General features: G+C 47.5%; 2 protein-coding genes and 1 non-coding gene across 4 annotated transcripts; 1 reads left to right on the top strand and 2 right to left on the bottom strand.

The window, feature by feature from the left end:
- Nucleotides 1-16,727: 16,727 nt before the first annotated feature.
- Nucleotides 16,728-24,061, bottom strand: LOC109785917 (uncharacterized). The gene is made up of 6 exons (XM_020344500.4): nucleotides 23,662-24,061; nucleotides 23,309-23,448; nucleotides 22,312-22,423; nucleotides 18,793-18,857; nucleotides 17,705-17,790; nucleotides 16,728-17,022 (listed from the first exon to the last, which is right to left on the bottom strand). Exons 2-6 carry the CDS (start codon nucleotides 23,333-23,335, stop codon nucleotides 16,779-16,781), a joined length of 534 nt encoding a protein of 177 aa, XP_020200089.1. The 5' UTR covers nucleotides 23,336-23,448; nucleotides 23,662-24,061; the 3' UTR covers nucleotides 16,728-16,778.
- A 175-nt stretch (nucleotides 24,062-24,236) lies between these two features.
- LOC109785914 (uncharacterized) lies at nucleotides 24,237-63,171 on the bottom strand. Of its 2 annotated transcripts, XM_073508638.1 has the most exons (9): nucleotides 63,129-63,171; nucleotides 29,246-29,606; nucleotides 27,757-28,323; nucleotides 27,568-27,674; nucleotides 26,078-27,470; nucleotides 25,748-25,975; nucleotides 25,434-25,667; nucleotides 25,098-25,351; nucleotides 24,237-25,007 (listed from the first exon to the last, which is right to left on the bottom strand). In XM_073508638.1, exons 2-9 carry the CDS (start codon nucleotides 29,417-29,419, stop codon nucleotides 24,536-24,538), a joined length of 3,429 nt encoding a protein of 1,142 aa, XP_073364739.1. In that variant the 5' UTR covers nucleotides 29,420-29,606; nucleotides 63,129-63,171; the 3' UTR covers nucleotides 24,237-24,535. The 2 variants fall into 2 exon arrangements, with proteins under 2 accessions (XP_073364739.1, XP_020200087.1); XM_020344498.4 differs by lacking the exon at nucleotides 63,129-63,171 and having other exon boundaries at nucleotides 29,246-29,601.
- Nucleotides 63,172-69,610: 6,439 nt separating this feature from the next.
- Nucleotides 69,611-69,683, top strand: TRNAA-UGC (transfer RNA alanine (anticodon UGC)). The gene has a single exon. It is a non-coding gene; the product is annotated as a tRNA-Ala (tRNA).
- Nucleotides 69,684-71,588: the final 1,905 nt, after the last annotated feature.

Raw genomic sequence — 71,588 nt, 5'->3', positions numbered from 1 at the left:
ATAACTTAGCAAAGATCAATATGAAACGAATTCGTAGGCAAAGGATCAATGATGGATAACTATGTCGGATGGCATTCATCATGCAACAGTTATAACATAGGGTGACACAGAACTAGCTTCAATTCATCAATATAATGTAGGCATGTATTCGGAATATAGTCATACGTGCTTATGGAAAGAACTTGCATGACATCTTTTGCCCTACCCTCCCGTGGCAGCGGGGTCCTATTGGAAACTAAGGGATATTAAGGCCTCCTTTTAATAGAGTGCCGCAGCAAAGCATTAGCACTTAGTGGATACATGAACTCCTCAAACTACGGTCATCACCAGGAAGTGTCCCGACTATTGTCACTCCGGGGTTGCCGGATCATAACACGTAGTAGGTGACTATAACTTGCAAGATAGGATCAAGAACACAAATATATTCATGAAAACATAATAGGTTCAGATCTGAAATCATGGCACTCGGGCCCTAGTGACAAGCATTAAGCATAGCAAAGTCATAGCAACATCGATCTTAGAACATAGTGGATACTAGCTAGGGATCAAACCGTAATAAAACTCACTCGATTACATGGTAAATCTCATCCAACCCATCACCGTCCAGCAAGCATGTGATGGGATTACTCACGCATGGTTGTGAGCATCATGAAATTGATGATGGAGGATGGTTGATGATGACGATTGCGACGATTTCCCCTCTCCAGAGCCCAAAACGGACTCCAGATCTGCCTTCCTGAGGAAGAACAGGAGGTGGTGGCGACTCCGTATCGTAAAACGTCATGAATCCATCTCTTTGATTTTTTTCTCCCCGGACGTGAATATATGGAGTTGGAGTTGAGGTCAGTGGAGGTCCATGGGACCCACAAGACAGGGGGCACGCCCTCCACCCTTTTGGACAGCTGGTCGGTCCCCTCTGGTTGATTCTTTCGCCAATATTTTTTATTTATTCCAAAAATAATCTCCATGAAGTTTCAGGTCATTCCGAGAAATTTTATTTCTGCACAAAAAGAACACCATGGCAATTCTGCTGAAAATAGCGTTAGTCCGGGTTAGTTCCATTCAAATCATGCAAATTAGAGTCCAAAACGAGGGCAAAAGAGTTTGGAAAAGTAGATACGATGGAGACGTATCAACTCCCCCAAGCTTAACCCATTGCTTGTCCTCAAGCAATTCAGTTGATAAACTGAAAGTGATAAAGAAAAACTTTTACAAACTCTGTTTGATCTTGTTGTTGCAAGTATGTAAAGCCAGCATTCAAATTTTCAGCAAAGATTATGAACTAACCATATTCACAATAACATTTGGGTCTCACATTTACTCATATCAATGGCATAATCAACTAACGAGCACTAATAATGAATCTCGGATGACAACACTTCTTCAAAACAATCACGATATGATATAACAAAATGGTATCTCGCTAGCCCTTTCTGAGACCGCAAAACCTAAATGCAGAGCACCCTTGAAGGTGAAGGACTGACTAGACATTGTAATTCATGGCAAAAGAGATCCAGTCACAGTCATACTCAATATAAATTAATAGCAATGCATACAAATGACAGTGGTGCTCTCTAACTAGTGCTTTTTATAAGAGGATGATGAGTCAGCAATAAAAGTAAATAGATAGGCCATTCGCAGAGGGAAGCAGGGATTTGCAGAGGTGCCAGAGCTCGAGTTTTTGAAATAGAGATAAATAATATTTTGAGCGGTATGCTTTCATTATCAACATAACAACCAAGAGATCTCGGTATCTTCCATACTAGATACATTATAGGCGGTTCCCAAAGTAGATACGATGGAGACGTATTAACAACCGAGGTGACCACGATACACCAGGGCGCGCCTGCCCTTCCTGGCACCCCCTGGTGGGTGGTGGGGCCCTCGGGCACCCTCCCGACTCTGTTTTCCTTCCATATGCTCGTCTCTCAAGATAAAAAAATCTTTATATATTACCCCGGGCGATTTGACCACCGCATCACGGAGAAATCTTTTGTTCCTGTTTCGTGTTGTTTTTTTGACAAATCTAGATCACCATGGCCGCACCAAGCTCCTGCAAGGACAAGTTCTTCGAGAGGGTAATCAATCCCTACTTGTGGGAGGTGATGAAGCACCCTCAAGCCATTGAGATGCGTGAGGGGGTGCTCCACATCCGGGATGTTCAGGGGCCCAAGAAGACGGGAACAGTGGAGGCTAGGCTCGAGGCGGTGGAGCAGGAGGTCTTCAAGTGCCAAGGGATGGTGGAGCATGGACTCAATGCCAATCACCTCATGATTACAGAATTCTCCCATGATCACAAGGTGGATGGCTGGTCTATGAAGGACATCGTCTTCACCTTCAACGAGCAAATCAATTTTCCGCAGAGCCAAATCCATGATCTTCAAAATCAAATCTTTGAGTATGAGGCAAGATTTAAAGGTATGAGTTTAGCTGCCAGTTGCAGGACTCGGGAGACTTCTACTTCCTCTTATGATGGTGAGCCTCTGCCACGGAAGCTGGAGGATAAGATTGCTACTACCTCATCACCACTACCATCATCATCTTCCCCACCAAAGGAGACTTGGGTACATAGGTATGGGCACTCTCCTTGGCTTGTGCCAAGCTTGGGGGAGATGCCCCGATATCGTATCACCATCACTTTTCCTACCTTTACCTATCTTAGTTCGTAGGACTGGGCATTCGGTAGAAACCGAAATTTCGGTTTCTGCTGTTCGGTTTATTTGTGAATTCAGTTAGCAAAAATGAAAACCGAAATAAACACAAAAAACCAGCTAACCGAAATTTCGGTTAACCGACCGGTTCGGTTCGGTTTTTAGTTTAGACCGAACGATGCCTTGTGTTGAGCGCTTCCATTCTCAGGAACATATTATATCATCGAGCGCTCTGTCCTCTTGTGCATGGCCAGTCGAGGTGGGACTAAACCAGCATCACCTCCTATCGTCATGTTGTGTTTGGGCTCTGAAATCACGTGGCTAGCCCATACCTATCGGTCTGTGCAGCGCATCTAGGCCTTGGGTCATTCATTCACTCTTATGGCCGGACACGTGCGTGGCCGCAAGCGTTGACGAGACGCGTCCCTAGTGACGACTGGCAAGTACTTCGGTATTTCTTTCGGTTAGCGAGCCTAATACTGAACTGGAAGATCTGAATTCGGTTATTGAAAGTAAAAACTGATTTTAGCTGTATCTGCAATAAAAACCGAATATTCGGTTTTCCCGGTTTCGGTATTCGGTTTGTCGGTTTTTATGCCCACCCCTATTAGTTCGATCTTTAGCTATTTCATGATTTAGTTGAATAAAATTTTAGTACGATCTATTTTCGAGTTCTAGTTTTGTGATCTATCTATCTATGTAATCGAGTGAGAGTTATATAATAAAGTATAGTTTGAGTTTTTTCTTCTTTACTTTTATGTTTCAATCAAAATAAAAGTAAATAATAGAAAGGATCATATGCTAATCTTATGGTAAGTAATGAAATCACATAAGGAAAAGTATAAGTGGTAAACTTTTTTGAAAGTTGACAAACATAGCATTGGTCAATAATGCAATTCATGAAAGAATTAATAAGGAAAGAGAAGATTCACATGCAAATATACTATCTTGGACATCTTTTATGATTGTGAGCCCCCACTAAATATCTTATGTCAAACGGTTGATGTTGGACAAGGAAGACAACGTAATGATTTATGCTTGTTCATATTCACATAGAAGTTATATTGTCATAGATCCTTCAACATGTGGTGCTTGCTCAATATCTTTGCTAGCCAGAATTTCGCACTAAGTAGAGATACTACTTGTGCATCCAAAAACCCTTAAACACAAACTCTTACTTTGAGAGTCCAACATACCTGCCTATGGATTGAGTAAGATCCTTCAAGTAAGTTGTCATCGGTGCAATAAGGCAATAAAAATTGCTTCTAAATGTGTTTGATCATTTAGTGTAAGAGAAATTAAGCACTGTACGAACTAGTGATGACAAAGTAATAAAAGCGACGGACTGCATAATAAAGGTTGCTATGATGGGGGGCAATATAACGTGACGTTCTTTTGCATTAAGAGATTGTGCATACAACTAAAAAGCGCATGACAACCTCTGCTTCCCTCTGCAAAGGGCCTCTCTTTTACTTTTATGTATTTACTATGCAAGAGTCAAAGTATTTCCCTCTATTCCTTTTTATTTTTCTCTTTGGCAAGCTCCATGTGGTGGGGAAAGATCTAGGTACATATATCCAGTTGGATGTGAATGATCATGATTTATTATTGTCGACATCACCCTTGAGGTGAGTAAGTTGGGAGGCGAAACTATAAGCCCCTATCTTTCTATGTGTCTGGTTGAAACTTTTTGCTCGTTTATACGTTGTGAGTGTTAGCAATCATACAAGATTAAATGATGGTTGAGTATGTGGACTTGCCAAAAGGCTCCGATACGTGACCCTTCCTGAAAATATGATGAATTGTAGTTGCAAAGTTGACTGAGAACATAGTTTGTTGGTTTTCAATAAAGTTTATGCTTTTTACTTCGATGTTTTCATGAATTGTTATTTGTTCATGAGAAGTTATATGATAGAGCTTTATGATAAAGTTTGTTGTTGTTATAGTAATAAGCATGATGCTACTATATCTGTATTTTGTTTTTATCGACACCTCTCTCTCTAAACATGTGGACATGAATTTCGATATCGGCTTTCACTTGAGGACAAGCGAGGTCTAAGCTTGGGGGAGTTGATACGTCCATTTTGCATCATGTTTTCCTACTGTTATTTATAATGTTTTTATGCATAATAATGCTTTATGGAGTAATTTTAATGCCTTTTCTCTCATAATATGCAAGGTTTGCACAAAGAGGGAGAATACCGGCAGCTGGAATTCTGGACTTGAAGAAACTATGTCACCTATTCTGCACAACTCCAAATGAGCTGAAATTTTACGGAGAATTGTTTTGGAATGTTTAATAATTATTGGAAAAAAACTACCAGAGGGGATCCACCTAGTGCCCACAAGACACCAGGGCACGCCCTGGTGGGTGGTGGGCAACCCAGCCCACCCCACCTCTGGTGCCCATCTTCTGGTATATAAGGTATTTTGACCTAGAAAAAAATAAAGAGAGGACTTTCGGGACTGAGCGCCGCCGTCTCGAGGCGGAACTTTGGCAGGAGCATTTTTGCCCTCTAGTGGCGCGATTTCGCCGGGGGAACTTCCCTCCCGGAGGGGGAAATCGAAGCCATCATCATCACCAACAACCCTCTCACATTTGGGAGGCCAATCTCCATCAACATCTTGAACAGCACCAACTCATCTCAAACCCTAGTTCAGCTCTTGTGTTCAATCTTTGTACCGGAACCTCGGATTGGTACCTGTGGGTGACTAGTAGTGTTAATTACTATATGGTTTATTTGGTGGAAGATTATATGTTCATATCCATTATGCTATTTAATACCCCTCTGATCTTGAGCATGAATATCATTTGTGAGTAGTTATCTTTGTTCTTGAGGTCACGGGAGAAGTCAGGTTGCAAGTAATCATGTGAATTTGATATGTGTTTGATATTTTGATGATATGTATGTTGTGATTCCCTTAGTGGTGTCATGTGAACGTCGACTACATGACACTTCACCATCTTTGGGCCTAAGTGAATGCATTGTGGAGTAGTTATTAGATGATGGGTTGTTAGAGTGACAGAAGCTTAAACCCTAGTTTATGCCCTACTTTGTAAGGGATTGATTTGGATCCATATGTTTAATGCTATGGTTAGATTTTATCTAATACTTTTCTCGTAGTCGCGGATGCTTGCGAGGGGATTAATCATAAGTGGGAGGTTTTTTCAAGTAAGAACAGCACCCAAGCACCGGTCCACCCACATATCAAAATATCAAAGTAGCGAACGCGAATCAAACCAACATGATGAAAGCGACTAGATGAAATTCCCGTGTGCCCTCAAGAATGCTTTGCTTATTATAAGAGACCGTTTTGCCCTGTCCTTTGCCACAAAAGGATTGGGCTACCTTGTTACACTTTATTTACCTTTACTGTTACTTGCTCGTTACAAATTATCTTGCTATCAAACTACTTGTTACCGATAATTTCAGTGCTTGCAGAAATTACCTTGCTGACAACAACTTGTCATTTCCTTCCGCTCCTCATTGGGTTCGACGCTCTTACTTATCGAAAGTACTATGATTGATCCCCTATACTTGTGGGCCATTAGCCTCCATCTCATGTTCTTCATCGGGAGGGCTGATCTAGAGTCCGTTCGGGGCTCCGGGGAGGGGGATTCGACGCCGTCGTCATCATCAACCATCCTCCATCACCAATTTTATGATGCTCACACCGGGAGTGAGTAATTCCTTCATAGGCTTGCTAGAGGGTGATGGGTTGGATGAGATTTATCATGTAATTGAGTTAGTTTTGTTAGGGCTTCATCCCTAGTATTCATTATGTTCTGATATTGATGTGCAATGACTTTGCTATGCTTAATGCTTGTTACTAGGGCCCGAGTGCCATGATTTTAGATCTGAAACCTTTATGGTTTCATGAATATATTTCTGTTCTTGATCCTATCTTGCAAGTTGTATGCACCTATTACGTGTTATGATCCGCATACCCCAAAGTCACAGAATTTGGGATTCTTTTCGGTAATTACCGTAGTTTGAGAGTTCGTGTTTTCACTATGCGCTAATGCTTTGTTCCAGTTCTCTATTAAAAGGAGGCCTTAATATCCCTTAGTTTCCCCATGGAGCCCGCTGCCACGGGAGGGTAGGACAAAAGATGTCATGCAAGTTCTTGTCGCAAGCAGGCATGACTATATACGAAATACATGCCTACATTACATTGATGAATTGGAGCTAGTTCTGTGTCGCCCTAGGTTATGATTGTTACATGATGAATATCATCCAACATAATTATCCATCACTGATCCAATGCCTACGAGCCTTTCGCATATTGATCTTTGCTAAGTTACTTTTGTTGCTGCTGTTGCCGTTACAATCACTATAAAACTGCTACTGTTACTATTATCGTTGCTATTGCTACTGTTACTACTGCTATCAAACTATCATATTATTGTGCTACTAATCACTCTGCTACAGATATTTAGTTCTCCGGGTGTGGTTGAATTGACAACTCAACTGCTAATACTTGCAAATATTCTTTGGCTCCCCTTTTGTCGAATCAATAAATTTGGGTTGAATACTCTACCCTCGAAAACTGTTGCAATCCCCTATACTTGTGGGTTATCAGAAGGCGTGGTGCATTCTGATGGCTCTCTCTCTCTCTCTCTCTCTCTGAGTACGTGGTGGTGGAGGGGTATAAATAGGCAGCACCAAAAATCCAACCGTTACAAGTCTTTGACCCAACTCGGTGACACCGACATGAAAATCTCGGTGAGACCGACTAGTGTAAAAGACTTGACCGTTAGGCTTTTCGGTGAGATCGAATAGAACATCTCGGTGAGACGAAGTGCAATGGCTAGGGCAAGATCTCGTTTCGGAAATTCTGATCGGTTCATCTTGGTGAGACCGAGATCCATTTCGGTAGAGTTTGGCATGTGGTAGTGTATGGTTCATCTCGGTGGATCCGGATGGGAATGTTTCGGTGGGACCGAGATGGATATTTAGGGTTTTGGATAGGAGTGAAGTGGAGAAGTAGTTGAGGGTTTTGGATCAATATCACTAAGCATTTTGACCAATTGACTCATGACCAAAACCTCATCCCCTTTTAATAGTATTGGCTTTCCTATGGACTCAATGTGATATTGGATCACTTAACCAAAAATGTAGAGTCTTGGAGCTTTGCCCATCACTGTCCATAGAATTTTGAATGGGTCCACATCCTCATGTCCTTGCCATGCCACCATACTTCTTTGAAACATACTAGATAAAAGTGTTAGTCTAACAATATGTATGTTGACATTGATTACCAAAACCACCAAGGGAGAAAATGTGCTTTCAGCCAACTAGATTGATTTATCTTCAGTGGGAGAGGTTCTTTGTGATGGGTTCAATCTTGCAGTGCTCTATATCCCAGTGATAGCAGGGGACAAGACACGTATTTGTATTGTTGCCATTAAGGGTAAAACGACGGGGTTTATTCGTATTGATTGGGTTTACTTTTTCTACATCATGTCATCTTACTTAAGGTGTTACTCTGTTTTTCATGAACTTGATACCATAGATGCATGCTAGATAGCGGTCGATTGGTGGAGTAACAGTAGTAGATGCAGGCAGGAGTCAGTCTACTTGTCTCGGACGTGAGGCCTATATACATGATCATTGCCTTGGATATCGTCATAACTATGCGCTTTTCTATCAATTGCCCAACAGTAATTTGTTCACACACCATATGATATGTGTTCGAGAGAGAAGCCTCTAGTGAAAATTACGGCCCCTGGGTCTACCTTAATCATATTATAAAAACCAAATTCCTTTGCTACAATTTAATTTCTTTTATTTTGTTTTGCAATTTATCCATCTACCTATAGAAGATTTGATCCTTGCAAGTAACGAGTTCAAGGGGATTGACAACCCTCTTGCCCACGTTGGGTGCAAGTATTTTCTTTTGTCTGTGCAGGTGTTGTTCATGAGGCTTCACGTGATTCTCCTATTGGTTCGATAAACCTTGGTTCTCATTGAGGGAAATACTTATCTCTATTGTACCGCATCTCCCCTCCTCTCAGGGAAAACCCCAACGCAACTCACAAGTAGCACCAGCCTCATCCTCCTTCTTTGCCGCCTTCTTCTGCTCGGCCTCGTGCTTCCAGAAGAACTCAGCGCTCGGCTTGGGCATACTCCGATGCTCCCACGTGAACCTCGCCATCGCCACGTCGTCACAATTGCCGGGAGCAACGAGAATCGCTGACTTCATCTTCTCCTCCTCCTCCTCCTTCTTATTTTCCATCCATTGAATATTAAGATTCTTTGGCCCGATTAGCTCCACGTCCACGTGAGTCTCGATCTCTAGAAAGTTCATCAAGTGCCTCGGCCGGCCGAAACATCACGCAGCAAGGTCTCGGACGTGAGGCCTATATATGTGCGGCCATGTCGACAGAGTCGAACAATGTCGATCCAGTAGTGATAGCCATCACACTGGAACTCCACGCCGAAGTTCTTGGACGGCTTCTTCCGCACCTCAAAGAAGTTGGACTTGCTCTTGAGATTTTCTTCGGCGACATGGCGGTGGTGCGGCTAAGGATTGAGCGACAGTGGCTTCGAGAGGAGTGGCGGTGGCCAAGCGTCGAGACGAGGAGTGGGGCAGCGAGTGAGCTTCAGATCGAGCACAGGGACGGCAGCTGAGTTTCAAATGTGGCAGGACACAATGAAGGAGCTCGAATTGAGCGGTGGTGCGGCGGCAAAAAGTAGTCGATGCGGCTGATTTGCATGTGGGGCAGCGGAACCAGCGACGGGGTCCGGTGGGCGGGTAGTGCGGCGGTGGTGTGCTACGGGAGGCAAGGAGATGGTCGTGCGGTGGGTGGGGGAAGAAGAAGTGATGGTTGGTGGTTCACATGCATGTGGTCGTTTTACATCAGCGGTCGGCTGGTGGTGTATATTTGTATCTTCAAGTGTTTTATTTTACATCACTTGGAGCAGGTGATGTAAAAATTTATAAATCTACATCATTTGTTGGAGCAACGTTTTTAGGCCTTGGTACACCTTTTACATCACCAAGGCCTAAAAACGTTGCTCCAATAGATGTAGATGTAGATGTATAAATAACCACATTTTACGTCACCAAGGCCTAAAAAGTTGCTCCAACAAATGATGTAGATGTAAAAAATGCACATCACCTGCTTCAAGTGATGTAAAATACAACACTTGCTGATCCAAATACACATCACTAGCAGCCGTCTGATGTAAAAAAACGTCCAACTGCTCGTGAACCCCCCAACCGCATGAAATTTCCCCTTCCCTCCCCCGACCGACAGCCTACCTCGATCCTCCACCGCGCCGCCGGCCTGCTGCACCCTGCTGCCGGCAGATCCGGCCTCCCAACCCCCGTCGCAGCCAGATCTGCAGCTGCTCCGCCACCCCAATTAACCAACATTTCACTTCTCCGCTGTCGCTGCTTGTTGCGCCATTCGAAACTCGCCCACCGCCCCACTGTTTGTCTCCAAGCTCGATCGCCGCCCCGCTGCTCATCCTCCAACTCGGCCTCCGCCCCGTCGCTCATATCCAAGCTCGTCCCCAAGCCGTAGCCGCTTGCCCGCCTCCGCGCTGGTCATCTCGATCCGCAGTCGCGCCACCGCCATGCCATCGAAGAAAGTATCCAAGAGCAAGACCGGCTTATTCTGGTGCGTAAGAAGGTGTCCAGGAACTTCGGCGTGGAGTTCCAGTGCGATGGCTATCGCTACTGGATCAGCACATTCAACTTTGTCGACATAGTTGCGTGTGCATACGACATCGCCGCGTGGCGTTTCGACCAGCCGAGGCACGAGATGAACTTCCTAGAGATTGAGACTCAGGCGGACGTGGAGCTAATTGGGCCAAAGAATCTTAACATATGGCAGAAGGAAGAGAAGAAGGATGAGAAGAAGAACAACAAGAAGAAGAAGCCGGTGATTCTTGTTTCTCTGGCGATAGTGATGACGCGGGATGGTGTGGTTTGCGTGAGCATCCGGAATATGTCCAGGCCGAGCGCGAGTTCTTCTGTAATCCCGAGGCCGAGCAGAAGAAGAAGAAGGCGGTGAAGAAGGAGGAGGAGGCCAACCCCTCGACGGTGATCCCGTCGAGTCCAACTCGTCTAACTGGGATGACTCGGAGGAAGAGTATGTTCAAGAGCGACGATTAGTAGTTTTATGTTCGATGAAGTTGAAGTAGACTCGGAGTGGTAATAGTTTGATGGATGTAGTAGTTTGAACTATGTTTAATTATGTTTTATGAACTATGTTTGCTTCAAATTAACTTTCTATGCTTCAAATGATGTAGTAGTTGAACTAGTTTCACATCATGTATTTACATCATCTGTTGGAGCACTAGTTTTACATCACCAATTATACATCATCAGTTGGAATTGGGTGTTTTTTGGTGATGTAAAAAGCACTTTTTGGTGATGTAAATTATACATCTAGCACTTTTACATCTTCAAATATACATCTTCTATTGGAGATGCTCTAAGGGCATCTACAACGCTCGGCGCTAGCATAGTCACCAGGATCGAATTCTTGGTCGATGGGGTAGTTGGGCCATCCAACCATGGCGCCAGGCCCGACATCGATCCACGCAACATCTAGTGGCGAGCACTTAGCTTTTTTTCATTCGCATGAGTTGGAACGATGTGCCCACTGCCTGGTTTTACGGCCAGTTAGAGGTTAGTTAGCACCTATTGTTAGCAGCAGCGTTGGGTTAGCGAGCGCTATGATGATTTTTTAATTTACAACATTTATTTATTTTCCTCCATAAGCGCCTATGTAAGCATCTACCGTCGAAGATGACATCAGGCGTTGTTTGTTACAATGCTGGAGGCTAATTAGCAAGCGCTAGGAAAACTGGCTGTCGCACAAGCGCTTTACCCTGCATAGCAAAAAATGCACAAGCACTCGCTTCTAATTTTTGTGTCGATGCCTCGTACGATGCCAGGAATCAACGTCCCAACCGCCCATTGACCTAGGAATTAATCCTGCTGCCCGCGTTGGACATGCCCTTAGGTGCTTTGGGATGGATCAGTGGTTGGGTTGCGCCCTTTCTTGGGGCGTTGGGTTGACCGAATTGCCCCTCCCGACGCATTTGCTTATGCATGACATTGTAGCAGGGATCTGGTATATATGCTCAGATTGCTCAATGATGAGGATAAAATGATTAAATACAAAAAATGATAAAATGAGAGATGATTAGGTTGAGTGGGATGGTATTTTTTTTCCTTGTCACATTGCAGCGGTGAAGAAGGTTTGTGAAGAAAATTAGAATTAGATGGGACTAAGAAAAAAGCTGAAAGATACTTGAAGTCCATCATCCCTATTGCTTCCTGACACGTCATAGACAAAAATGGTCCATACATGTGGTGCAGTTATTCTTGGTTTTGGTCAAGCCAAGTTTATCCTACCAGTGCTCTTGCCGGTGGAAAAGGAGATGCAATCCATGAAGAACTAGCTAGGAAAGTGAATTTTGACAAGGAAAATGTGAAATTGTTGGACCTAGAGAAAAAAAGATGGTCCCAAATGGTATGGGTTGGCTACTCACCCTAGTGGGCCTTGGCTGGGGTCACAAAAATATGGGCCGACCCAGGTCCTCGATGGCAGTCGGGTGAGAGAGATAAGATCTAGGGTTCCGAGAGTGGTCTTTGTCCCTCCCACTCTCTGTCTTCCCCATCGCCATCCCTGCCACGGTCGCTGCCCCCTCACCACAAAAGTTTGAGAGATCCTTTGTCAGGTAGTTGCAGCGCGACCAATGGAGCGTGGGGCATGCAACCTTCGCTCCCCCTCGTGGTCGCGTTGCAGGCAAAGAGTGCGACCGTGTGGGGAAATTGGACAAAAGAGAAGAGGATCGTCGCTGGGAAGATAATCAAAGGGCTCGACAGGAGGATTGGAGGCGTAAGGAAGAAAGGGAGGCGGAGGTAAGATGAGAGAAGAAGGATTGAAGAGACACATAGTCAAAGAACGAAAGATGGATGAGGCCCACAGGGTTGAGAAGCACAAGGAGGAACAATTGATTGCAAGAGAGAATCGAAGCCTGGCGAAGAGAGGAGGACATCAGGGTGATGAAAGCCGATGGAGCCACATGCCAGAGATGATGGTGGCTGCGTCTGCATCTGCGATGGGAGGGACAAGATCGGTAACCGTTGATACGTCTCCATCGTATCTATAGTTTTTGATTGTTTCATGCCATTATTTTAGAACTTTCACATATTTTCGGCAACAATTTATATGATTTTCTTGGACTAACATATTGATCCAGTACCCAGTGCCAGCTCCTGTTTGTTGTATATTTTTTGTTTCATAGAAAATCCATATCAAACGAAGTCCAAACGCAATAAAATTTTACGGAGATTTTTTTGTAATATATGTGAATTTTTGGTGCAAGAATCAACACAAGGGGTGGCCCATATGTCCCACAAACTCACACAACACGCCCCCTACCCTGGGGCGCACCTGGCAGGCTTGTGGCCACCCAGTAAGTCCGTTGTGGTGTCCTTCTGCCTCAAGGAAGCTAATATCTGGAAAAAATCTTGTTAAAATTTTATCCCAATCGGAGTTACGTATCTCCGGGAATATAAGAAACGGTGAGAGGCCAGAAAACAGGAACACAGAATAGGGGAGAGAGAGAGAGAGAGAGAGAGAGAGAGAGATCCAATCTTGGAGGGGCTCCTCCCCTCCGAGAGCCATGGCGCCCAAGGACCAGAGGAGAAACCCTCCTCACATCTGAGCGAAGGCCAAGCAAGAAGAAGGAGGGGGGCTCTCACCCCCTCTCTCCTGGTGGAGCCAGAACAATGCCCGGGGAACATCGTGTAACGCCGATCTACTCCAACAACTCCTTCATCTTCATCAATACCTCGATCACCTTCCCTCATCTATTATCAGTGGTCCACTCTCCCACAACCGTTGTACCCCATGCTTGAACATGGTGCTTTATGCTATATATTATTATTCAATCATGTGTAGCCATCCTATGATGTTTGAGTGGATTTCTTTTGTCCTATGGGTAGATTGATGATCTTGATTGGTTTGAGTTGCATGTTTTATTTTGGTGTTGTCCTATGGTGCCTTCCGTGTCCCGCAAACGTGGGAGATTCCCACTGTAGGGTGTTGCAATACGTTCATGATTCGCTTATAGTGGGTTGCGAAGTGACAGAAGGTTAAACCCAAGTAAGGGGGTTGTTTCGTATGGGAGTAAAGAGCACTTGACACTTAATGATATGGTTGGATTTTACCTTAATAATCTTTAGTAGTTGCGGATGCTTGCTAGAGTTCCAATCATAAATCCATATGATACATGTACAAAAATTATGTTAGCTCATGCCTCTCCCTCATATAAAATTGCAATAGTGATTATCGATCTTGTTATCAATTGCCTAGGACAAACTCGCAAATCTTACCACCACTTTTCCACACTAGCTATACTAACTTAATTGTTCTTTTATTAAAACAGCACCTAACTTTCATTTTCACATTCTTTATTATCTTGCAAAATTTATCCCACTACACCTACAAAGTACTAGTAGATTTATTCTTGTTCTAGGTAAAGCAAATGTTGGTGTGAGTACAGTTGTATAGGTGGTCGATAGAACTTGAAGGGAATATTAATTCTATCTTTAACTCCTCGTTAGGTTTGACACTTTTACTTATCAAAAAAGGTTACAAATGATCCCCTATACTTGTGGGTTATCGCCCGTCGATGCTGATATTGTCTTTTCCAAGATTCATGTCGATCCCAACACTACAGGAATTACCCTAGTTGCCGACGGCAAAAGGTATGCCGCGAATTTTTACCGGGGCCGTCAGAGCTACGCGGACGACCGATGGAAAACTGTCGGCAAAGTTGGTGCTATGTCGAGGGCAGCCGTCGACATATATTTTTCTATGATGAGGGCAACCGTCGGGAAAATAGGGGTCGTCGGCATATATGCCTTTTGGCTGACAGAGACCCATTATATATATATTTGCCGACGACGGCCATCGGCAAAGTTTTTTCTCTATTATTTTTAACTTTAAATACTTTTGTGTTTTTGAAAAATCTTTTTTAAAAATTGAATTTTATTAATTCAAATCTGACTTATCTAAACTTACCATATACAAATTATATATCAATTTGGGGTAGAATTTTTCATAGATTATGAATATCCACTTTGTTTCTATTTTTGAGTAAGTTAAAAATGCAACTTCATGTACTTTTTCAAATAGGTCCTTATACTTTATCAAAATCACAAGTAATTCATACTTGCATTGATTTTGACAGATTGTATATGGGTTTTTTGATCAAAATCATGAAAGGATTCTATTGGTATACTATGTTTTCAAATTTGAACAAACTAAAATCATGTTTGCTTCAAATTTGCATAAACCCCCTCTTGTTTTGACTTTTTTGTATATTTTTTATTCCTTGGCCAAATGAGGCAAATTTTATATATATTTGCATCAGAAAGTTTCAAGGATTTCAAAAATAATATTTTTACACACGAGTTGCCACTGATGGAGGTTCGACACTTAGAGGGGCTAGACTTGTCGGTCAAATGGGTCAGGGTTAGGCCACTGTGTGGTCTTCGGAGGGTCCGAATCCTACCAAAACTTGCATTGTGTGTCCTAATATATGTATACAAGTGTGGTGGGAGGTTCAAATAGCGAATACCCCGCTTCCAAGTGTGACATGCTTCACCGACGATAGTAACACTGAAGGAATGTTCTGCTCATTTAGTTGTGGTTCTCACGTGTTATACATACAAGTGTTACTGTTCTTTGGTATGATATATGATATAGTCATGTTATCTATATAGTTCAGTATTTGTAATTGCATACACTATAATGGTTTCTCCTGTTCACTTATGCGCTTCCTGTAGTTTAGTTCCTTTTGTTGTACATGTATAATTAGCTACTTTTTACTAACCCAAGTGTTGCGATGTGCTTGTGTATCTAGTACAGGAATATATCAAGTGTAAGTGGGTGCACATGTGCTTGTGTATCCATAGGAGGTTGATCTCCAGGACATGGAGGTGATGAAAAAGAAGATAGAAAAGAGCTTAGAATAGGTGTAGTCCAGGTTTTAGTTTAGTTTTTTCTTTTTATTCATTTAATATAATGTAAATATTTGAGAACTTCGTACCTTATATAATTATTAATAAAGCGTATGGTTTCATAACATACTGTAAGTCTTGTATAATTACTTTGTATTATCCATTTCTAATTCACTTTGAATTATTTATTTGTTATATTGAAGTTGGAATCTTCTGCCATCTGGCCTTGCCGTCGGCATAGGTGACCACCAAGAGGACCCAAGGCGGCGACCCGTGGCATAGCTATGCCGACGGCAAACCGGCACGTGTCTGGACGGTGTTTGACGGCTGTGTCGTCTACTTTTTTTGCCGATGGCTCGAGAAAACCGTCGGCATATGTTTCTATGCCTATGGCTTTTGTACGCCAACGGCCATCCGGGCTTTACTGAGGGTATCAAAGAGGACGGCTGTATGCTGACAGTTTTGGGGCCTTTGCCGACGGCTTTGGCCGTCGGCATACACACCGTTTCCTGTGGTGCAAGCACACTGCAAGCAAGTCCTCGCTTGGTGGTGACCGTCGTTCTATACCTGCATTGCCCCCAAAGAAGATGTCTCCCAAAATCAGAGAGCGCAATGAAGCAGAGACATTGTTGGGTAGTGATGCACACAAAAATAGTGTTATCCTGGCATCGTTATCCACTCCTTTGAAGTGTGATGGCTATGGTCAGGGTCACTCTGTGGCAAATTGCCCAGACAAGAAACCCTGGGAGTTTACTCCTGAATTCTTGATTACTTTGCGTCTGATGAATTTGGTCAGGGCTTTTTCTCCATCCTTGAGGTTTGTTCTGAAGCAAAGAGCTACTCCCTCTGTTCCAAAATGTATGTCGCTGGGGAATATGTTCCAACCAGGTGAAAATGGGCAAATGGACATTTATGCCCCCAGTTCAAACTTTGAATCAGTCAGTCTTCTTCCTCAGCGTCTTCCACCTCTGCCTCCGCCCCGGCGCTCCACCTCCGCCTCCGCGGCTCCGCCACCCGCCCTCCACCTCCACCTCCACCCCCGCCCTCCACCTCCATCTCCACCCCCGCGCTCCTCCTCTCCCAGGCCAGGGGCTCCTCCTGGCCCGCGCGCACCCAGGTGGTGCTCTGCTACCGCCCGCTGGTGGAGACGAGCTGCTGCTCTGCTGCCGGCCGCTGGTGGAGGCGAGCTGGTGCTCTGCTGTCGCCCGCTGGTGGAGGCGAGCTGCTGCCTGCGCGCGCCCAGGGGCTGTTCCTCCCCATGCACAGGTGTTGCTGCCGCTGAAGTCCTCGCCGCTGGGCAGGAGCTGCTTTAGCTAGAGTTCTCAATTTTGCTCGCCTAGGTTCATCTCCTCGCCCATTACTCCCTCTGCATCTGAGTAAACAATTTGATGATCATAAAATTGCTGCAATCATCTGTCTTAAATAATTTGAATAATTGCATGCAGTACAATCTTGGAGTAATACTGAAATTTAACACTGAAACTGAACAGTGATATTGAACACTGAGTATAACATGTACTGTCAATACAAGTTTGGACTTGTACTGTCAATACAAAAATTGAACATGTACTGTCAATTTAGCACAGGTTTGGACTTAGTTTCATCAGTACTGCAAATCAGTAGGAGTATGAATTAACGGGCAGAAATAATTGCTACTCTCATTTCAGGTAAAATTGAGTAGGAATAGGAGTATGAATATCAGGAGCATGAATATCAGGAAGGGTAGTGGTAAAACATAGAGCATGGCCTCCGAAAATTTTACCCCAGCCTTACTTTGAACTCACTATCATTTATGTACTTCATTATTCCCATAAGAGGGTCTCTTTCACCTGTAACTCGACATGATCAAGTAAAGTGTGCACATGTCTATTTTTATTTGAATCTTCAGAATGTCCAAACTTTTAAACACTATGGTATGACTGAACAATCTAAACTGTTTGACATTATTTGATGTAAATAAAATACTCCGGTCATTCTTAGTATGCAATCTGCAGTAGTGCTTTGAAAAAACACTAGGGGAAATGACTTGAATGGAGAAATGTTGAGAGACCAACCTGCTACCTGAAAGGTGCGGCATGCCCACACATGAGTCACTAATACTCTCACACATCTTTTTCCAATAGCCCTTCTTTAAAACAATCTGGTGGAAAAAAACGTTCAAGGTCACAAGTCACAATCTGGTGGAGTATGACTCAACATACTCTATGATGAATGAATGGAGGTAAAAGTATGGAGTATTTACTGAATGAATAATCAAGTAAACAATGCATGGAGGTAAAAGGAAAAAAAGAAGCTAAATTCACGGGGAAGAATAGAGCAAAATAATTTAGACAGAATAATTTAAAGACAGAATAAATTCTGAAAGAACCTCTGCCATCAGTTGATATGTTGATTTACTTTAAATAAAAATCATAGACTGAAAATGCTGTCATCTGGATTACACATGTTCTTTTTCTCATTAAAGGGTCATGAGACAGCTACTGAAAACAGACTGGAGTAAATTGTTTTTCTAAGAACACACACACAACAAAAACAGGTTCATGACTGGAGTAGTACTGTCATAAGACCCGACAAAACATCTTTTGGCTGGGAGAGATTTGAGTATTTTTACATCATTGATAAGAGATTTTATTACTGTAATAATACCTGACCAAACATCTTGATTTTATTACATCATTTGACAGAATCTGAATGTACTAATGCAGCAATATTGTCAAATTCAGTTTGCATAAGTCAAATGGAAATTAAATGCAGCAGTACTGTCAACTTATTGCAGTGAATATCATTGATACTGAAATTGGATTGTTAATTTGGAAAGGATCAATACTCCACACTTGCTACAGTTGCTAGTACAATAGTTACACTTGCTATTGATGAACCTCTACTAGAACCTGCTGGATATTTTGACAGTCATAAAGTTTCAGTTAATTTCAGTTTGAGGAAAAGTTTCATGTACTACTCCAAGTCCTACACTAAACTACTCCAAGATCATTTTCATTTCCATTTGATCATTTAACGTTAAACAAGCAGTGCAAGCAAGAGAATAGTGCAAACAAAGTATGCAATAATGTTGTACTGCTCCAATTGATCATTTTCATTTCCAAAATGTACTGGTGTGCATCTTGAAAGTTCAACCTCTTACCTTGAAAGTTCTTTTCAGTTGCCCGGAGAACATGGATCTCCCAGACCTCAAGTACACCCCACCTGCTGAAGATGAAGATGAAATGGACGAAGATGTGAGAGATGAAATGGACGAAGATGTAGGAGATGCAATTGTTCAACATGCAGGTAAATGACTCAAATGATCATGAGTAGAGAGTAAATGACTCAAATGACTTGTGTAAATGCATTGTTGTACTCCATTTGATCATATATTTTCTTTGTGCAGGTGTTGAGCAAGCAGTTCAGAAAAGGGATATCCTAGATGACAAGCAAAGATATGCCGCTTATGTTGCAATGCATACATTGTGCATGAGTAGAGGGGGAAAGTTTAAGAGAGATGACAAGAAAAATATTGCTGATTTCTTTGGAGTGGGTGTTTGGAATATACAAAGAATTTGGAAGAAAGCGATGGAGCAAATTGCTGAAGGTCTGGACGTAGATGTTTCAAGTCAGAGGAAAGGAAATTGTGGAAGAAAGCCGAAAGACATTAATCTAGAGCAAATCCCTACCATCCCACTGAACAGGAGGTCTACTATTAGGTCACTTGCCTGGCAACTCGGGTGCAGCCCTACGACACTCCACCAGAAGTTCATGCTGAAGTTGATAAAGAGGCATACAAACTATTTGAAGCCAACTCTGAATGAAAAGAACAAGAAGGATAGAATGAAATTTTGCTTGTCAATGCTTGATGAGACAACAACACAATCTGGAAGGCCAAAATTCAAGACCATGCACAACATTATTCATATTGATGAGAAATGGTTTTATATGACCAAGAAAAAAAGGAATTATTATCTGCTGTATGGGGAGGAAGAGCCTACGAGAACTCTGCAAAACGGCAGTTGTATTGGAAAGGTTATGTTCTTGACAGCTGTTGCTAGGCCGAGGTGGGATAACGAAGGAAATGTGACCTTCTCTGGAAAAATTGGAATTTGGCCGTTTGTGAAAGAAGTTCCGGCTCAGAGGAGAAGCGACAACAGGCCCAGAGGAACATTGGAGACAAAGTCCATAAAAGTCAACAGGCAAGTAATGAGAGAGTTCATGATAGAGAACCTACTGCCAGCAATACAAGCATCTTGGCCTGAGAATGATGTTGGGCAAACCATCTATATACAGCAAGACAACGCTAAGCCTCATATCTTGCCTAACGACCCAGAATTTGTAGCAGCTGTGGAAAGAACGGGACTCGATATCAGACTAATTCAACAACCTGCCAATAGCCCTGATCTGAATGGACTTGACCTTGGGTTCTTCAACTCGTTGCAATCTCTAACAGATTGTCTAAGCCCTAGAACGCTTCAGGATCTTATCAAGGGTGTGCTAGATGAATTTGAAAACTATGAGGTTTACAAGTTGAACAGAGTTTTCCTATCTCTACAAGCTTGCATGGTTGAAATCTTGAACCATGCAGGGGCCAATGGGTATAAAATACCCCGTGCGAACAAGGAAAGGCTAGAGAACCTTGGGATGCTGCCTCCAAGACTTACATGCCCTCGAGAGGTATATGTAAATGCCCTACACAATCTTGGGATAATGGAGAGAGTTGCTTGTTGAGATGCTTGAGGAGTTGCTTGTTGAGATGCTAGTTGAGATGCTTGAGTAGTTGCCTGTGGAGATGCTAGTTAAGATGCTTGAGGAGTTGCTTGTTGAGATGCTTGAGGATTTGCTTGTTGAGATGCTTGAGGAGTTGCTTGTCGAGATGCTTGTCGAGATGCTTGAGGAGTTGCCTATTGAGATGCTTGTCGAGATGCTTGAGGAGTTGCTTGTCGAGATGCTTGAGGAGTTGCTTGTTGAGATGCTTATCAAGATGCTTGTTGAGATGCTTGAGGAGTTGCTTGTTGAGATGCTTGACTTGCTTGTGATTATTTGTGTGGAGTATGTGTAACTACTTGTTTGTGTGGAGTATATGTAAACCCTAGAGATGAGGCTTGTGTGGAGTATATGCAACTCCTTGAGAAGAGACTTGTGTGGAGTGCATCATTTGTATGATCATTTTCGGAAAACCCCATGTGAAATGACTCCATCTGTTTGCAAAAGGCTTCTATGGACTGGATTTTACTCCATATATATGATCATTTTTGTTTGAAAAGTTTCATTTAATTTTGTGTGGAGTGCATCATTTGTGTGATCATTTTTGTTTAATTAAGAGATAAGTGGAGAGGGCATTGGAAGAGAGAGAGAGAGAGAGAGAGAGAGAGAAGAGAAGAGAAGAGAGGGAACTGGAAGATAATCAAGCACTCCAAGAAGAAAGAAGAGAACAGAAGAGAGAAAGAGGAGTACTCCATTAGTGAAAGTTTCATTTGGTTTTATTTGATTTAGGTCTCATATTGTTGCACTATTGTAAGAGGGCAAAAGAGAAAGAGAAGACAGAAGAAAGAGAAGAGAGGAGAGGAGAAGAGTAGTTTAGTTTAGTTTTAATTAAATGAAAAGGTTTAATTAACCAAGAACTACTCCTACTCCTACTCATATTCCAAGAACTACTCCTACTCCTACTCCAAGAACTATTCCTACTCCTAATTTTAATTAAAACTAAACATCGAGTCCACACGATTTTAATTTTAATTTAAGGAAAATTCCACACTATTTTACTTGTATGGCCTATCGTGATTTTACTGAAATTACTCCATGCTTTAGTGAATTTAGTGAATCAAGTCTGAAGAAGCTACAGAAGCTACAGGAGATCACTAAATCTCTACAGGATATCACTACCAAAAATTTGGAGAGAGAGAGAGAGAGGAAACTAGAAGATACTCTTAATGCAAGCACTCCTAATGCTTGCACTCAATTTACAGTACTCCTAATGCTACAACAGTTAACAACAACTGAAATTACTGTAATGTCCAACAATTACAGTACACTGAATATTACTGAAACTTACCAGAGGTCAGAAAATATGCTTCAAATTTTGACAAAACTTCAATTAATTTTGACAAATTTTGACTCCAGATTTACAACTTCATTTCAGACAAAACTTTAGTGAATCACTAAATATTTTCAGATACAAAACCTGCACATTCTTGACTAAGACAATTCCTAAAAAAACTACTCCTCTCTTGAGAAGTTGGAGTAACAGAAGTTGCACTTGCATAAGTACAGAAGGTACACACACTAAATTTTCAATTTTCTGAAGAAGCACATGCAGACCTAAGACAATTTTTCTGAAGTTTAATAAAACTACAGAAGCTGCACCACGACTAAGCTACAGAATTTCCCTCGCCAAAGCAATGAACATTCATGACTAGCAAGGGAACTGCAAGATTAACAAGCTACTCTGAAGCTGAAGCTACAGAAGTTCAACAAGCTACAAAAGTTGGAGTAATAGAAGCTTCATGAGAAGATTCATAGTGATGAATTCATGAGAAACTTCTTTGTTAATCTACAGAAGCTAAAGACGATTCATAAGCTAGTGAAGCTACAGAAGCTTCATGTGTAACAGAGGCTACAGAAGCTTCATGAGTAACAGAAGGCTACACAAACTTCATGAGAAGTTGGAGAATACCATGAGGACGACAAGGTACGTATTGCAGCAGCAGGCTTCTCCCTCCATGGCCCTCCTCTCCTCTTGAATCGATATGGGCAGGAGCTTTTCCCTTCATGTCCTGGCCCCCTTCCTTTACCATGCAAGGAGTTTCAGTAGACAAGTTAACAGAAGCTACAGACGAGAACTTTTAAAAGAAGCTACAGAAGCTTCATGAGAATAAGTTTCAATGATTTTTTTTTTGATCCAGGACAAGTTTGATCAATCCAATGATTTGTTGTTTCTCACTGTCAGTATGAAAGATTGATCTCATGTTGTTTATTTTGCAGCATAGGGAAGTCCTTTCTGCAGGACAGAAATTTGTGGTGGATAAAGAGGCGAGAACCAACAAGTAATTGATCTCTTTTCCTAATGGTCGAACAACTGCAGCTTCGGTTTAAGCAATAAGAGCCATATTCAGGTTAGAGATATGATTAGAAACACTAATGCCATTCGTGATATAACCTGATTTCAGCCCAGGGTTCTTAAGTTTTGTTTTCTGGATTTGAGATAAATTCAATCAATTTTTTGAGGAATTTTGACGAAAAAATTGAACGTATTTTGTTTTTGGCTCGATTTCACATGTCACTACCTTTTTACTAATTGTAAATACTCACAGAAATCACAGTATATCAACTCACAGAAATTTGGATGCTTTTGAATAAAGTTTTTGAGGAAAAGAGCACTCTGGTTCAGTCCAGTTCAGTATCCATAAACATAGTGTAATGTTCAGGGTTCAGTGTACGAGCATAGCTACTTGAGCTCAATACCAGTTTAGCACTTTATAACAAAAATTGCAGCACAAGGTAACTAGGTGAAGCTGCAGATTCATGACCAAGACTAGGTAACAGAAGCTACAGAAGTTCATGAGAATATTAACGAAGACACAAAATTAGCTCCACTACAAGAAAGAACAGTACAGGAATCTACTCTTGGCACAACACAACAAAGTTTACCAAGATGTGTACACAAAGTTTACCATCAAGGTTGTGATGCTGCGCTGCATCAGGTTCTACAGGAATGAAGTTTGTGATGCTGCACTGTCCATGGCTCTGTCATGCGCTGTCCATGGCTCCTGTCCAAGGCTCTTTCCTACTCTAGGCTCTCTACTCCATCCATCTGGCCAAATCAAAGAGGAAAACAAATTAGGGAAGTTTAACTAATAAATGCAGTTTACCCAGCCCCATGGTGAGAGGAAAACAAGCTGCAGTTACCACACACCCAAATTCAACCAATCTACTCCGGCCGGCCGGTTATCAAGTTCAAAGGTCTTGTTCAAAGGGAAGAAGAAGAAGAAGAATCTGTTCCATCAAAGAGGAGACGGGGTCAGACCTTGATGCAGTACATGGTCCAGATGCGGCTCCACCTCCACCTGCTCGGGCTCCAGCTCCTACTGCCGCCGTCTTCACGCCCGCGCCGGCGCCGCTCCGGCTCCGCTTCAGCGCCTCCTTCATGCCTCTCCACAAAGCAGATCGAGCGCCAACGCACTCAGATCTAGCGCCAGCGCGCGCCTCCTCCTCGCCCAGTAGCGCGTTGCCGGCGCATAAAAATGGCAGCTTTCTGCATCTACTCCTCGCCCAGCAGTGCATTGCCGAAGTTTGAGAGGGTGGCGCGTTGGGAGCGGTGAGCTAGGCGATGGTGCGGAGCAAGATGCCGGCGAGAGGGCACATCGACGGGGAGAGGACGGCGTCGGGCGCGAGAGAGAGACGAGTGATGGGGAACGAGTGCTGGGCGGCGTCGGGCGCGAGACAGGGGAATGTGTCGGTCGGCAGGGGTAGAATGGGAAACTCAGGAAATTTGGTAGCCTAGGAAATTTTGTATGCAAAATCGTTAAACGACATACATTTCGGAACAGAGGGAGTAGATGTTTTGAGCCTTTAACAGATAAATCCATATGATGCGACTGCTCAAACAAACGAGATATATTTGCATCATAGACAATTACTAACATTATTGAGTTCTATTACAGTGACTGCACCATCATTGGCGTAACCCAGGTGCCATTGAGCATCTCCGGGCCCTGACTGACTAAACTCTGGAGCTGGGACATCCATATATTGCCCTACACCAAGAATTCTTAACATCCTGAACTACTAATTAATTTCTGTACAATGACTTATTCCCACCTCATCCAGCGGGACAAGAATTTACACCCGACCCAACGTGTGTATTCACAGAACCAACCAAAGTAAAGCTATATTCACATTCAGGCGAGCGCTTTGTACCACGGGCCGTGGACCTTCTCCGAGACCGTGGCCACCCTGATGAGCACTTCAGCCGCCTTAACCACCCGGTCGGCGAGCTTCCCCGCGCCAACGCGGCGTAGGGCTGCATCCGCCAGCTTCTGGCCCTTGGCACCGCTGCCGCCAAGGAGGACCCCGCGGAAGGCGCAGTGGACCGCCCGGGAGACCTTCTTGAAGACGACGTCGTCCGCTTGGAGGCTCTTCAGGAGCACCCGGGTTATTATCTGCCTCCTTGCCTGAATCTTGGCGTCCGACAAAGAGCCGGCTGAGGCCGACGCGCTCATCATCGCCTCCACGATCTCTTCAGTGCCTGCCTCCGGGGAGTTGTCCAGCAGCTTCACCAGAGCGCCGAAGAGTTCTGAGATGACAGTCTCCAGCTCCGGAGGAGTGATCTTAGAATTCTCACTCATCAGGACTTGACGCAGGACGAGCATGCTGCACAAACAGTAAGTTCAGTTAGCACAGATTCAAGTTTTAATCCTGCAGACTAGACTAAAATAACATGAGTATAAGATAGTAGTTTACCTCGTAGCCATCACAATCACTTCTTGAAATTGGCCCTGCACGGCCCTCAATCTCAGGAAGTTGAGATGGAAGCTCTCAGGAGCTGACTGCAATTGTAATCCCTCCATACCACTAATAAGCTGCAACAGGCCAACCCTCACAAGCTTGTCAATCTTTTCTCCCTTGCATTCAGGTAAACCTGAACTACCTGCTGAAGCTACAGCAGCTGTTGGAGCTCCATGGCCAGCTCGGAGCACTGTAACAAGGGGCTGAGCCTGCCACAAAGGATTAAACTAGTGTCAGGAACCAGATAACAAATAGAATGCCGCTATGCTGCTGATGTTGTTAGAAACTTACATGATTTGCTGCTGGAAGAACTGAAAGAGAGCCCAGATGTTCGCTCCATTCTCCGTCCACGATGCTCTTTGATGCTGAAATCCACTGCAGAGTTACAGGGAGAGAAGCTGACGCATTGGCAGGAGGTCCATAGCGATCGCCGAAAGCCTTCTGCAGGTACTCCACTCCAGCAGAGCCTTTTATCGTCGGTTGCATCAGCTGAACATATGCCTTGCTCACTTCTACTTGCAGTTGCTGTATATAACGGAAAAATGTTAGAATTCCACTGCAGTTAATTATAGGACAAGTTTAATGTATTAACACACTCGACACACCTTTATTTCTTCCAGAGTGAACCGCAGGCCCTTGATGACAGCAATGACGAACGAGCTGACTCCATTATCAGTATCTTCAGAACTTGCAGCCAACTCACTCAATAATTTGTCATGACTTGCCTTCATCTCATCATCCTTTGCCGCAGCAGACAGCTTTCTGACCATATCCAGAGAGTACTGCAAAATCTGCCCCAGATATTGGGTGTCCTGGGAGCCTGACTCGAGTACCTTCATTTGTACAGGAACAAAATTATGTCAATGTTACATGAATAAGAAAAAAAATAAGGAACACGATGACAAACTTATATATGCAAAACACTCGGATCTTACCTGGGATAGAATTTCGAGGTCAATGTTCTCATAGATTTCCTCCTTCCATTCCTTGGGAGCCAAGTCGTGCAACGAATCCCTCACTTCCTTTACCAGGTTGATCAGTTGGCTGTAGTCAGGTTTGTCTCCTCTCATCGAGTCGGTAACCACATCCCAGAAAGCTTTCTCCATTGTTTCCCTCACTTTGTCTTGGAAATCCTTCTCAATGGTACGAGCATCATTAGAATTGCCAGCAATGGCACCACCATCCTCATGAAGCATCTCATTGACCATCTGCTCATTCTCTGTTGGCAGATTCACTGGTGATGTGCTGCTTGATGCTCCAGAAGCTCCAAACAGGGATCGCACAACAGACCTTGATCCTTCAGCATCTGTTTTGGAATTCATATTGACCTCAGTAGGCGGGAGCTTTCCAGATGAATCAATGCGCAGAGGGGTACATACGTTTGCAACAGGTGCTGCCAATGGACTTCCATTCTCCTTCGCTTCAAAGAACTTTGATCTTGCATCTGAGAGAGCAGAGTCCATACGCTCGATGCCTGCATCACCACTCAAATGCTGAACCTTCTCTCTTAGGAGTTTTTGATCGTCAGAAACCTGCTTCTGAATCGCCTTCATATCATGGGTGAGGTTGTGTGACTGCCCGTCGGCAGTTAACTTGCATGTTTGCATCATTGACAGCTCAAGCTTGCATGCAGCCCTAACAAGATCACCCTCCAATGATCTTGCATCTTTTACTTTCCACACCACAAATCCGTAAAGATAGGTGCACCACGCTTTGTCAAAATTAACCAACTGAGTCTTGAATTTACTTTGGCTGGCAACATCATAAGACTTCTGGCAACTAGATGATTCAGCACCATCAAGAGATGGCTGCCTTGAGGTTCTTCCTGGTCCCTCGAGTATTGTCTTAACTAATAGCTCAAACTCCCTGACAAAGTTTGCTGCTGACTCCATGAGTAGCTGCTCTTGCTCACCATCTCCACTTAAAACAGCACTAGGATGAGCCAGGATCATGTAAGCACAGAGTACCACCCTCAGTGAATATCTAGACAACCTGCTTGTTTCAGAAGTTCTTGCTGGCCTTTTTGCTGCAACCCTTGTTCTTCCGTCCCTACTCGGAGGTGCCTTCCTCTTTGGAGTCGCAAGGCGTTTCAGTAGATGGTCAATATTTTCTGCAGATGATGAATTTGCTGACTGACAAAGAGTCAAACGCCTCTCGAACCGATCAAGTAATGCCTTTGTAGCCTCAAGAGCTGTGGGAGATCCCATCAACATAGCTAATTCCTCAAATGGCATTGACTTCACAGATTTTTCATTAATTCCCAAAGCATCATAAGCTTGAGCTAAGGCAAGTGTTGTCTTCCTGGACTTCACAAAACTTCTCCAGCACCTATAATATACGAGAAGAAAAGTTCAATTAACTCGAACGTGCAAATACAACCAAATAGTTAGAATTCAAAGGAAAATTTAATGTATGAGGGTAATACCTTGCAAGCTTTCTTGAAAGAAAATCGGCATGCTTGATGTAATCGGCATGAGCAGAACTGCATGGACTTCCTCGCTGCTTCAAATATTCAGCTCTCTTCCTCTTGGCCTGTTCAATAAGATAACAAATCAGATAAGAAGCAGAACAGGAGAACTAAAATTGTAATCAGCGTATGTATGACAACACATACCCTCTGAAGTTTGCTATCCAGATGTTCTTTCAATTTAATCCTCTCTGCTTCTCTCTGGCTGCTTACAGTCATGGCTGCTTGTCGAATATGCATGAGCCGAGCACGAGCCTTCCTCTTCTCAGCTTCTAACAACGCCAACCGTTTCTTCTCAGCAGCAGCACGCTTTGCCAGGATAGCAGATCGCACCCGCTCTGTATACTTGCTCTCAGATGTCGCCTTCTGCACGAGGGACCTCTCTGTTCTCTCCTTCAGTGCGGCCCGCCTCTGCATATCTGCATGCAGAAGGCGCATACGGTTTTCCTCGGCCTGTCGGACACGAGACTCGACTCTAGTCTCAAGTTCCTCCTTCTCCTTCTCAAACCGCATTTCCACATCATTCTTTGCTGCTTGTCGGAGTTCATCCAACTTGGCTAACCGGTTCTGTGCCTTTGCCAAGAGGCTTAACCTTTTCTGCTCAGCTGCCTGAAGCCTGGCTTCAAGGCGCTGTCCGTAATCTTCCTCTTGAGACGACCACGATGGGCTCCGTGGCTTCTTCCTTGCTTTGCAGGATAACCAATCGTGGAATTGCTGCAGAGAAACAATTGAAAATGAGTTAATTTGATCAAGCATGTATCGCTAATTCACTTCAAACTTACTTTTAACCAAAATAACACATAATTATTTAGTTGTTTCTACAGCTCCTGCCAGGATTACATCAACCAACAGAACTACAGAAGTTGCAACTAAAATTTCAGCGGTACAAGTTACTTCTAAGCAAAACAAAGTGGTCGATGATGAAAGCAAACTATCCTACCAAACTAGGATAATTCTCCTACCACCGAAACAACCTGAAATCAATTTGCTAACTCAAGCAGTTAGAACTTACAATAATTTCACCTTTATTATTTGATTAAAAAAACTTTCCATTTTTACTGGAGACTCGGAATAAACCGATGCAGACAACTAAATTAATTACTAACAGTTCCTGTTTACGCTTTCACCGAACTACAGATAAAATTGAGACTATTTCAATGGGGGGAAACGCTTCAATTCAAAGACCAGAAAACTCCAAACTAGAAAAGAAAAGAAAAACCGGCAAAATCCAACAGAAAAGCAATTCGTGGCACCCGTGAGACCAACTTCAGCTCACGACTACCTACCTACCGCCAAAACAATTCCCAATGAATGTTACTTCGACACCCCCACGAACAGGCTCAACCAAAAGAATTCTTTCACAGGTCTAAAGTTACTGTAAAATCCTTCAAAAACAGCACCACTTTCTTAAAAAGTATAAAATGATACGCCACTTCAATAGCAGGACACGCCACTATCATTTTACCAGTAAGGATGGGAACCACCGACGAGGATAATAGTAGTAGCATATGGAAGAAGAAGAAAAAGCAGTCCTCGACACTTGGAATTCACAGTTCACGCCTCTGATTTCGCAATCCAACGTGAGGGGGAAGAAGGGGAAAAGCGAAAAATAAAGGTACCAGACAGGGACACCTACCTGCCTCCGGTGGTCGGCCTCCTTGAGCTTGGCCTCGATTTCCTCGGCGCTGGACGGCCCGCCGCCGCCGCTGGCCCTGCCCTCGAGCAGCCTCCTCCTGATCCGCGGCGGCACCCTCGCCGCCGCGCCCTCCTCCGCCGGTATCTCCATCGCCACGGGCTCCCTCACCCCCATCACCGCACCGATCAGACTCCCCTCCGTCTCCCTCGCCGGCGAATCCCGCAAGAAATCGCCTCGCTTTCTCCTCCTCCTCCCTTGCTTGCGCCGCTGCTTTACTCCTCCACTTGTTTCTCCCTTATTTTTCCCCTCGCCTCTCGAGTTTAGTTTCTTCCGCGCCGTTCTGGGTGCGCCACGCGTAGCGCTATATAGGTGCGGTACCAGGTACTCTCCGGGGGAAGCGGTTTCCCGAATCGCGGAGCGGATCGGACGCTCGGGCCGGAGCCGAGACGGATAGAGAGGGGCGTTTTGGTAAGTTTCAGGGCGTTAGGCGCTTCGGGACGGTTCGGCGGTTGGGTCGCGCCCTTTTTCGGGGCGTTGGGTTGACCGAATTGCCCCTCCCGGCGGCTTTGCTTCTCCGTTTCCGGGTTCAGATAAGTTTGATTTGAGTTCCACTAGAAAATTAGAAAAGGTTTGATTTGAGTTCGACTCGGAAATGTGATCCAGAAGTAATCGGAGCGTGTATATGTGTACGAGACTGTTTTCGATGGTTTTCTTAAGGAAAATGTTTGTGACCGGCGGACCGGCCGAAGCTTGGGCCGGTCACGCGCGAGTCGCACGATCGCCCAGATCCATCGTCCCCTGTTGGTTCCCAACGTGGCCACGTCATACCAGGCCGGTCCCACCCACATCTCTTCCTCCGTTCAGATCTTTCTCGACCACTCGTTCAGATCCCATCTCCCCCTCTCTCTCCTTCCTCCAGACGCGTCGCTCTCCTCTCTGCCTCCCCTGTCATGGATGCATCCTTCTCCTAGGCTGCCGGCGAGCTTCCGCAAGCTCTTTTCCTCCGTTTTGTTTTCCATATCAGAGAAAGGTGTTTGCAAAGGGAGGTCATGGGTTGCTTCCAACCCGGGGAAGCCATGGTCGTGCATCTCCTTGGTGAGGTCGTACTTTTCTGCAACCGGCGAGGACTAGAGGTGATGGCCACTGGTGCTGAAGCTGCAACTGGCTTTGCGATTTGCTTCAACCGGCACAGGGAAAGCTACAACCGGCGCCCGGGTTTGCTACAACCAGGCGACGGCAAGCGTTACCGACGACGACGGCGCACGCTTTTTGCTGCAACGGGTAACGGAAAAGCTACAACCAGCACTTGGTTTTGCTACAACCACGTGGCGAGGAAGTGTCGCCGGCGACGATGGGCTGCAAATTTGTTGCAAACGGCAGTGGGAAAGCTACCACCAGCGATCAATTTTGCTGCAATTGGCGTGTGGTGGTGCAAGCGGCGTGCGATGGTGTGACGAGCGGTGACATGGGGTGACCATGGCGACCAGGATTGCAGATTGCTACAACCGGTACGCTTTTTTGCTACCACTGCGGTGATCGAGTGCCGCATCGACGGGGAGCAGCAACCTGTGCGGCGGATGCTGGAACCAACGTGATTCATGGTGAAACCGGCGCGCAAATGCTACAAACCTCAGTGGAAAAAGCTTCAACTGTCAGGTACAGAAGCTGCTTTCCAGTGGGAGACGAACTGGAGTTGCGAATGGGGGCTGCGAGGCGCGCACATGGCAGGAGGGTGCGCGGGCGCGGCCCAGAGAGGTGCGCGCTGATGGTGCCGGCGAGGGCTGCTGGTGCTGGCGAGGAGTTGGTGGTGCGGGCGTGAGAACGATCTGAGAAAGAAGAGAGTCGAGGGGGGAGTGGATCTGACGGCTCCGATGTTCCAGCGACCGGCGGAAGCATTGGGCCGGTCGACCGGAGCAGATCACTTCCCTTTTCTTAACACATCATAGTCGTAGGCTCCGACATGCACAAACATACATTCATCCGTATGAATGTGCGCACGCACACGCAGACACCGCAAGCGCCTCGTAGTTGACGGAAACGTCTCCTCCCACCGAACGAATATCGACAGGAAGTTTGAAATAAATTCATAAAGAAAATGCGAGCGTCAGTGCTCCGCGGCTGCTTTTTATGTTGACAACGACAGGAATTGAAATACATGTATGTACTTTGCATTTCACTTCCCGGTTCAGTCAAGTTTGATACGAGTTCAACCAAAAAAAGAGAGTTAGATTTGAGTTTGACTTGAAAATGTGATTAAAACGTTTGGTCATCGGAGCGTATATTTGTTTAGGAGACTGCTTTTGTGTTGACAAAGATTAAGATTGAAATAGTCAACATAAGATATCTTTGTGATAAAATAACCTTACAGTATTACAACTTTACATTGCTGATGGTACAACTAGAAATATGAATTATCATCCTAAAAACAGAGGCCAATACTTTGTTTCTTTCATTAAAAAGTGACAATATTTTGTTTTAATCGATTGATCCAACGCACCGAGGCATCGATCGCACACTCATCTGATGGATAGCAACCCTGCAAAGGATGTCATTGTAAATTGACAAATTTAATCGCCTGTATATCCATGAATACTCTTGACCGATCCATCTCGTCTGCAACCTCCTCCATATGCTATGCTACAAGTGGAGACACCATTGTTGCAAGCCACAGATAACTGGCACAACATGTGGGCGCCCTCATTGTAAGATGGGCGCCGGAGGTGTTGGTCGGGCGCTGCCTACATGTTGCTACATGTCCGGCTTCTAGTGCTGCCCCGCAAGTCCAGACACGAACTGCTATAAGGGGAGACCAATTGTGTTTCAAGATAACATTGTTGGTATTGTTGAAAGTTGCCAGCTCAATGCTACTGTGGCCCAACCACGCCATGTTGTAAGGGGAGGGAGAGCGGCCATAGGGGCTGGGGTGGCTGCTTGTGCTACGACGAGGAGCCGAGGATGGGGCCACCGGTGCTACGAGCTATGACCACTGACACTATGGAAGCGGCACGTCGTGCTACGAGGGGGACGACACAAGTGCGTAGAAGGGCAACAACGTCGGGGCTGCGAGCGATCAACCGCCACTACAAGTTGTTGTCGCTGCTGCAGGCCACCACCAGTTGTTGCGAGAGGGAAGGTGTATGTTGCGAGGTTGGGATGAGGAGGAGGAGAGGGACGGTGAGGTCGATCGGATGGCCGAGGAGCAAGATAGCAAATGGGTGGCAAAGGAGACCGATCACTCCGATACCAGCCATACTCTTTAGGTTGTTGACCCTGAAAACGAATTCGTCCCCATTTTTCTTGTGAGTTTCTATATAGAAAGAGGACGGTAACAAGTGGCTCATTCTTGTTAAAGTAAAATGCATTAAAGATTGTTGAATTTGTCCAACTAATTAAACCAAGCCACAAAAAATATGCCCACTCCCCCTCCTGCTGGGACACATTTAACCATAGGCTCTGTTTTTTGATTGGTAGATTGTATTACGTTGAGTGTATTTTGTTGTAGAATAATAGCCACAAAAGTGGTTAAAATGAATCAAACAGACACTATAATAAAACTGATAAAATATCACAAGCCAACACATAAGTTTTTACTACAAGTTCATTTCAGTGAGGAATAATTCAGTTATATATAACTGTTAGACTAAACTAGATGGTACCCTCGTGTTGCCATGGGAATTGCTTGTAATATATTTTGATTACATTTGGTTAGATTGACATAAATTATTAATTGGTAATATAATAACTAAACACAAAATACATAAGATTATTGTATAATTATAGAATATTTATTGAATATAAGTAACATAATATAATTAGAATATTTAAGTCTTTTTTCATGCATGGTTGTATGTTGAGTCTTGCCATTTTTCATGCATAATTGAATGTTAAGGTGGCATAGTAGCATGTTGCGATAAATATGTTAGTGAAGATCACTCACTTAGTTACATAGGATTAGATTATTAATGTGTTCAACAGAATAGAGTTTGTGATGTGCTCTAGATAAATCGTCGGATAGGCTCAATAAAGCATACACCTAATTACACAAAATCTCATTGACTCACACAATATCAATCGCAAAATCCTAGACCTAGCTCGACCTCAGCTTTCACGTCAGGTTGCCACCGAGGGGAGACCGATCTCCTTTAGGAGATGTGCATGACTGCATCCCATACTTAGGGTTCATCCGCACGTCACCTTGATCGGTTGTCTAGAGAGTTTTTCCTATTAGTAGATCGGGCTTTGTCTCATGATGTCTCTTTTTGGACTTCGGATCTAAGATATCTTTGAGTTTGCCTATTGTCTATCAACCCTTTATGCTCTACGTGTTGGGAATCGTAGCATAATTCAAAATTTTCCTACGTTCACCAAGATGCATCTATGGAGTCTACTAGCAACGAGGGGAAGGGAGTGCATCTACATACCCTTGTAGATCGCGAGCGGAAGCGTTCCAATGAACGTGGATGACGGAGTCGTACTCGCCGTGATCCAAATCACCGATGACCGAGTGCCGAACGGACGGCACCTCCGCGTTCAACACACGTACGGTGCAGCGACGTCTCCTCCTTCTTGATCCAGCAAGGGGGAAGGAGAGGTTGATGGAGATCCAGCAGCACGACGGCGTGGTGGTGGATGTAGCGGGTCTCCGCGGGGCTACGCCGAGCTTCTGCGAGAGAGAGAGGTGTTGCAGGGGAGGAGGGAGGCGCCCAAGGCTGTTGTGTGCTACCCTCCCCCCCTTTATATAGGCCCCCTGGGGGGGCGCCGGCCCTGGAGATCAGATCCAAGGGGGGGGCGGCGGCCAAGTGGGGGGGAAGGGGTGCCTTGCCCCCCAAGGCAAGGGGGAACTCCCCCCCTAGGGTTCCCAACCCTAGGCGCATGGGGGGAGGCCCAAGGGGGGGCGCCCCAGCCCACTAGGGGCTGGTTCCCTTCCACTTTCAGCCCACGGGGCCCTCCGGGACAGGTGGCCCCACCCGGTGGACCCCCGGGACCCTTCCGGTGGTCCCGGTACAATACCGATAACCCCCGAAACTTTCCCGGTGGCCGAAACTGGACTTCCTATATATAATTCTTCACCTCCGGACCATTCCGGAACCTCTCGTGATGTCCGAGATCTCATCCGGGACTCCGAACAACTTTCGGGTTTCCGCATACATATATCTCTACAACCCTAGCGTCACCGGACCTTAAGTGTGTAGACCCTACGGGTTCGGGAGACATGCAGACATGACCGAGACCCCTCTCCGGTCAATAACCAACAGCGGGATCTGGATACCCATGTTGGCTCCCACATGCTCCACGATGATCTCATCGGATGAACCACGGTGTCGAGGATTCAATCAATCCCGTATACAATTCCCTTTGTCAATCGGTATGTTACTTGCCCGAGATTCGATCGTCGGTATCCCAATACCTTGTTCAATCTCGTTACCGGCAAGTCTCTTTACTCGTACCGCAATGCATGATCCCGTGACTAACGCCTTAGTCACTTTGAGCTCATTATGATGATGCATTACCGAGTGGGCCCAGAGATACCTCTCCGTCATACGGAGTGACAAATCCCAGTCTCGATCCGTGCCAACCCAACAGACACTTTCGGAGATACCCGTAGTGCACCTTTATAGTCACCCAGTTACGTTGTGACGTTTGGCACACCCAAAGCACTCCTACGGTATCCGGGAGTTGCACGATCTCATGGTCTAAGGAAAAGATACTTGACATTGGAAAAGCTCTAGCAAACGAAACTACACGATCTTTTATGCTATGCTTAGGATTGGGTCTTGTCCATCACATCATTCTCCTAATGATGTGATCCCGTTATCAATAACATCCAATGTCCATAGTCAGGAAACCGTGACTATCTGTTGATCAACGAGCTAGTCAACTAGAGACTTACTAGGGACACTTTGTGGTCTATGTATTCACACATGTATTACGATTTCCGGACAATACAATTATAGCATGAATAATAGAAAATTACCATGAACAAAGAAATATAATAATAACCATTTATTATTGCCTCTAGGGCATATTTCCAACACTACGCTGGCCACCTCCACTTCTATGTACCATGGCGAGGCATGTGGCGTTCTAGGGGATGCATGCCTACGTCACCTCCCAGTTGCTTCGCATGTCCGTCATTCTACGTCGGTTTATCGTCAACACCATCAATCGCCACCATCCACTTCGCCCTCGCCATGCGACAAGTTTGGTCAGATATTCAGGGCATCTCCAGTACGTGTGCATCTCCGCAACTTGAGCAACAGGTTCTCGCCTCATCAGCCCTTCAGGCCAGTATGTTGTGGCATTTGTCCTCGCTCCCAACACTGACATGCCTTCTCATTCACGTATGTTGTTTGTTGGTCTCATGTCATTGCCACGACTCACGAGCTGCGGCTACATCGCCCACTCGAGTCATATTGGCACTGCACACGATCCTCCTTGTTATTCCCGCGCACCAGCGTCTACCTTAGCACCTGTTGCGTCACCTTCCGCGCATGGTCTTTGTCATGCCGCCAGCTCTCCCTCACCCACTTCAAGCTTCATTCTCGCGCTTCTACATGCAATCAACATGTCCCCTTCAAGCTATTGTTGGTTTTGCCTACAACACCTTTGCCTTCATCTAGCTCAAACTTGACGCGGCATCACGGTCTCTTCCCCAACTACTTCGTCTACTCTAACAACCGTGGGCTACATTGCACCTTCTAACCCAACGTCATTTTCAACCACGGTAACATTGATGATGGTCCTCATGTACGCACGCCTGATATTGGCAACACCAACGTGTACCTTCGTCCAGACATGTCCTCGGGCCTGGCAAACCCATGTGGCACCTCATCTACCACACCGTTGATAGCATTGTATTTAACATCAACACCCTCTCAATGTTTGTCTCGGTCACGTCATCATCTTCTTCGTGGCGCATCTCTGCGTCATTGACTCCATGTCGCTTCCTTGTGCCCGCAACTACACATGCGGCTACCTCAACATTGACTACTCCGAACCTCGACATCAACCATGGTGTTCACTTGCATGGCTCCACCTTCCTATGCTTTCAGCTACCTCAACATCAGCACAAAAAGCTATCACCTCGTGTGGGCACCTCACCGGCTTCCTATATAGTCCAAGTGTCCGTGATGCAACATCATCCCCGATGCTCCCGCTACGACTGCGGGGGCGTGTTAGCTCGTTGGATTCTTCTTTCGGTTTCTTTCTGGTATGACCATCTACGATCCCCATATTGTTTGTGAAGCTAGCTACTACTATGATTGCAGAGGATGTTAGGGGAGAGGATCTGTAGAACGCAGGTGCGGGGCCATGCAACCCCCTTTTCTTTTGGCTTTCAATATTTTAATCTTTCATATGTTTTGAAGCAAAGGTTCAAATCAAATTTCGTTTGCATATTCGTGTTTCTGTTGGCGAGGGCTTTCAAATGAGATCCATTTTGAATATATTTTATCGAGTTTTAAAGTTTTGATTAAGTTCTGACTTCTGAAACTTGGTACGAGCGCCCGACAAAATCGTGAGTTTCAGATCCTCCGACAAACAAAAATGTTTCAACTTCTCAAAATTGGTACAGAGTGACGACAAAATCGTAAGTTTCACAACCCGTGACTAACAAAAACACAAGTTTCAAAACTGAACCTTAAAACTTATTGTGCCCTTGTGCAGGATCCAACAACTTTACGAGTCGCGAAGTGATCGGGCGACTAGGCACGTGCGTGCCCCTGTGATTTTCCGAGGTTGTTTATATAGACCCATCTTTGCATTTTGTGGAATATAATTTGCACTCCATCTCCTATCTTTGGGATAGGTTTCTGCCTTTCAAACCTAATAGTACTCTAGACCGTTCAAGAGGCTCAATACAACACACGTGTCACTGAACTAATTCCTATGAGTGCACAATAACACATTCAAATAATGTGTCGGCCTTGGCTCCAAAAATACATAGGGCCCATTGGTCACTTTTTTTAGGAAAATGTTTATTCTAAACTGGATGATAACACCGAAACGCAAGCCTCGTCCACTGATGGACACGTGATTTATGGACCCACCACCGCTTTTCTCGATCAAGCCTTAGGCCAACTCCACCGCGCAACCCCAAACGAACGTCCGGTTTGGCCGGATTTTGTCTCTTTGGGGCGCCGATGGGTTTGCCCGTGTCCCCGTTTGTCCGATGGATCGTGGGTGCGCCCAACGCGCGGCCGCATCTCAAAACCTGTCCGGGGTGGACGTGAATAAAAAAATATAAAAACTTAAATAAAATGACTAAAAAGTAAATAAACGCAGTTAAAAAACATAAAACATATATATAGGGGTTACGGCCACAAAACGGTCCAGTTTCTCAGTCCACTTAAATGGCCCAGTTTCATAATTAACTTAAAATCAAAATAAAAAACGCCTCCCGCGCGCTCCTGCCGTGCCCGTCGATGCCGTGGCCGTCGCCGTCTTCACTGGCCGCCGGTGTCGTCGTCGTCGCTGACGAGGTCGACGTAGTCCGGCAGCGTCCACAGGTGGGCCGGCGGTCCGTGGTGCACGGGGGCGGCGGGCTGGAAGGTGGCCGGTGCCTGCACCACCTCCTCCCGAGGCGAGGCCTCCCGCTCCGGCGACCGCGGCGGCGTGGGGCACCAGTTCACGGCCCCCAGGGCAGCCGCCATCTGCTCAGCGGAGCACGACCAGCTCCACTCCTGGCCCACCAGGTCAAGGTGGAACGCGGCCACCGGCGGCTCCTCTACCACCTCCTCCTTCGGCACCATCTCCAGCTCGGGGATGGCGACGTCGCCGGCCGCGGAGAGGGCCGTCATCTCCTCAAGGCCCACCCATTGGCGCTCGCCGTGCGTGTGCATGGAGTCCTCCAGCACACGCGCCATGAGCCGGGTCTCCTCCTCCGCCGTCATGCGAGGAGGTGGGGGTGGCGATGGAGATGGCGACGGTGACGGCGTGGGCGTTAGGCCGCGCACCCGCATACGCCCGTGCGCCTGGTGATGAAGCTATGTACCTAGGGTAGGGTCATAGGCCTGTCCAAGATACCCTCCCCAAGGACATCACCCTAAAACCAGAAGCATTCGAAGAAGAATCATCATCCACTCAACCATGAAGCGTTCCACTCGAAAGACTTGAAGTCACTCGACCATGGAGACTATCACTTGACCGACAGAAGATCTAAAGCCACTCTGTACTGCAACGGTCGGTCATTACGTTGTAGCTTTAATGGTCATTATGTCTCTTTATTACTAGCGTTACCAGTAACGCCATCCTCTTGATGTACCTTAAATCCCTTGTAACGTGGGCTGGCTGGGGTCCTGGCGCACTCTATATAAGCCACCCCCCTCCACATGCACAAGGGTTCGCACCCTCTGTAACACACACGCATATAATCCAGTCGACCACCTCCGGGCATCGAGACATAGAGTTGTTACTTCCTCCGAGAAGGGCCTGAACTCGTAAAACTCATGCGTACAACTTCTCCATAGCTAGGATCTTGCCTCTACATACCTACCCCCCATTCTACTGTCAGACTTAGAACCACGACAGTTGGCGCCCACCGTGGGGCAGGTGTCTTAGCGACTTGTTGGAGAAGTTGCAATTTTTCCGATCCCCATCAGCATGGTTTCAGGCGGAGGATTGGCCGAGGGCCGCGAGATCCGTCTCGGCGCGCTCGTGTTCGTCGCCGACGACTCCGCTTGGCTTCAGGAGGCTCCACTCGACGTCGAGGCGCTCCCCGTCCGTGGGGCAACGCACTTTCGCGCGTGCGTCCGCGGCGTCCTTCTGCGGCAGCCGTCGACCCAGTATCGGTCGGCTTCCATGGCGTCTTCATCCCCTGCTGCTCGCCGGCACAAGCGTTCTGGTCGGTCGCGGCTCCAGTGGTGGGTGAGGCACGCGGTGGCTCGCCAGTCGGCCACACCACAAGTCGCGGCAATCGAGCCCGATGAAACTCTCTACGGCATGTTCGACCTGTCAACTGGCTCCGTCGAGACTGCATCCGAGTGCGACAGCAGTGACCCTGCAGCGGAAGTCTTGATGGTCAACGGACCACGCAGTCCACCTGGCTTCCCCCGCGACGATGGTGGTGATGGCGGAGGCAACCCGTCGCGCGTCCATGAGGAGTACCGCCCCAAGCCCCTCTCTTCAAAGCAGAGGGAAGAGCTTCGCCGCCGTAACATGGATGCACTTCACACTCCTATCGTTGGAGAAACCCCCGAGGCCCGGGCCTTGGAGGAGGTGCGCCTGGCCAACTTGGCCGAGCGCACTCGACTGGAGAACCTCCAGCACGCACTCGACGAGCGTGCTCGGCAGCGGGTTCCAGAGTCCAGTCGACGACAAATTTTTCCGCCTCCAACCCAGGTATATCGAACTCCGATCCAGAATCTCACAGCTGCGGCCCGAATAGCAGAGTCAATCCAGCCTTCCCAGTCGGAAGCTGGTAGAGGTTTGATGCAGATCCAGGCTTTGCTTCGGGCGGCGGGGGAGCAGAATACAGCAGTGTCACAGTCTCGGAATAGGATTCACAGTAGATCTGTAAGGGGAGACACAGTTCAGTCAGCTCACAGCCCAAGATCGCCTCCAAGGCGTGAGGGACGTGGAGATCGACAGGATCAGTACGGAAACCGTGGGCAGTATGATCACCGACTCGACTGCGATGATCATCGTCGAGTGCCCACGCCTCCCCCAAGGAGTGGGTCATACGCACCTCGGCAACATGATGACAGACGCCCTCACAGTGGTGGGCGAAGGATTCCAGTCGACCCCCGGGAGCCGGGCTTTGACGCGAGATCTATTCTCGTTCAAGGTCTGGTTGACAGGAACAGGGCACACAGAGATGGCCACGATAGAGATTATCCGACCGGCAACATAGTGCATGTTTCAGGTCCTGAGTGTTTCAGCAGAGCCATCAGAGCAGCATTGATTCCTCCCAACTTTAGGTTGGCGACTGGAGTGAGCAAATTCACTGGTGAGTTCAAGCCTGACACTTGGCTTGAGGACTACCGAGTGGCTTTGCAGATTGGTGGTGGCAATGATGAAGTGGCCATGAAGCACCTTCCTCTGATGTTGGAGGGCTCGGCCAGAGCGTGGTTGAATCAGTTAGCACCTGGCAGTATTTATAGTTGGGAAAAGCTTGCCCGAGTGTTTGTTAGAACATTTGAAGGTACATGCAAATGGCCAACGGGGCTAACAGAGCTGCAATCTTGTGTGCAGAAGTCGAATGAAACTTTGAGGGATTATATCCAGAGATGGATCACGTTGCACCACACGGTGGAGAATGTGTCAGATCACCAAGCAGTTTGTGCCTTCAAGAAAGGTGTTAAGTATCGAGAATTGAATCTGAAGTTCGGTCGAACCGGAGATATGTCTCTGAGTCGAATGATGGAAATTACCACCAAGTATGCTAATGGTGAAGAGGAGGATCGGCTCCGGAGTGGCAAGCACAAAACAGTCGCCCACGAAACCGGAGGAGGGAACTCCAGCCGGAAGTAGAAACGCAAAGCCGAGCCAGCTGCTCCTGGAGAAGCCTTAGCCGTGACTCAAGGAAAGTTCAAGGGGAAGCCCAAAGGGCCATGGAACCCCAAGAAAGTAAAAGATCAAGATGGAAATGATGTGTTGGATTTACCATGCCACATTCACACCAAAAGATGAAGAGGGTAATCTCATTTACCCAAAACATACCACTCGACAGTGTCGGCTCCTAATCCAGCAGTTCCGAGAGAAACAACCCAAAGAGAAGGAAAAAGAGTCGGACAAAGTTGAGGATAAAGAGGAAGATGATGATGGATACCCCCACGTCAATTCCACTCTGATGATTTTTGCTGATATTGAGAGCAAAAGTCGACTGAAACTCATCAACAGAGAAATGAACATGGTCGCTCCGGCTACACCCTGTTATTTGAAGTGGTCTCAGACTGCCATTACATTTGACCAGTCTGATCACCCAGCGCACATAGCCACCCCTGGGAGGCAAGCGTTGGTGGTCGACCCAGTTGTCGAAGGCACTCGGTTGACTAAGGTTCTGATGGATGGTGGCAGTGGCTTGAATATACTGTATGCGGAGACCTTGAAGGGAATGGGCATTCCGATGTCCAGACTCAGTGAAAGCAATATGAGTATCCATGGGGTTATTCCTGGCAACAAGGCTGAGTCACTCGGCCAGATCGCCCTTGATGTGGTTTTCGGTGATTCCAAGAATTACCGCAAAGAAAAGTTGACGTTTGAAGTCGTGGATTTCCAGAGTGCTTATCACGCTATTCTGGGCAGGCCGGCTTATGCACGTTTTATGGCTCGACCATGTTATGTGTACCTCAAATTGAAGATGCCTGGTCCTAAAGGAGTGATCACTATCACTGGCAATCGGAAGAAGGCAGAAGAGTGCTTCCAGAAGGGCTCAAAGATCGCCGACGCACAAATGGCAGTAGTGGAGTTGCAGGAGTATCAAAAAGATGCAGATCCGAGTGATTTGTTGCGAGCTAAGAAACCTGCCACAGATTCTGCATTTCAGTCGTCTGGTGAAACAAAGCCGATTCATATTCACCCGACCGATCCAAATGCTGCTCCGACTCACATTTCGACAACACTCGACTCCAAATAGGAAGAAGCGCTCATCCAGTTCCTCCGTGAGAACTGGGACATCTTTGCATGGAAACCTTCTGACATGCCGGGTGTTCCCAGGGGGCTGGCTGAGCACCGTTTGCGAGTCGACAGTGAAACCAGTCAAAGAACATCTTCGACGGTCCGCCGTACAGAAGAGAAAAGCAATTGGTGAAGAAGTGGCTCGGCTCCTAGCAGCTGAGTTTATCCGAGAGATTTACCACTCCGAGTGGCTAGCCAATGTTGTCATGGTCCCCAAGAAGGACGACTCACTTCGCATGTGCATCGACTTCAAGCATATCAATCGGGCCTACCCGAAAGATCACTTTCCTCTCCCCCGCATCGACCAAATAGTCAACTCGACTCCGGGGTGTGAGCGCTTGTCCTTTTTGGACGCCTATTCCGGGTATTATCAGATCCGACTGTATGGACCCGATGAGATAAAAACAACTTTCATCACTCCATTCAGGTGCTTCTATTATGTCACCATGCCATTCGGCCTGAAGAACGCTGGAGCCACATTCATGAGGATGATTCAGAAGTGTTTACTCACTCAAATCAGTCGGAATGTGGAAGCATACATGGATGACATTGTGGTCAAGTCACGCAAAGGTTCCGACCTGTTGGCTGACCTTGCTGAAACTTTTGCCAACCTCAGAAGGTATGATATCAAGCTTAATCCATCAAAGTGCACATTTGGAGTTCCGGGTGGAAAATTACTCGGTTTCCTCGTTTCCGAACGAGGGATCGACGCTAACCCAGAGAAAGTTGGTGACATACTCCGGATGAAATGCCCTGTGCGTGTGCACGATGTCCAGAAGCTTACTGGTTGTTTGGCCGCCTTAAGTCGATTCATTTCTTGTCTCGGTGAAAAGGCATTGCCTCTTTACCGACTGATGAAAAAGTCTGATAAGTTCGAGTGGACTCCTGAAGCTGATGCAGCGTTTGTAGAGCTCAAAGCCCTGCTTTCCACCCAGCCAGTGCTTGCTGCCCCAATCAGCAAAGAGCCTTTACTGCTTTACATTGCAGCCACTGGACAAGTTGTTAGTACTGTACTTACGGTCGAGCGGGAAAAAGAAGGAAAAGCCTATAAGGTTCAGCGCCCAGTATATTATGTTTCTGAAGTTCTGACTCCATCAAAGCAAAGATATCCACATTATCAGAAGCTTGTTTATGGGATTTATATGACCACGAAGAAGGTTGCTCACTACTTCTCTGACCACTCCATTACAGTCGTCAGCGATGCTCCATTATCAGAGATTCTGAACAATAGAGATGCAACTGGTCGAGTGGCAAAGTGGGCGATTGAACTCCTTCCCCTGGATATCAAGTTCGAAGCAAAGAAAGCTATCAAGTCCCAAGCAATAGCAGATTTCCTCGCCGAGTGGATCGAATAGCAACTGCCGACTCAAGTCCACTCGGAGCACTGGACCATGTTCTTTGATGGCTCCAAGATGCTGAATGGTTCCGGTGCTGGGGTGGTACTGGTGTCCCCCCGAGGAGATAAGCTCAGATATGTTCTCCAGATTCACTTTGATTCCTCCAATAACGAAGCAGAATATGAAGCACTCTTATATGGGTATTGTATGGCCATCTCACTCAGCGTCCATCGTCTCATGGTCTACGGCGACTCAGACTTGGTAGTCAATCAAGTGATGAAGGACTGGGACGTCAGAAGCCCAGCTATGACTGGTTATTGCAATGCGGTGAGGAAATTGGAAAAGAAGTTTGAGGGGTTAGATCTCCATCATATACCCCGACTGAAAAATCAAGCAGCCGATGATTTGGCAAAGATAGGTTCCAAGAGAGAGGCCATTCCCAGCAATGTATTTTTGGAACACATTCATACACCTTCAGTTCAAGAAGATCCTTTCACTGAAGAGCCCCCGCAGCCTAAGAGTGCCACATATCCGACTGAAGTCGAAGTCCCAGCCGTGGTCGACCTGATCATGGAGGTTTTGGTCATCACTCCCGACTGGACAGTGCCGTACATTGCGTATATCCTTAGGAAGGAACTCCCAGAGGATGAAGAGGAGGCTAGACAGATCATTCGTCGATCCAAAGCCTTTACTGTGATAAGAGGGCAGCTGTTCAGAGAAAGTGTAACCGGAGTCAGCCAGAAATGCATAACACCAGAAGAAGGTCGAGTGACCCTCAACGACATCCACTCGGGGACCTGTGGCCACCATGCGTCCTCTCGGACCATTGTGGCCAAAGCATACCGAGCTGGATTTTATTGGCCACGAGCAAATGAAATGGCGAAAGATATAGTCGATAAATGTGAAGGCTGCCAGTTTTACTCCAATATGTCCCACAAGCCTGCGGCAGCCATGATGACCATTCCACTCGTCTGGCCCTTTGCTGGTTGGGGGTTGGATATGGTTGGACCCCTGAGGACTGGTAGGAGCGGCTTCACTCATGTGCTTGTAGCAGTCGACAAGTTTACCAAATGGATTGAAGCCAAGCCTATCAAGAATCTTGAAGCCAGTACTGCCGTCAGCTTCATCAGAGAATTGACATTCAGATATGGAGTTCCGCACAACATCATCACTGACAACGGGTCAAACTTCGATTCTGATGAGTTCAGAGCCTTCTGTGCTTCCCAAGGCACACGAGTCGACTAACGCTTCAGTCGCCCACCCCCAGTCGAATGGACAAGCGGAAAGAGCAAATGGCTTGATTCTCAAAGGACTGAAACCCCGACTGATGCATGATCTCAAGCACGCAGCAGGCGCCTGGGTCGATGAACTTCCATCAGTTCTTTGGGATTGAGGACAACTCCCAATCGGTCGACTGGCCGAACTACGTTCTTCTTGGTCTATGGAGCTGAAGCTGTTCTACCGAGTGACTTGCTTCACAATGCCCCCCGAGTCGAGCTTTTCTCTGAAGATGAAGCAGAACAGGCCCGACAGGACGCGGTTGATCTCCTAGAAGAGGAAAGAGAGATGGCCTTAATCTGGTCGACCATTTATCAACAAGACTTGCGTCGATTCCACGCCAGAAATGTGAGAGGTCGAGCCTTTCAAGAGGGAGACTTGGTTCTTCAAGTGGATCAGCAGAAACCACACAAGCTCGCCCCTGCTTGGGAAGGTCCCTTCATCATCACCAGAGTTCTCCACAATGGGGCATACCATCTTTACAATGTCGAGCATCAGAAAGACGAGCCACGGGCTTGGAATGCGGAGCTGCCCCGCCCCTTTTATACTTAAGTGCTCGTTCTGATGAGATGTAATAAGAAATACCTTTGTACTTTGTTTATCAAAGACAAGAGCTTTACAGTCTTCTTAAACGATTGTTGTTGCTTATATTTGCGTCTCAAATCCCCCAGTGGGTGACTTAGCCGCGAATCCGTTTCGCCTAAGTCTGAAAAATCCTACCGAGTGATGAGCAAGCCTCTCACTCGGGGGCTTAGCCACGAATCCGGTTCGCCTAAGTTTGAAAACTCCTACCGAGTGATGAGCAAGCCTCTCACTCGGGGGCTTAGCTGCGAAACGGTTTCGCCTAAGTTTGAAAAATCCTACCGAGTGATGAGCAAGCCTCTCACTCGGGGGCTTAGCTGTAGTCGAGTACTCGCCTAAGTTTGAAAAATCCTACCGAGTGATGAGCAAGCCTCTCACTCGGGGGCTTAGCTGCAGTCCAGTACTCGCCTAAGTTTGAAAAATCCTACCGAGTGATGAGCAAGCCTCTCACTCGGGGCTTAGCTGCAGTCCAGTACTCGCCTAAGTTTGAAAAATCCTACCGAGTGATGAGCAACCCTCCCACTCGGGGGCTTAGTTGCAGTCCAGTACTCGCCTAAGTTTGAAAATTCCTACCGAGTGGTGAGCAACCCTCCCACTCGGGGACTTAGCTGCAGTCCAGTACTCGCCTAAGTTTGAAAAATCCTACCGAGTGATGAGAAACCCTCCCACTCGGGGGCTTAGCTGCAGTCCAGTACTCGCCTAAGTTTGAAAAATCCTACCGAGTGGTGAGCAACCCTCCCACTCGGGGGCTTAGCTGCAGTCCAGTACTCGCCTAAGTTTGAAAAATCCTACCGAGTGGTGAGCAACCCTCCCACTCGGGGGCTTAGCTGCAGTCCAGTACTCGCCTAAGTTTGAAAAATCCTACCGAGTGGTGAGCAACCCTCCCACTCGGGGGCTTAGCTGCAGTCCAGTACTCGCCTAAGTTTGAAAAATCCTACCGAGTGGTGAGCAACCCTCCCACTCGGGGGCTTAGCCGCAGTCCAGTACCCGCCTAAGTTTGAAAAATCCTACCGAATGGTGTGCAACCCTCCCACTCGGGGGCTTAGCTGCAGTCCAGTACTCGCCTAAGTTTGAAAAATCCTACCAAGTGGTGAGCAACCCTCCCACTCGCGGGCTTAGCTGCAGTCCAGTACTCGCCTAAGTTTGAAAAATCCTACCAAGTGGTGAGCAACCCTCCCACTCGGAGGCTTAGCTGCAGTCCAGTACTCGCCTAAGTTTGAAGCCCATCCCTATCCGCAAGGACGACGAGGTGCAGGTCGACTGCAACCTTCTCCTTCGGAGCTGCGCCACAAGTACAACATGCGCTCCATCCCTATCCGCAAGGACGACGAGGTGCAGGTCGACTGCAACCTTCTCCTTCAGAGCTGCGCCACAAGTACAACGTGCGCCCCATCCCTATCCGCAAGGACGACGAGGTGCAGGTCGACTGCAACCTTCTCCTTCGGAGCTGCGCCACAAGTACAACATGCGCTGCATCCCCATCCGTAAGGGCGACGAGGTGCAGGTCGACTGCCTCCTCCTCAAAGCTGCATTTCAAGCATAAAGATTATTCCAAATGAAGAACAAGATTCACTCGACGGCAAACACGAGCATATTCAGAGATAAAACAAGTTCGGATAAATCCTAAAGTTCCGAACCACGGATCGAAGTACTCAGGCTTCAAACCTGAAGGAGTTTAACGATTACAAAATCACTCGGCATTCCGAGGCAAATTTAAAGTGAGGCATAAAGTTTGTTCATTCAGCAGGAGGTGGGCTAGCAGGATCAACGATCTCGTCCAGGTCAATTCCGTCAGCAATCCGAGTGGCAGCAGCGATGAAGGTCTCCATGAAGGATTGGAAGTCGTGCCTTTTGGTGTTGGCAACCTTGATTGCTGCTAGCTTGTCTTCTCGCGCCTCCTTGCAGTGGACGCGTACCAGGGACAGAGCCACGTCAGCGCCGCACCGCGCAGAAGACTTCTTCCAATCTTGCACACGGCTGGGGATCTCGTTAAGTCGACTCATCAAAGACTCAAGGTCATTCGGAAGAGTCGCCCTTGGCCAGAGTGCTGTGTCGATCCTTGACACCACAACCTTCAAGCGAGCAAGATAGTCGACGACACCAACGACGCGGGATTCCAGTCGGAGCACGTTCATGGCGGCTTCATCCTTCACCGGAGAGTTGATGGGGTCCAAGCTTGTCTCAACACGCCCAGTCTCTTCTTCAAAGTTCTGACAAAATTCTGCATGCACAATGCAAAGACAAGTCAATGATTGTACATCGAGTCGACAGCAACAAGTCAGTCGGAAGAAAGAAAATACCTTCAAGCATGACGAACAGCTTCTTGGCAAGATCTCCCAGATAATTTTCCAAGTCGTTCCTCTTGCGGGCGGTTTCTTCAAACTTGTCGTTCAAGGATACCTTGTCCTTCTTCAGACGAGTCACCTCCCTGTTGGCTTCATTCAAAGCAGTCTTCAGCTTGGTATTCTCCTCCTCTAGTTTGCCGACTGAAGCCAGCTTCTGGTCGGCGAGTGCAGTTTTCTCGTCAGCTGTTTTCTGCGCAGCTGCAAGGTCCAGATCCTTCTTTGCCAGAGCTTGGTTCATTTTTTCTGAAAGAAACGGCGATAAGCTCAGAGAAAAGAAACGAATGCCACTTGGATCAGAAACAAAACAGTCGAACGAATTCCTTTTACCACCAGCTTCATCCTGGGCCTTCTGCAAGTCCTTCTTGGCAAGCTCCAGGTCGAGATTCAGCTGAATCTGCTTCTGCTCCAGGTCAACGAAACGAGCTCCAAGGTCACAAAATTTCTGCAATCAAAGGACAGTCAGTCAGCAGGTGAAAGGTTAAACTCAATAAATTCTAAGACTACTGCCGAATCAAACATCCAACAGTAGTCTCGGGGACTACACCCAGTGGGTGCACTTGGCATGCCCCCACTGGTCCAATTTTCACTCGACACGGTCTGTCCAAGTTGAGTGTAAAAAAAAGAAGGTTACTCTCAGACCATAGTCGACTGCCCGCAGTCGACCACGGTCTCGGGGACTACACCCAGTGGGTGCACTCAGTGTGCCCCCACTGGTTCAGGTTCCACTCGTCATGGTCCGTCCAGGCCGAGTGAAGAAATTTCGATGCTCAGACCATAGTCGACTGCCCGCAGTCAATTATGGTCTCGGGGACTACACCCAGTGGGTGCACTCAGCGTGCCCCCACTGGTCAAAAGATTCAATCGACAACAACATTATCAGCTCAAAGTGCGAGTCTGTTCAGTGACTAATCAAAACACCCAGTGGGTGTACAGATGCAAGGCGCAGACAGATGCAAAGATTTTTTGAAAGAAAGTTTTCAGGTACCATATCCTAACAGAACAAGCCAGAAGAGTCAGTTGACGATCTGCTAACCTGGACGTTGCTCTGGAGAGCGGAGCTGGCATCATAAGCAGCTTGGCTGACTTCCCGCACCATCTTCATCTTCTCCATCATAATGCCCGCCTGGCGTATAGCCTCTTTTGCAGCACCCACCTAGTCCTCTGGGACGTGATGCGCAGCAAAAATGGATGGTGGGTCGAGGGGAGTCTGTGCGGCTGACGCTGAAGGCTGAGCACTCGGCGGCGCTATGGCGAAGGAGATAGAAGTCCGATTGGCATCGCCGGCGTCCTGAATTACCGGTTCCACCACCGGCGTCGACTGAGGCGTCTTGCCAGCGGACGTTTTCCTGTTTCTCCTCACCAAGGGCCTCTGTGGCTCGTCCTCGTCGTCGTCGGGGAGGTCAATGACGTTGAGAGGAGCTGTAAAAGATCAGTCGCCAAAAGATCATCTTTGATTGGTTATATCGCAGTTCAAACGACAAAGCAAAGACAAGATCGCAAAGATTATACCTGGCCGGGAGGTGACCGCATCTTCCATGTTCTCATCCTCGTTTTTGTAAGCAGAGGTCCCAGAGGTAGCGGCACTGCTAGTTTCAAGATTCGATTGGTCAAACCAAGGAAAAACGAACAACACAGAATTTCGGGCAAAACTGAAGACAAGTCACTTACGCTGAGGCGACAGGGATGTCGATTTTGATTCTGGGCAGCGCCTTTCGAGTTTTCTGCGATACGACCTTGGATTGTTTCGGAGCCTTTTTATCGGCGCTGGAGAAGATGTCCGAGGATGCTTTGACGACTGCCCAGTCGGAACGGTTACCTTGTCGCGGGCGCTTGCGGGATCGTGAGTGAGCTTGGATCGCCTTTCCCTGCGGGGAGGTGAGTCGACCTCCTCTTCATCACTCGGATCGTCGCTCTTCTCGTCCCCTTCACCGTCAGAATGCCACTCGCCGCTTTCGCCTCCGCTCGCCTCTCCCTCTGGGTCCTGCTCCTGCTCCCCGTTGGGCATCGAGTACATCTCAGTCAGGGCCTAGAAGACAACGAAGTCAATCGGTTGGCTATAAACAGTTGCATGATAAATCAACATAGCACTCGGCAATTCAGAGTTGGACCTTGTCTGCTTCGTAGGATTGGTCGAGTGGAGGAATTCTCCTGGCTCCCCTGGGGTTATCTTTGTTGCCAGTAATACTCCTCAGCCACCCCTCCAACGTAGCTTCGTCGACTTCTTCTGGATGGATCCGAGTGGTTTCATCAGTGCCCGAATACATCCACATCGGATGGTCACGAGCTTGAAGCGGTTGAATGCGTCGCCTGAGGAAGACCTCCAGCAGATCCATACCGGTTACCCCATCACGGACAAGTTGAACTACTCAATCGACCAGCACCTTCACTTGTGCCTTCTCCTCCGGGATCACATTCAAGGCGGAGGGCTTCCCCACTCGGGCCATGGAAAAAGGGGGAAGTCCAGTCGACTGACCTGGAGTCGGCTGATCTTTGCAGTAGAACCAGGTCGACTGCCACCCTCGGACCGACTCCGGAAGGATCATGGCTGGGAAGGAACTTTTACCCCTCATCTGAATCCCGAGACCCCCACACATCTGGATCACTTTTGTCTTCTCGTCACTCGGATTGGCCTTTTTGACCGACTGGGAGCGACATGTGAAAATGTGCTTGAAGAGGCCCCGGTGGGGTCGGCAACCCAAGAAATTTTCGCACAAAGGCACGAAAGCAGCAAGATACACGATGGTGTTTGGGGTAAAGTGGTGGAGTTGCGCCCCAAAGAAGTTCAAGAAACCTCGAAAGAAAGGGTGGGGAGGCAAGGAGAACCCGCGGTCGATGTGAGTAGCGAGGAGAACGCACTCACCCTCCTGCGGCTGCGGCTCGGTCTCGTTCCCCGGAAGTCGCGCCGATTCGTGAGGATCAGTCCCTCCTCGACCAAGTTGTCGATGTCGTCCTGACGGATCACCGAGCGAATCCAGTCGCCCTGGATCCATCCCGGCGGCAGGCCGGACCTCGAAGAAGATCCGCCTCGGCTGGACTTCTTCCCCTTCGCCTTCGCCGTCGCCTTCTTCGCACGCTCCAGTGCCACCGTCTTCTCCTTCCCCATCGCGGCGAGCAGAGCTCGAAAGGGGCGACGGCGGCGCTGGCGCAGGACCGGATGTTGCGGAGAAAACTGAGAGGAAAAGAGAAGAATGAAGACGCACTGTTCAAAAAACCCTGACCCAACGCTTTATATGGAGTCGCTTCCGAGTGACTGACCTGTAGGCCCGGGCAATCTTATCAAATCCCACAACAGTCGCGCGCGCGATACGTGGCGAAAAAGGTGGCGCAAAAATCGAGGCGTCCCTGCCTTATCCAGCCCGATTACTACGGCCTCCTCCGCCCCGCGCGCTTCCCAAAATTCGAATCCCGCGAGATCCGCGGACAGCAGAACAACTTGTTAGACGGAAGATCTTCTCTGTATCAGCACTCGAAGTTCTTTTAGCTGAAAGTTCACTCGACGAAAACCAAGAATGGACCAAGGCGACTGAAAAAGAAGTTGGCGCCACCATGATTGATTCGTCAGTCCGTACAAAACGCACCTGAAGCGCGAAAAGTGGGTCGGCAGTGTTTTCAACTCTTTCCCCACTCAAACCCTGATCCATTCGGGGGCCAATGATGAAGCTATGTACCTAGGGTAGGGTCATAGGCCTGTCCAAGATACCCTCCCCAAGGACATCACCCTAAAACCAGAAGCATTCGAAGAAGAATCATCATCCACTCGACCATGAAGCGTTCCACTCGGAAGACTTGAAGTCACTCGACCATGGAGACTATCACTCGACCGGCCGAAGATCTAAAGCCACTCCGTACTGCAACGGTCGGTCATTACGTCGTAGCTTTAATGGTCATTATGTCTCTTTATTACTAGCGTTACCAGTAACGCCCTCCTCTTGATGTACCTTAAATCCCTTGTAACGTGGGCTGGCTGGGGTCCTGGCGCACTCTATATAAGCCACCCCCTCCACATGCACAAGGGTTCGCACCCTCTGTAACACACACGCATATAATCCAGTCGACCGCCTCCAGGCATCGAGATGTAGGGTTGTTACTTCCTCCGAGAAGGGCCTGAACTCGTAAAATCCATGCGTACAACTTCTCCATAGCTAGGATCTTGCCTCTACATACCTACCCCCCATTCTACTGTCAGACTTAGAACCACGACACCTGGGGAGCCGCTCGGGGCTCACGTGGCCGCCGCGGCCCCGTCGACGTGCCGGCGAAGAGCAACGCCCGCCGCACGTCGTGCTCATCGCGGAGCCAAGTGTCCCACAATGGCGAGTCGGGGGCGTACCTCTCGTCGTAGTAGAGGTCGTCCGGGAGGAGGAGGCGGCGGCGCTGGATCTCCTGGCGGCGCGCACGGCCGCTCTGCGGGACGGGCGGGATCGGCACGCGGTCGGCCAACAGGTGCCAGTTATTGGGGAGGTGGACGTTGCTCCAGGGCAGCGGCGTCCTTGTCTCCCAATAACGGCGGCAGACGGCCGCCTCGATGTAGTGCCGGTCGCGCTCGCCGGCGGCCGTGGCGCGATGGAGAACGGGGGCGGCGCGGGGGCCCGACGCGGTGGCGATGGCGACGCGGGCTCTTCCTTCTTCACCGAGCCACGGCGGCGTCCCGAGGAGGTACCAGCCTCGCGGTCGTGCTTGCCTTTGCGGCCGTAGTTCCATAGCCCCATGGTTGCGGGCGGCCGGCCGGCGAGTTCTTGGCTAGGGTTTGGGACTGGGGTTGTCGGGTTTCGAGGAGGCCGCGGGGTGGCGTGGGGCAGTGTGGACGACGACTGGTCCATGGTTCCCATTTAAGAAGGACCGCGACCCCTCGCCTGGGCGGATGACAGGCGGGGCCGCCCGCGCGTGCGCATTTATGTGGGCGGGTGGGAGGTAGGTGGCCGCCTGCCACGCGGCCCCGACGCGGGCGAGGCACGCGTCCGTTTGGTGTCCGCCGCGACCCAAACCCGGCGCAAGTTTGCGCTCGAAATGGGTCGGCCCGGACACAAAACGGACCAGATGGGTCCGGGCCGTCGCGCGCTGGGCCGCCTCGTTTGTCCGTTTTACCCTAAATGGACGGGGCCGGACAGCATAGGGTCGCGCGGTGGAGTTGGCCTTATCTGCCTTATCTCTTCGCATGAGCTCTCGTCCATTCATCTCTTTCCACTCCCCAACCTCCGGTCCTCACGCTGGGAGAGAATTGAGCTTCCATGGCGATGCGAGACACCCATACCCACAGCTACCGTGAAGCAGGAGAACGACGGCGACCACCGTTTGCTGCATCTCCGCCGCACACCGCTGCGATGTAACAAGCAGGCCGGAAGCGGAGCAGCTCACGCACTGCTGCGACGTAGTTGCCAGAAGGGGGCCGCCTGCTTCGTTGCCGGTGCTGCAACGCAACGGGAAGAGGAAGGACGGAGGCGGGCGCACTTCCCACGCAACGCGGCCCGTCGGTGCTGCCACGGCGACGTCGCCGGAGAGCAGTCGCTGGTGCAGCGATGGGGCGTCGGTGCTACGCTGGGAGCTGCGACGACGGCGGCGGCACTGCGATGGAGCACCGCGGCATCGGGACGCCTGCGCTGCGATGGGAGGAGCGACGTCGACGTCGGAGCTGCAATGCAGCACCACCGTGTCAGGACTAGGGACGTCGGGGCTGCGATTGAAGCATCGGGGTTCTGCGTGGAGCTTCGCCTAGGGCCGCCGGTGCTGCGATAAAGTTCCGTCGAGGTAGCTCAGTGTTGCAATGGAGCTTCGCTGGGGGCACTAGTGCTGCAACGGTCTTCGCCGGGGGCCGCCGAGGTTGCAATGAAGCTTCATCGAGTGGCCGGTGTTTCAATGGAGCATCGCCGGCGGCGTCGATTGCTCCGATTTAGCGCCGTCGTGCCTATGTTCGTCGCTGCAGTGAAGCGTCGCCGGCGGCCCCGTGTGTTGCGAGATCGAAGGAGATAAGAGGGCTGCTGTGCGATGTGAGTAGAAGATCGCGTGCATGTTGACCATTCAAACTGGCTGACGGAAGGGATCCGATGGTTCAATCCGGGCTGATCAAACGGCCAGCAAGGCGGCTTAAAAATCCCTGGCATCAGCCGGTTGATTTGTAGCACTGGCCCTTTTTTTAGGGTGCCATTGGTCACTTTTACCAGATGTTTTTACATGCAAGACTGCAAAAACTACTTTTTGTGCTAATATAAAGAAGGAAGCGACCTTTTTTTAGCAACTGACATTTTCTGTTTGTAGCAGAACTATTTTCTGCCTCTTAACAAGTGTATGCTGTTTCTAAAGTCTACTACTAGTACAAACGCCAAAGATCCGAGCCTGGACATATGGTCACGAAAATCATCAACGTGTAGTAGTAGTACGGTACTTTAACCTTACCATAAGCTTCATCAAAGTGTCCCAGTGTGTCGGTGACCAATGGATCGCACAATGGATTCGAATCCAACAAAAGAAAAAGAAAGCCCGGTGGTTACTCAACCGGTGACATCTCGTCGGCGTCATCACTTTCCTGGCTTGGCCCCATTTTACTGTTGGCCATGTTCGCCGTTGACACGCGGGACCGATCTCACTGTTGCCCCACCGGTCGGTGGAGGGCAGGAGTGGTCTTGAGTACGAAGTAGTTGGGCACGCTGCTTGTCTCCCGTTGTCTGGAGAGACGTAGCGCGAAGAGAACGTCGAGTTGCGTTGGTGAAATTACGCGGGTAACCTCGGGAACCCTTCTCCATGCCGCACGTGTGATCTCGCTCATTCTCCGTGCAACCATGAGGGCTGGCTAAAGTAAACAGCCACGGTTAAAGCGTGTCTTACCTGCCGTATGAGATGTTGTATTTTTATAACTTAATAATGGATGTAAAGTATATATACTGCAACGATCTTGGATCTTGTGCCGTACTCATAGCATCTACAATGGGACCCATATACGCCCCATCGCCCGGGCAGACTGCGGCGTCCAGACGAAAAAATGTCACCCAACCAAACCTAACAAATTCGCCCAAACGCCCAGAAATACTGACACTCTTCAGACCCAGCTCATATCTGGGGTTCATATCAGACGTTCGGGCGCGCGCGGACACACCCGCCACTTCAGATCCTACAAGCTGGACCCCATCCCAAATCCTTTTAAAATTGACTTTTAAAAGGTTCTCTTTGACCGAAACCCTCTCGTCCCTATCCTCCATTTCCCGCCTCCACCCAGCCGCCCACCTCCTCCCTTGCTTGCCGTCCTCATCCGCCGTCACGGATGTCGTCGCCAACAACTCAGTCCATCGTCATGGCCACGGATGATGCCTCGGCGAAATCGGTTGGGCTCCTGGGCCTGATGGCTCCTTGCAAGTCAGAGAATCTTGCCCGGAAGAAGCACCGCCGGAGGCAGCGCGAGCATGAGGCGGCGGCGAAGGGAGCTGCGGAGGTGGCTGGTCTTGAGATGCCCTTCGTGTTCGCTGCTGAGGACATGGACTATGCCCCGACAGTCACCAATCTGGAGGTCGTGGCCGCGGGGACAAACAACTTGTCGGCGGAGACCAACTCCGTTCCGCCCTCCCAGTGGAAGGGCATCCCAAATTTGAGCTTCTCGCAAGCCGTCCCTGACGCGTCCATGATAGCGGACTTGCCGCAGCTCCAAATGCATCATGCAACGTTGGACAATGCCGGCTCTGAACATGCCCACAACCTGTTCAACGGAACGCCCGACCAGGACTCGATACAATCTTTGCCCATTTCGTACTTGCAATTGTTAATTCTTTTGTTCCACATACCATTAGATCAAACTTGTAGGGCGATGGTTAAATTGCGATGCATATTGTAGAAACAAATATTGCATGACATGATAAATGATGGTCAAGAGTTTTTGCCATTCACCATGGAGGATACCAATTCCTCGGTGTTTGAATTTGGGCAAACATCACACACTAAAACAAAGAAGGAAGTTGGTGCGAAAGTAGTGAAGCCCAGAGGTCCGGCATTCATACAATTTGAAGATGCTAGCTGTGTAACCCGAGCATGGATCCAATATGTGAAACCGAGTAAAACGCAAGAAATAATGGGGGAAAATCACAAACTTTACCATAAGCAAGAACACTATGTGGAGCCACACCCAATCGTTACAAACCGTGTTCCATGCTCTCTCCAACATAGATGGTCACTCATACAAGAAGTCGTGAGCAAATCTGCTGGTTATCTTAAGCAAGGTGTTGGCCAGAACCAAAGCGGCATCAGAGTTCAAACCCATGTAACTTTCGCGGCGGCATTGTACCATCAAGTGGAGAAGAAGACATTCACCTTTTCACATTGTTGGCTGAAATTGAATGAGAAATCCAAGTGGCAAGTCGTGCTCAAGTATATTGGAAACGCCACGAAGAAGATGAAGAAAAACGATGGGTCAAGCTTCGCTTAATCAATTGGAGTGGACGAGGAAGGAGAAGAGAATGGTAGCACAGACTTGCAACCAACCATGCCGAAGAGAAATCGGCAACTGATGGGGAACAAGTGGGGGAAGGAGAGGGTGGCGCATGAGGGGTAGCAAGCAAAATGTCCGCCACTTGGACGAACATTTTTTATGCAAAGGGGGAAGAAGGAGAAAAGGTACAAGATGTGTTTGGGAACGCAGTATTTCAAAAATTTTACCTACGATCACGCAAGATCTATCTATTTGATGCATAACAACGAGCGGGAGAGTGTGTCCACGTACCCTCGTAGACCGAGAGCGAAAGGGTTAAGTAACACGGTTGATGTAGTCGAACGTCTTCGCGATCCAACCGATCAAGTACCGAACGCACGGCACCTCCGCGATCTGCACACGTTCAGCTCGGTGACGTCCCTCGTACTCCTGATCCAGCTGAGGCCGAGGGAGAGTTTCGTCAGCACGACGGCGTGGAGACGGTGTTGATGAAGTTACCAACGCAGGGCTTCGCCTAAGCACTACAACGATATGACCGAGGTGGAAATCTATGGAGGGGGCACCGCACACGGCTAAGATCAACTTTGATGATTTCTAGGGTGCCCCCCCTCCTCACGTATATAAAGGAGGGAGGGGGAGGCCGGCCGGCCCTGATAGGCGTGCCAAGGGGGGAGGAATCCTCCTCCTAGTAGGAGTAGGATTCCTCCTTTCCTAGTCCAACTAGGAGGAGAAGGAAGGAGAGGGAAAGAGGGGTTGCGACCCCCTCCCCTAGTCCAATTCGGACTCCCTTGGGGGGCGCCACCTCCTGGCTGCTGCCCTCTCTCTCCCCTAAAGCCCACTAAGTGCCCATAACTTCTCGGGGGGGGGGGGGGGGGGGGTTCCGGTAACCCTCCGGCACTCCGGTTTTATCCGAAACCTTCCGGAACACTTCCGGTGTCCGAATAACATGGTCCAATATATCAATCTTTATGTCTCAACCATTCCGAGACTCCTCGTCATGTCCATGATCACATCCGGGACTCCGAACTACCTTCGGTACATCAAAATACATAAATTCATAATACCGATCGTCATCGAATGTTAAGCGTGCGGACCCTACGGGTTCAAGAACTATGTAGACATGACCGAGACTCATCTCCGGTCAATAACCAATAGCGGAACTTGGATGTTCATATTGGCTCCCACATATTCTACGAAGATCTTTATCGATCAAACCGCATAACAACATATGTTGTTCCCTTTGTCATCGGTATGTTACTTGCCCGAGATTCGATCGTCGGTATCTCAATACCTAGTTCAATCTCATCACCGGCAAGTCTCTTTACTCATTTTGTAATGCATCATCCCGCAACTAACTCATTAGTCAAATTGCTTGCAAGGCTTATAGTGATGTGCATTACCGAGAGGGCCCAGAGATACCTCTCGGACAATCGGAGTGACAAATCCTAATCTCGATCTATGCCAACTCAACAAACACCATCGGAGACACCTGTAGAGCATCTTTATAATCACCCAGTTACGTTGTGACATTTGATAGCACACTAAGTGTTCCTCCAGCATTCGGGAGTTGCATAATCTCATAGTCATAGGAACATGTATAGGTCATGAAGAAAGCAATAGCAACAAACTAAACGATCATCGTGTTAAGCTAACGGATGGGTCTTGTCAATCACATCATTCACTAATGATGTGATCCCGTTAATCAAATGACAATTCATGTCTATGGCTAGGAAACTTAACCATCTTTGATTAACGAGCTAGTCAAGTAGAGGCATAATAGTGACACTCTGTTTGTCTATGTATTCACACATGTACTAAGTTTCCGGTTAATACAATTCTAGCATGAATAATAAACATTTATCATGATATAAGGAAATATAGATAACAACTTTATTATTGCCTCTAGGGCATATTTCCTTCAAGGTGTTCATCATTGTGCAAAGGGAGAAGATGGAGTACGACCGGGAGAGGTTGATGTTGGAAAAGAACAAAGTTGAATTGAAGAGGCAAGATAAAGTTGCAATATGGGAGCTTGAACAAACGATGACAATGCATAGTCTTGAGCTCGAGAAAGAGAAGTTGGAGCTTACGATAGATGCGGAGGAGTCGAGGATCATGTTGCAGGACATCAACCTCTTGGATGATGAAGGGAAGAAGTGGTTGCTCCGCATGAAGAAGATGATCAATGACCACGAGGACCGAAGTCATTTATTCATTCGTGTATCGTTTATCTATGTATGAACTATTGAATTTTATTTTAGCATGTACTAAATTTATTGGGGCTACACTATCTTTGTATTGTTGAATATATGATGAATTTATGTTGTATGATCAGCGTGCGTAGATTTGCATGGATTTGGGTATTAAGATTTAGAGAGTGTAGTTGTGGAGAGGGTCAAATGAGGATTTGTCTAGCGTTGTCCATGGACGCGTTCAGACGTCCTGGGGCGTCCGCTGCTACTTGCGGTTGTAGATGCTTGGAGTATACTAGTAAGAGTTGGGATCAAACTGACAAGCACATGTAAGACGTCATATTTTCTGCATTATACCCTGCAAAAGGAAAATTCTTCATTATACCACGAATACATGTATTCTACTCTTACTTGAAGTAGTACTAACCATCGGTGTTTCTAAAAGAAAAACTATTGGTGTCGTGTTGAGTTTTATAATGTTGTTGCTTTCCAGACAATTAGACTTAAAAATTATACTATGCAAAAGAGGATTGATAAGTTTAACTTGCAATCAAGCTAATCAAGCTACTACTAAAACAAAGAACTCTACATTTCTCTTACCATCTTAGCTTCTAACTAACAACTTTAATATACTTTGAAACGCATTAGACACAATCGTGTTCTTCACGAAGAGCGCAACAGCATCATAGGCATGTACAATGCATAGCCTCAAGGTGATGCCTCACATGTCATGTAGGATCGGATATGACGTAAAGTAGGTTCGGATAAGGAAGCGGGATCCTCTTCAGAAGGCGGGTGCTTGAAAAAAAAAGTGTGGTCCAATGACAAAAGCTGAAAAGGTTGGAGTGAAAAGTAGAGATGCATGTGTAATAGAGTCTTTATTTTCTATTTCTTAATGAGGCCCACTAATGGTAGCTTGCATTGAAGAAAAAAATAAATATAAATGACTCAAATTACTTTTTGTTATGGGGCATATGTATCCATATGCCACCATTGTACATGCCCTTATCCTACCGATCGGTTCTCTGCAGTGGTCCAGCGGTGACCCTAGCAATTAAAATCAGGTCCCGAAAGTGACGGTGGGTTTGGTAGCTCGTGCCCTGCTCTCGCATGGGTCGGTCCTCCGGGAAGGAACGAATCACCGAATGAACCTGAGATAAGGGCAACTGCTATAACGCGGTTCATCAAAACGTGTGTAAATGTTTGGATCAGTATGCCCGAACAATTGTTGCCATTCAACAGTGGACATCAAATGTTGGCGGACTAGTTCAAACCATAGAATCCTTTAGGGCATCTTCAACGCCAATCCTCAAACCTTCCGCAACCATCTGGACCGTACTAGCCGGACCGCGAAAGACATCCAACGCGGTCCTGTATCAGTCCGCGGCATGGTGCGGACGCGTTTTCTCCCGTAAACCGGAGACAAACGTTGGGTGGTTTGCGGGAGTCCGGACCTATCCCACGTTCGCTTCTGACCGCCCTGGCCCATCAATAAACACTCTCCCTCCCGCGCGTTTTCGGTCAGTGCCGTTCTAGAGCGTCAGCGCCCGCATTCATACCCGGCCAGAGTGGACGCGGCCGCTCACCGGCTCCGGCATTGAAGCGGCACACCGCTTCCCGGTGCAGGCGACTGTCGCGTGTTCAAACGACATGACGGCCGGCCGTCCGTCCGTCTGCCGCCTGCATTGATGGCACACGGTTTTCGAGGCGTCTCCTCCGGCACCACCCGTCCCGTTCCTCTGACACCCACCATTGCTATAAAAGCTGGTGCCCCGGCTATAGCCGCGGTCATCCACCTCTGTTCCCTTTCCGCACCACTCCCACCATGGATCCCTTCCCCGCCAAAGCTCTCTGGGACGGGATGACGTCGGACCAGAAGAAGGAGATGGCCGGCATTGCTACCGGCTGGCAGGCTAGCAGACAGCCAGAGGACGACGACGTCCCAATGAGGATGCTGCCGACGACGAACCTGCGCCACCCTCCTCCTCCGCGCCACCATCCTCCTCCTCTGTGGCACCCTCGCCGGTGCATAGCACCATGACCATCGGCGAGGCCCGTGCCCATTACATGGACATGATACATGAGGACCAGTTTCGGGAGGCGCAAACCGACGCCGCCTACAACCACCACCACCTTCAGGAGCATCTGCGGGCGAAGGAGCAGATCGCCGCCGGCAGAGCAGTCGTGCCGGACATGGACATGGTGGAGCAGGAGGGGCTGCTCGAGTCCTACCTCCCCGCACGCGAGATCCGCCTCGCCCGCTGGCGGTACTGACAGCAGGTGGCGGAGGTGGCGGCCGCCGGCAAGGAGTGCGACGCCGACGCCGACGAGCAGTGTTCGGCGAGACTGACGAGGAGGAGGAGGACAACGCCGAGGTCGCGCCCCGCCACCACAACGAAGAAGCCGTCACGTCCGCGGGCACCGTCGACAGCGAGGAATAGTAGTGCACGGTAGGTCGCCGCAACTCTGGTCCCAAGAAGGCCACCGCTCCTTCCCTCCCATCGACGCCAAGCTTGGTGGGCTGAGCATCTTCGCCCGATTAGTCGCTTGGCGGCGATGTGGAGGCGGTCACTTCCCGGGCCTCCGGAGGCGGAGGTTACGGAGGCAGAGCCGGAGAGCGCCAAGGCGGAGCTGGAATTCGGTTCTCTTGGTTCATGGCCAGACACGGGGAACGGGCGCCAGCGACCATTTAGACCTAGCCGGACGAGCTCCGCTTAGTTGATGTAAATATAATGAAATCCATCGTGTATAGATGAAATCTGTCAAGTTTAAACGAAATCCATCGTGTTTATATGAAATCTGGTTGTGTTTGACCGAATTTCGTCCGGTTAGTTTGAGTTGTTATCAAAATATATGCGGCTAGCGTTGTATATCATCCTCCCGCATCTGTGTCCGCGAACTGATCCACTGTCTGTAGACGGATGCGGGAGAAAATTTACAGATTGCCGTTGGAGATGCCTTAAACCGGAAACAAATCTGAAGGAGTTTTAGAGAAGTCCAGACAGTCTACTCGGCCACTGTTAGTTGGACCACATGTCCCCACAATTCATGTGGTTTTTTCTCTAGGTGTACCTGACCCACGCCTGCAGCCTCACTTCTGTTATCGAGATTGATGACTACGGTTGAATGACCATCTAACGTTGTCCGCGGACACTTCCTCAAACATTTGGTGTGTACATTTTGGGTGCACCACGTTGGAGTTGCCCTAAGCTAACCATAACAAACATGTCTACGCACTATATGTATGTTTCTTCCTTCGCACATACAGCTTCTTGTCACAGGTCAATAGCCAAAATTACTGGCTAGTTTGATAACGGAGATGCACATATATAATCGGTCAAATCGGTATACCTCACTATCAAGAAAAGAGCTGCTCCACTAAGGGACGAAAGGGCGCCAAAAATAAAAAGTTTGGTTCTAAGAAGATTCACCGTGTATCTTATGCAGTTAGGTAAGTGATCACATCGACCATTCAAACGGATATAGTTTGCTTGCCAAAATGGAGCATCGAGAAAGGATGAAACTTCCCCTCGAATGAACTGAACTACCACCAGACCCATATCATCGTCAAGTTTCAGAACAATCCTATTGTGACTTAAGATAATTTCGTAGGTACATCGATCCGACGCTCTCCAATGCAATTTATGCTACAAAAGTTCAAACGGCTATCATAATTGTTTGCATTCACCAGTATTTACTACTACTCCGTCCGAAAATAAGTGTCGTGGTTTTAATTCAAATTTAGGGAGTATTAGTTGCGGCCGAGTAGAATTTGTGTCGGTCGATTTGCATCCGAGGAGAGTGAAACGGGGGGATATTGTTCTGATGCCACTTGGATTAGACAGAGCCCGATCCCGAGAAGGGGATGCCGCAGCCAGCCACCGTGTAGCCGATGAGGGCGATCCCCACTTGAGGCGGGATGACGTAGGTTGCCGCGTCGTCGCCGACAGGGGGAGAGACGGGGTTTGCTGGTTCAAGTTGAAGGGGGGAGCGAGATTTCTCTGTTTGATGCCGCTCCACTTAGATGGTGCCTGGGCTCGAGACAAGGACGCCACAGCTTATCGATGTGTCGTCGGTGAGGGCGAGTCAGACATCGCTGGAGGCAGGGACGACACTCTAGGACTTAAACCCTGATGGATTAGTTCTACCACAAAAAACCTAATCATTCGAGCTCAGTTCGTGGTGCTAGTAGTAGCTAGTTGACATTTGACGGTGGACCAAATCGACCGATCACACGCTAAAGCACCGTGTTACACTTACACGCTTATCTACATTCGCCTTGACGCATCACAGTTAACTAAACCATTTGATTTACCACGTGACACTTGTGGTAAGCAATCCAAACTATTAAAAAAATCATTTGATTTGATTTGATTATTAATTAAGAGGTAGCGCGCGCGATTGACTAGTTGGTAGACGTACGCACGCACATACGTAGGCTAAAGTGCGTGAGGGTACCAAACGAAGGCTCCTCTCTTCTTACGCTGCTTAATTAGTTTGTTGTGTTGGTACATCTGGTCAACTACGTACGCATGTACTTAAATGTAGAGCGACGTGGCACTGGAAGCCAGTACAACACTGCTCGGAGTGCATCGTTTGGTCTAACTACGTACGCATCTACTTAAACGTAGCCACCAGAAGGCACGACATTTGCGCTCCGCTTGTTTATTTCATGTACGTACAACAGTACGCTGCATTCATGCACTGCACATGCACCTCGGTCGCTGCTAGTATTTTTATCCCAATCTCTACATGGTTCGGTCCTGTAATTATTTTATGATGAAATTACTTGAATGTCAAAAGGTGAATCGTGCGTTGGATACTTGGCCCGGTCTGGTAACCTTGGCACAGGTGCGAGGCCGCAGGCAAACGAAACGCCATCCCATACTGCTACAAAGTGCAGCGATAGCTTAAGCAAAGTATTTGTAGCTAGATGTAGCCTAGGGTTTTTTCCCGGCAAGAATAATATAAAAGGTAGGCAATATGTTTGCACGCAGGGTGTTGATTGCGTATGATTCGCCGCCATGGTAGCCTTGCGAGTTGCGATGGATCAACAACATTCCAATCCAAGACGTACATGCGTATAAAACTTGTGTTGGTTGTGTGCCAGTGCCATGAGCCCATGACTCATGCCAACCGAAGTTTTTTTTTTTTTTTTTTTTTTGCGAAATCATGCCAACCAAAGTTACCACCACCCGTGCGAAATCATGCCAGCCAAAGTTACCACCAGCCGCAACGGCGGGCGCCATCGTACCACAGCGGCACGAGACGATACGAGCCTGCGACGAGGACAGGCGGGGCGCAGGACGGGTCGGAAGGATGAATGAACCCGGCCGGATTCCGCGCGCACGCGTCGCGTCGACCACACAGCCGACCGCGTCACCCTTGTCGCCGGAGGCCCCAAGCCGACAGCTACGGGTAACTAACCCCGTTACCTCAGCAGCAGGAGCCCAACGAAAAACCGCCACTAATAATACGGCCTCCACCATCTCGTTGGAATCGTGACGCACGCACAGGGCGAGGGATCCTCTCCATCTCCATGGATTATCATATCATCGTCGTCGGAATCGCCGTGAGACGACTTCTTCCTTGGGCCTATCGTCTATCAATCTACACACGATACGGAATCTTAGCTGACGGCTATCCCATGGGTCCAGCAGCGCTCCCAACTTGCTGTAAAGAAGAAGAAAGGCGAATTGAAGAGCCTGCCTTGCCTTCCTTGTCATCGGTCATTACCGGCCTTGCGTGCGGTGCGGCCCGAACCGTCTTGCGTCCACGCTTGCGTGCGCCCCGAAAGCTTGGCTTAGCTTATCCGCAGCACGGCATCTCGCTCGCGCTTATCTTAATTAATTATGGTCAGCCTCACGTTTCCGGCGGCGCACGAGTCGTATTCTCACTGGACGATGCGAAGCTGTCATGCATGGCCCAGAGTTCGTAGTAGTATATGCGTGGCTGATGGTCAGACGCAACGCAACAGATAAGAATACTCATCATCTCGTTGATTCTTGAGGTCCCAGTGCACGCGTGCCGTGGCAGTTCATATTGTTCCACGGTCTGAGAAGAGAACAAGACGCCGCCGTGGCCCCGATTGCCTGCCTATGTAGGAGCGGAGCAGATTCCCTGTGGTCCATGGCCGATAAACCGAACGCAGCCGATAAGAAAGTGTGCGGCTCTTGCCCAAGGCAGCATGCTGGATGTTGGGCTAATGATTCTGGGGCGGGGAGTGGAGGGGTGGTGGGAGACACAAGCAGTGCAGCCGCAGCCGAGCCAAGCCAAAGGAGAGGAACAATGATCGTGATCCTAGGGGCTGCGAATGGACCAAATCATGGGTGCGGCCTCACCGGTCACGAGTCAGCACCCATGATGAAGAAATGCAAAGCGGCACCACTTCCATGTGGAGATTGCTAGGCCGCACACCGCGCACCTCCGGCGTACAGTGCTGCCGCACAAGGCGATGTGTAGGGCTGTTCCATCCAGATGCGTCAACGTCACAACTCACAAAGAGAAGAGGAGAAAGTTCTGGCCCGGCCCACCACACCCACATGTTAGTACCACTCTAGTTGCTGTGGGATACTATTACGCCGAAACTGTATTTTAGGATGAGCCTTTACCTAGCTACAGATTGTCCGTCATGCTTTTTAATTAGCCTTGATTAATGATGACACGCATCCGTGGTGCCGTGTCGACTGTGTGTCGCGGTGGTGGGGATGCCGGCGTCGACGTTGCCTGCAATGGTGGCGCATTATGACGCGGTCGCGGCGGCGACCGGGAGAGGAGGGACCGTGCATCATGCCTCCGGCAGGGTGCAGCGGTCACGGCCAGTGGTGGAACCCGCCGGGACCGGGAGATACGCGCCGTGTCTCTCTCTGTCTTGCTATCAACGGGTTTGTCACGAGGGGCCGACGTCGATTTCCTTCTGTTGATGTCGTTTGCTTCAGCGGTTGGTCCGGTCCAGGAGGCGCTAAACCATTGTGGCCAGGTAAGGTATGGATCCTTTTGCTTCCTCCAGTGAAGAACGAACAAATGTCTGTGTAGTTGTGAGATTATACTTGTCCTCTAAGAACTGCGAGCTGTGAGTACGGTGAGTCCTCTTTGCCGATTGCCCGTTCATAGCTGGTGTTTGGGTTTTTTGCCTCACAAAATTTCAGTTTCCATTTGATGCCAGGCCGAATGTCAGCGCTCTTTCTTTGTTTGATTGACTGGTGGCGGTTGTCTCTGGAAAAAGAATTCCTAACCGGAGGAAGCAGGCCTTCTTGCTCGTTGATGATGGCTATTTGGTGGGGCATTTTGGAAGGAACGAAATGACCGCATCTTCAATCATAAAGTTTCTTCCTTTCTGAATATTTGTGATCGAATTGTACTTGAGTTGCACACTTGGGACTGCCGGCCTCAAGAGTGTTCAATGGCTGGGCGATCATGGTTGAGAGAGTTTTGTTTCTAGCAATGTAATTTCTTCTCTTCTTTTCATTTTCTCACCTTGCGCGGTAACCCTGTAAATAGCACTTTTTGTCTTATCTTGAGGCGCTCCCCTTCTTAATGAATGAAAGCAGCGACCTGCCTGCATTTCGTCAAGAAAAAAAATGCAAAAAGTTAAGCCCTATGTTTACGGGGAGAATGTAGATAAGTATTCAACTTCACATCCGTGACGCATGATGAATAACATGCGCATTAGCAGAATTGATCAGTGCGCTGAACTTATTTATCTTCCTTGCCTTTCTTGCGCGCCGCAACATAATTGCCGACGATCATAGAAATGGAGGCATACTCTAGGGATATCCATTGTTTCAACCAATTGGAACAAAGTGCTCCCAAGAAAATACAGAGGCGGCCACGTCGCTCACCGCGGGGAGGGGGTGGGGGGGACCCTAGCCCCCGCCCCTTCCCTCTCCTCCAGAGCCCCTGGACCTGGCCGTTGCCGGATGAGGCCAACGGGCGAAGCCGGCCTTGGCATACAACAGCGGCAGGGTAGTTTGCGGCGGATACGCCGATGGCCTTCTCGTTAGAGCGATGTGGAGGTCGTGCGTGCCTGACCAGGGCGTCCACACAATGCAATTTTTTGTAGCAATCGTTTTGTTGTGTATGTGCTCCAGTGTCTACTCATTCCCCCTCGCGATCCTAGTAAACTCTTTCCCCCCATTTATACATGCCGGATCTAGAACGTGACCGATGCATGGCAAATTCATTAGGAACAATATGTTATAGTTTACTATGTGTGTAACTGATTTTCTTATACATGTTTGCCATGTTATCTTCAAAACATGGCAAATTTCAGAAGATGTTAGTACTTGGCCATGGCAAAATTAAGAGAGATGTCCTAAATAATGTGGCCTTTTTTAGAAGTGACACCGCAACTTTCTTGAAAAACAATATGGCAACAATCATATTTTTTGTGTCCTCAAAATAAGAGCGCTCAATGCATGTGGTCCTCGCTGGGCCGACCCATTCTAGCGACCGCTCGACATGAGGCTGCGCTACGCCTCGCTATAATCGAGACGGGGCACTTCTATATGGCGCGGTGCGCGCTAGGGATCGTGCGGATGTGCACCTTCCCTTCCATTGGTGCGCCAGTTTGGGCCGGCCCATTTGCGGGGCTGGATGCCACCTGTTTTTTCCGTTTTTACTTTTCGGTTTTTATTATTTTCAAAATAATTCAGGATAACAAAAGGTCTTAAATTTATTAAAAATCTAAATTTTGAATTATCAAAATCAGTTATTCAATTAAAAAATGTTCGCAATTCAAAAAGAATGAATTTTTGAATATTAATGAATTTTTTATTTCGATGAAATTTTTTTATGAGCATTTCTTAGTAATAATGAACATTTTTGGTATTTGATGAACAAATCTTGAATTCCATGAACATTTTTTGAACTTATGTACAAAATTTGTATTGAAGAACAGTGTTTTTTAAAAACCATTTGTAAATTTTGAATATGATGAACATTTTTTTAAATTGATGAACGAATTTTGAATTTGATGAACATTTATTTAATTCGACAAACACTATTTCAATTTTGATGAACAATTTTTTAAATCCGATGAACAAAAATATAAATTTGATGAACATTTTTTACATCGATGAACATTTTTTAAATTAGATGAACAAAAAAAATGTTCGCGAATTTGAAAAGAAAGTTCACAAAAAAATGAAAAAGTAAAGAAAAAATTAGAAAGGAAAAGGAAAAAAAGAGGAAACAAAGGGAAAAAAAATCCGGAAAATGGGCCAGGTCACTCGTGGGCGACCTGCACGCCGTATAGAATTCGCCAAGCAAGACCGCAGCAACTATTTATCGCCTAAAGCGATCGAAGTGGCAGTGCTCGCTGAAGCTTTTCCCCTGCTCGCGCTGTATTGGGCCGGCCCGATCACACGCGTGCAGTCGTAAAAAGAAACTGGGAATTGAAGGAGGGAGGATCGCGCGCTGAGCTAGCCACCCCACCGAAGTCCGTTTCGTGGAAATAACTAGGGACGCGCCTTACTTAAAACTACACGAGTGGTTTTCTTTGGGATTCCTTTCCTTTTTTTGTTTTATTTGGTTTCTTTTCTTCTCTGGTTTTTATTCTCTTTCCCTGGTTTTTCATTTGTCTCTTCGTTTTTTTTTATTTTCTTTTTCCTTTGGTTTATTATGTTTCTTTTTCGGTTTTCATTTTTCCTTTAATTTCTTTTGTTTTTCATTCTACATTCTTATATACGTGATCAACATATTTTCAAACAATTGTTCAACATTTTTATATACATGATCAACATTTTTGCAAATACTTGTTCACCATTTCAAATACTTATTCAATATTTTCAAATACTTTTTCAACAATTTTCATATACTCCTTCAACATTTTTTATTAAGTATTCACCATTTTTGAAATAGTTGTTGAACATTTTCAATACTTACTCAACATTTTCAAATACTTGTTCAATATTTTTTAAATTCTCGCTCAACATTTTTTTAATACTTATTCAACATTTTCCAAATATTTTTTCAATATTTTTCAATACTTTTTCAACATTTTCATATACTTTTTCAACATTTTTCCATAATTATTCAACATTTTTCAAACACTTGTTCAACTTTTTTCAAATGTGTTATTGAAGAGTGTTTTGTATATATATATATATTTTTTTTAAAGTATAAAGAAAAGTACAACAAGTAAAGAAAAAAACGAAAACAGAAAACAGAAAACAGAAGAAAAAAACATTGTGCACTGGGCCGGCCCATCTGTTCGCGCAAGTAGTAGGCGCTTCAGGGAGCGACAACCTTCACTCTGAAATCACTAGTGAAATCACTAGTTAAGGAGTACTTATTGCAAAGATCACTCCCACCTTCCCACTTTGCGACAAGTGGCGCACTGCATATGTGCCACTTGTCGTAACCTGGAAGTTTTTTCTTTTTTCGTAGATTCATTTATTCAAAATGTTGTATCTCCTTAACCGTGCGTTCAAATCTCGAACCGTTTTCATTATTGGATTTCTCGCGTCGAGATCTTCAAAACTAGATCCCATATTGATAGGTTTTAACGAACTTTTTTTCAGAAAAAAAACCGAACGAAAAAACTGGATGAAAAACCCGAACCGGAAAGATGGGGTTTTCCCTTTCCGAAAGTGGCACGCCCATGCCCCTCGCAAAACCACAACCGTGCCTCTCGGGGAAGCAAAACCGTGCATCTCCCAAAAGAAGAAAAAAACAACGCATTTTTTTCCGTTTCCAAGGAGGCACGGCCGTGCCTCTCGCGAAAGCCCAACTATGCCTCTCGCGGAAGCAAAACCGTGCCTCTCGCGAAAGAAAAAAAAAACAGAAAACACGTTTTTTTTGTTTCCGAGAGGCACGGACGTGCCTCTCCTGAAAGCACAACCGTGCCTCTCGCGAAAGCAAAACCGTGCCTCTCGCGAAAGAAAAAAAATTAGAAAACACGTTTTTTCCCTTTTCGAGACGCACGGCTGTGACTCTTGCGAAAGCACAACCGTGCCTCTCGCAGAAGAATAAAAAAAGAAAACGCGTTTCTTTCCCTTTTCGAGAGGCACGACAGTGACTCTCGCGAAGGCACAACCGTGCCTCTCGCGGAAGAAAAAAAACATAAAACTCATTCCCCCCCTCCGAGAGGTACGACCGTGACTCTGATGAAAGCACAACCGTGCCTCTCGCGGAAGCAAAACCGTGACTCTCGCGAAAGGGGAAAAAAGAAAACGCGTTTTTTCGCGCAAAAAAAATCTGAATTTTTTTGTCCAAAAGTTCAGGAAAACCGGTGAAAAACCAAAACGTCGAAAAAACAAAAAAAAACCGTTTAAAAAGCCGAAAACGCGTGCGAAAAAATAAATAAGAAAAATCCGAAGGGAGCGTCCAGAACCCGACACGTGATGGGCGGCTAAGAGCGCGTCAAGTGACGCTGATTGTTGCGAGGCTCCCGAAAAAGCGCTCGTTAATTAGTTGCTCTTCCTTCTCTCGCGTAGTGCGAGATATAGAATCGCCCAAGCGAGACATAGTCGCGCCATAGACTGAGATCATCTGAGTGGGCTGTTTTTCCAGGAAAAAATTCAGCGTGCACTATCCAGATTCGCTCATCGCCATAGCCAACTCTATCATATAAATCTAATAAATATTGGTAAAGTATACACAACAGCGGGGATGTAGCTCAAATGGTAGAGCGCCCGCTTTGCATGCGAGAGGCACGGGGTTCGATCCCCCGCATCTCCAATTTTTTTCCAATATAGAAAATGTAGCGGACTCACGGCATACAGTATGTTTGCTCAATCCCGCATCTCCAATTTTTTTCCAATATAGAAAATGTAGCGGACTCACGGCATACAGTATGTTTGCTGAATCCCACCCTTTCGTTTTTCTGTTGAGACATGAATCCCGCACTTTCCTTTTTCTAGACAAACTCGGAAGCTTTTATTAAATCGTCACACCATTTACACGGAGGAAAGAAAGTCCATCCGGCTGGCCTAGCCAGACATGTTAGCCAGTCCGAAGCGATAAAGTATGCTTCGCGAGTTTGTGAGCCTCGACATTCGAGCTCCTAAATTCATGACTAATATTACCAGGCTGGAAAGTAGACATATGATCTAATATTTCATGTATAAGCGTTTCATATACCGTCGGGTTTCTTTCTCGGACATCTTCCACGACCACCTTGCAATCTGATGAAACCTGAATCCTCCTTTCATACAGATCCTCTGCCAGGGAAAGAGACTCCCTAATAACCAAGCACTCAAGAGTAGCTGGGTCTGAAATTCTCTGGAACACAACTGCCGACACTCTGAGGAAGGCACCTGATTGGTCTCTGCATATAGCTCCCACAGCTCCATATCTCCCTCCTCTCCCGACTGCGGCGTCCACGTTAATTTTTGCTACTCCCGCCGGAGGGGGTATCCAGTGTGATGTCCGCGGGCCAGACCTTGGGATTGAAACTGATGGCTGTTTAATGACCTCCAATTCTCTCAGGTATCACTGCACAAAAGAGTGTGTTGAGAATGGACTTTTGTATATCTGCTCATGAATCGCCTTACCTCCTGCACCCCATATAGCCCAAAGTGTGACCACAAATTTTATGAACTCTGCTTGAGGCAGCACTTCTTGCATGGAGAATAACCAATCCTTTGCGTTGTCCTTGATGTTTGTACTGAGTCTGTCGAGAATTGCTTCTGATGAAAGCGCCCACGTACACCTTGAGACGGTGCAGTTTATTAGAGCATGGCGCCAAGTATCATCCGCTCCACATAGGACGCATGAACTGCTAGTAGATATGTTGCGGCGATCCAAAAGTGCTGCCGTCGGTATCGTATGTTGTGCCAGTCTCCAGAGAAAGTTCTTCAGTTTCGAAGGAACCTGAACACCCCAAAGCTGTGACCAAAATTTGCTATCCGTTTCGCTGTGTGAGGATCCTCCTTGCTCGTACAGCCAAGCCTCTCGACTGAGCTTAGTTCGTTGGATCATTTTGTACGCCGACCTGACAGTGAACCGTCCAGTCCTTTCCTCACTCCACGCCCAAAAATCATCAGTCTGACGTGTGCATAAGGGTATTTTGCAGAATTGCCTCTGCATCAATCGGAATGAATGTCGTCCGAACAAGTTGTTCATTCCATGATGAGGTGGCTAGAATGATCAACTCGGTGACCTTAGAAGGTGGATGTTGGAGCAGAGAAGTTAGAGGCCGTTTCAGGTTCGGCCTCGGGATCCAGTTAGAGCTCCAAATCTTAGTTGATTCACCATTGCCAATCCTATGGATGAGGCCTTGTACCATTATGTCACGCCCATCTATGATCGCTCACCATATCTACGAAGGATGTGAGCCCAAAGTTGCCTCAAAGAGAGTAGTGTCCGGACAGTAAATTACTTTGATCATTCGTGCACTAAGAGAAGTGGGATGCTGTATCAGTCGCCAAGCTTGTCTGGCTAGGAGGGCGAGGTTGAAGATCTCCAGGTTACGAAATCCAAGTCCCCCATATGCTTCGGTCTAGTCATTACGTCCCAGGCCACCCAACTGGGCTTCCGCTTCCCTTGTTTACTGCCCCACCAGAACTGCCGTATTAGTGATGACACACTCTCGCATAGGCCTCGGGGTAGCCGGAAGCAAGACATGGAATACACGGGGATAGC

This window comes from Aegilops tauschii, chromosome 2 (genome assembly GCF_002575655.3).
Source record: "Aegilops tauschii subsp. strangulata cultivar AL8/78 chromosome 2, Aet v6.0, whole genome shotgun sequence".
Taxonomy (NCBI): domain Eukaryota; kingdom Viridiplantae; phylum Streptophyta; class Magnoliopsida; order Poales; family Poaceae; genus Aegilops; species Aegilops tauschii.
This window is presented reverse-complemented; position numbering and strand designations above follow the sequence as displayed.

What these genes read in the sequence shown, in the direction of transcription:
- LOC109785917 (XM_020344500.4), bottom strand. Translation starts at nt 23,335, where the DNA reads ATGCAGCGCAGCATCACAACCTTGATG. An exon ending in GCAGCATCACAACCTTGATG is followed by an intron (nt 22,424 to 23,308) that starts GTAAACTTTGTG and finishes TGCATGGTAAAG; the next exon opens with GAAGGGGGCCAGGACATGAA. An exon ending in CGTACCTTGTCGTCCTCATG is followed by an intron (nt 18,858 to 22,311) that starts GTATTCTCCAAC and finishes CTTCATCTTCAG; the next exon opens with CAGGTGGGGTGTACTTGAGG.
- LOC109785914 (XM_073508638.1), bottom strand. Translation starts at nt 29,419, where the DNA reads ATGGGGGTGAGGGAGCCCGTGGCGATGGAGATACCGGCGGAGGAGGGC. An exon ending in TTCTTCCAGCAGCAAATCAT is followed by an intron (nt 25,352 to 25,433) that starts GTAAGTTTCTAA and finishes CCTTTGTGGCAG; the next exon opens with GCTCAGCCCCTTGTTACAGT. An exon ending in GTGATTGTGATGGCTACGAG is followed by an intron (nt 25,008 to 25,097) that starts GTAAACTACTAT and finishes CTGTTTGTGCAG; the next exon opens with CATGCTCGTCCTGCGTCAAG.